The following is a 68,498-nucleotide window of genomic DNA, read 5'->3' as shown; positions in this document are numbered from 1 at the left end:
TATCGCTGAGTTTGGGGCAAAGGATATTCTGTTCATTGCCCTACCATCATGGAAATCCTGCTCCAAGTGTAAATTTTGTCAAAATTACTGAACAAAACATCGATTTGTAAAAATTGAAGCAAAATATAAATTGAACAAGAGCACTACCCAAGTTGATGCCATTCCACGGAGCCAGGGGCTATCTGAAGTAGATTTAAAGTAGGCTATTTTACTTTACCTTCTAGGGAAATATACTCTAGGGTCAAAAATAATAATTTTCAGTAACTATCAGTTACTGAAATAATAGTAGTTTTCAGTAATCACTTTGGTGGTGGTCGTGTTTACGTTTTTTTAAGTCTGACATGTGGGCATTTGTGGGATGTAGTGAGTATGTTATGACATGTTACTAGGTAAATTCATTGGGAACTAGGAATTTCTGTGTGGGAGAAAAGTAGATGTGAGATGGTTGAGTAAAACTAGGGGGTTGATGATGATATTTACCCTAAAAACATCATAGTATTTTCTTTTTTCTTTGAGAAGATCTAGAAAAACAAACTAACCTAGGTCTTGGAATGGGATTTTGAAATCATATTTTCCTATTTTAAAATGAGTGGAGAAAATAATAAGTTAAAAAGATTCATGAGATATATCAGCTAATATCAAGGCATGGTCTTAATTTTATTCTAGCTCAATAAATAAATTGTTAAAAAAATATAACTCATGAGACAGTGGGGAAATTTTGTGGTAATTAGCTATTTAATGATAATGAGAGAATTTTAATTTTTAAGTACTATAAGGCAATTTTTGTTATACTTAAAAGAATAATCTTTACATTTTAGAAACATGTGTTGAACAATTCATGAATGAAACATGATATATAAAATGTCCTTCAATTATGAGTTGATAATATTTTCAAACTTATATAAGAAAAGTCAGTTCTTTATACTACTTTCTCTCTCTTTGCATATATGAAATCATTCATTAAGGGGCTGAGACTGTGGCTCAGTGATAGAGCACTTGCCTAGCATGTGTGAGGCACTGGGTTTGATTCTCAGCACCACATATAAGTAAACAAATAAAATAACGGTCTATACATCTAAAAAATATATTTAAAAAAAGACTGTATGAAATTATGCATTAAAAATCAATAGTCCCTCTTTACCATGTGGCTTCACATTGGCATTTTAGTTGGTAATCACAAACTGACCAAGGGTTGATAATTCAGAAAATAATAGATATTTTGTATGTATGAAGATGAATTATGAAATTTATTTTTATTTAAAAACTTTTTATCATGTGTAATTAAGGTATACAACACATTGCTTTAACATATATATGTCTGGCTGTGGAAATGTACAGGACAGCATTCCTCTGGTGAGCAAACTCCTGGGGGTAACAGGTACCCTATTTCCCATGGTTGTAATATTCTGTAGTTTCTCCCAGGAACTAATAAGATGGACTAATGCATGTGCAATGCCTAGCTGCTGTGGCAATGCCCTTCATGAGGAGGCTCTGGGCTAGAGTCTTATTTGCCTGGACCTTGATCTCAGGCACACAGTTCCTGGGAATAAAGAAACTCTCTTGTTAGACAACCACATGTTTCACCAAGCTCTACTGTGCCTGGACCTGTCCACATAACAGTAACTTAAACAAAGGACTTTCTTGAAAGCTACACAAGGTTCCTAACAGCACATTGCAACTATAGTAAGTGACTGATCAATAAGCTGCGTAATGTCGCTAACTCTGTAACTTGCCTAAATGACACAATGAGCAATAATGTCTTACTGATGCCAGTGACCTAATGTAACCTATGGATATTAACATAACCAGCAGCTTGGGCAAGAGGCCGTTCTGCTATTCTGCCTCTGCACCTTGCTTCTGTCTCCATTGTTCTCTTACATATAGAGATATAAAAAGTGAAATTATTACATAGCAAATTACTAAATCAATCATCCCACAATGAATTATTATTGATTGACTGATTTTTGGAAAGAGTATCTAAAATATGCTCTTTTAGCAAATATTCTAAATCTAACAATATTAATAATATTGAGTATAGTCAATATTATATTATAGTATTATAATATTATAATGTGACTATATTGATTATACATAAGATCTTGGCACTTATTCATTCTTCATATTTGATACAGAATGAATAAAACCTACATCTCCCCATTTTCTTTCCCTTCTCTCCTTCCCTGGTCACTGCTCTTTAATTCTCTTTATGTATTCTATATGGTGGCAAATGACATGATCTCCTTTTTCTTCTTCTTTTTCTTTTCTTTAAAGTTGAAGAATATTCAAACACATGCTTCTTTCGCCGTTTTTCTGTTGATGGACACTTTGGTTGTTTCTGTGTTTGTTTTGTTATTTCTGTATCTTGGCTACTGTCAATAATTGTGCAATGAATATGAGACTGCAGATAACTTTATAAGATACTGATTTCATCTCCTTTAGGTATATAGTTGGAAACTGGTCCTCTGGCAATTCCCTTTTAAATTTATCTAGGAATCTCTATGCTATATTCCATAGTGGCTGCACCAAGAGACGTTCCTGCCAACCATGCACAGGGCTTCTCATTTTTGCACACCTTCAGTAATGCTTGCTTTCCCTTGTCTTTCCGATGATATTCCCCTCGGACAGGTATGAGGTGATATCTCCTTGTAGTTTCAATTTTCACTTCCTTGATGACTAATGATTTTGAGCATCTTGTCATATATCTACTGGCCATTTCTATGCTCTTTGAAAAAGAAAATGTCATTCAAGTCTTTTTTTTTATTTATATATGACAGTGGAATGCATTGCCATTCTTATTACACATATAGAGCACAATTTTTCATATCTTTGGTTGTATATAAAGTATATTCACACCAATTCATGTCTTCATACCTGTACTCTGGATAATACTGATCATCACATTACACCATCATTAATAACCCCATGCTCCCTCCCTTCTCTTCCAACCCCTCTGCCCTATCTAGAGTTTGTCTATCTTTGTCCATTTTTAAAACAGGATATTGGCTTTTCTGTAGTTGAGTTGTGTGAGTTCTTTATATATGTTGGGTGTTAAAAACTTATTAGATATACACTTTGCAAGTATTTTGTGGTTATATAGGTTATATAAGTATTTTGTTGATTGTTTTCTCTCTTGTGGAGAATTTTTTTAGTTTGATAGTCTTATTTATTTATCTTTTGTGTTGGAGATTGAGTTTTTGTGGTGATTCAAAAACTCACTGCCAATGCCAATGTCAAGGATTCTTCCCTTTTCTTTTCCTGTAGGAATTTTATGGTTTCAGGAATTATTCCTTCAATCTATTTTGAATGGTGAAATGTGCCACAGTCTGGCTGGGCACAAATGCCGCAGTCTGGCTGGGCACACAATCACGAGCCACCACACAGCTTGTAGATTCAAACAGCAACTCTTTATTCCCGAACTCACACCAGCCGTCTACAATCACGTTCTGGGGAAATCCACGTTCTCTGCCCAAAATCACCTCCACTGGGCTTCTATCTCTCAAAAAATACTGTCTGAATCCCGTAAGAACTCAAGGGGAACTCAGGCAGCAGGATACGCCCTATTCCCAGCAGGAATAATCTTAAACCTGGAACGCCCTAAACTGGAACGCCCTAAACCCAGTTATCCTAAACCGGGAACACCCTAATCCGCCCTGGTCCTTGAGCAAGGTCACCTACATGCAATGTCACTGCAACATGGGGTACGCTGGCAAGGAAATTGTCATACTTACTTGGCTAATGGCTCCCAGCAGAAATGTGAGTCCAGGTAGCTATTTTGTGTATGGAAATGCAGTTTTCCCAGGACCATTTATTAAAGAGACTATCCTTTCCTAATCATGTACTCTTGGCACCCTTGTGGAAAATTAGTTTAACGAACATGTTTGTGTTATGTTGCTCCTCATTCTGTACCCATGGTATGTGCCTATTTTATGGTAGTAGCTTACTGTTTTGATTAATATATAGCTTTGCCACAATAGTGTATTTATTCATTTAAGTTATATTTATTTTTTCACTGATACATTAAAAGCAGAAAAGTTGTACGTATTAATGGAGTATGATGTGATGTTTCAATGCATACAAACATGGTATAATCAGGTAAAACATATCCATCTCCTCGAACATTTAAAATCAGGTGGAGTGATGACTCTGACTTTATTTTTCTTTCCTGGACTTGATTCTGACTTTTCTAGATCATTTGTTTGATAGGTATTGATTAGAATCTATAGATCACTTTGAGTAATATGAAAGTTTTTAACAATATTCTTTTAATCCATGAGCAAGGGATATCTTGCCATTTGCTTGAGTCCTCTTTACTTAATGTTCATGGTGTTCAGCCTACGCATCTTTCACATCCTGTTTCTTTTTTTGTAAAGTTTTATTTTTAATGCTATGATACATGAGATTTTATTTTTCATTTTTTGTGTGGGTAGGTTTTTGTTTGTGTATAAAATGCTCCTTTTTCTATGCTTTGTATTCTGCAGTTTCACTGAATTCATTTATTTGTTCTAAATGTTTGGGATCCACTGTCGACAGGATCCTATGCTAAAGCAGTGATGTTTTGAAATTTTTCCTTCAGATTTAGGTGCTTTTATTTATTTTTGTTGCCTTATTGCTTTTGCTAGGATTTCTAGTGCTTTGTTACTAGAAGTGGTGAGTGAGGGCATCCTTGTCTTCTACTAGATCTCTGGAAGCTAAATGTTCAACTTTCCCCAATGAAAATGTGAGATTTCCATAGATGTCTTTTATTATGTTGAGGAAATTCCCTTCTATATCTTACTGTGGAGAGAGTTGTTTTCAAGAAAAAAACTTGGAACTTTGTTAAATGCTCTTCTGCATAGAGATGATCATCTCCTTTGCTTTGGGGCAGGATTTTAGGATATTTATTGACATATAGTTTATTGGTGACTCAGAAAACAGGGATCCATTTTCACTTATTAATTTGTATTCTCACAGAACTTTTTTTTAGTTGTATATGGACTCAATGCCTTTATTTGTTTTTATGTGGTTCTACTACAGAACCCAGTGCCTCACACTTGCAAGGCAGGTGCTCTATCACTGAGCTACAACTCCAGCTCCTCACAGAAATTTTTATTATTGCAAACGTTTGTTATGGCCCTGTGTCCAGGGCATCCTGGATTAGGATAGCTTCAAATTTGAATTTTCAAATATTTTTCCAACTCAGGTTCTTTTGAAGAGAGGAGTCCTCATTGATTAGAGTATCCTGGCAAATGTGTTGGTTCCCTGAGCCAAGTTTGAAGCCTAGCTGGTTTGTTCATGGTGGTAGCAACAGTGGTATGAGTGTGTCTTAGATGGGCAAGCGCTGGCCCTGTCCCTGGTACCTCTTGCTTCTCAGAGCGTCTGTGCTTGTGTGTGCACAGACCTTGCAGGCACTCATTCCAATCCCTCTCAGGGTCAAGGACAACACCTTACCCCTTCATTCTTAAAACCTATTCACACAAGTGAACCTGAAGTACACAGAGTAAGCTGAACACTGGGTGCCTGAAAATATTACATGAAACGTAAAAACTTTTTTAAATTGCTGTGATCTTGACTGTGGGTTTATTTGTCACTCTTCTTCCTTGACTTTGTTCTGATGATCTCATTGCCGGCTCACTGCAGGGTCAACAATGGCACAACTGATTATCAACCACTGGGTCTGGGACAGCTCATGACAACCCTCTGATCTTTTCTCAGGCTTGTGAAAATAAAGGACACTAACCCAGAACTTTCCAATGAAGAACTGGCAAATCACTGTGGGAAATTCATCATTATTCCTTATAGTGATAATAACTAATAGTTAGAAATAAACTAATCTTATTGTAAAACTTTGGGGTTTATGACTGTCCCTCAGAATTCCGAAATTTTGTTTACCACTTGCAAAGGAGCTTCATTGGAAATGTTGGACATGTTATGTGAACCCAATTGGTTGATCATTGGGGACAATGCCACTAACAACCTCTTCTCTTTTCAATAAATTATGTTTCTCTCTAAAACAGCTATGGTCAAATTTGCATTACCCTCAGATAGGACACAGTAACTAAAACAGCAGTGAATCCTTAGATAAGCAGTCATAAATGATCCTTTGATCACATGCATAAAAGTCACTCAATTTTTTTTTTCACAGACAAATGGACTGAAAGTAGAATGAGACCAGCTTAAAATAGAACATACTCCATATGTCGGAATAGAGATCCCAGAAATACAAACAATACATCTTCAGTAAATTGAGTCTCAACAAAGTCAGCGAAATCACACAATTGAGAAAGGATAGTCTCTTTTATAATCAGTTCTGGGGAAAATGGAGGTCTGTCCATACATAGAAGAAGGAAACCTCACCCAAATCTCATGCCCTAATTAAAAAAAAAAAATCAAAGTGCATCAAAAGCCTAAATATAATACCTGAAGCTATGAAACTGCTAGAAGACAATATAGGGGGGACACTTGGGGACATTAGTATAGGCAAGAATTTTGGGATGGGAATCTGAAAGCCTTGTCACCAAAAACCAAACTTGACACAGAGGATTCTGTCATACTAGGAGGTTGCTACACAGCAAAGGAATAACAGAGTGAAAAGACATCCTACAGAACAGGAGAAAACATTTGCCCACTATCATCTGAAAAAGACTAATATCTAAAATATGTATGAAATTCCCCAAATTCAAGAACACAATTCAAGCTGAGGAAATGATCTGAACAGACATTTCTCATCAGAACACACACAGGGAATGCAGGGTTCAGCGTACAAGAGGACAAAGGATTCCAATTGCACTCAGCCTCTTGGTACCTGTGTTCTCACTCATTATTTTCTCTTCCTTCTACTTTCCATTCCTATTGCTGTGCCTCAAAGGCTTAGTGAGCATGGTCTGTCTGCTTTCACGTACTGGTCCAGGACTGAGGATAGGGTAAAATACACTTGTAGAAAAAGAACCAAAGCAGGGGCTGGGGTTGGGGCTCAGTGGTAGAGTGCTCGCTTAGCAAATGTGGGGCCCTGGGTTGGATCCTCAGCACCACGTAAAAATAAATAAAATAAACGTATTGTGTCCAAATACAACTAACAAAAAAAAAAAAAAAAAAAGAACCCAAGAAAGGACTGGAGTGTGTGCAGTTGAAAAACAAACAATAATAAGAAACCCTGAAGGGACACTGTAACAGAGAAAGCCTCCCCAGCCTCACAGTGTTTTATATTTTGCTTTGGGCCAGGTGTGCTCTATGCTGGAACTCCCATCTCTGCTGTTTCTGTTGTAGGTTTTCATGAAAGTTTTACTTGACTGATCTTTTACTTGAATGACATATTTACTTGAGAGATTTTTTCAGTGGTTTCATGTTCATTTCTTTGTATTCTGTTTGGTGAATAAAAAAAGGAAGATACAATAAGAGAGATGTTTGTCTTTGTCTTCATTTTTCAGGTTTCTGGTCTAATTGTTGTATATTAATGTCTATTGATTTTTTTTTCCTCCCAAGACTCTGGTAGACTGGCTGATTTTACAGATACAGTGGGAAATTCAAAGAGGTTGACAAAGTTGGAGTCAAGATATGAAAATAGAACATCAGAAATATGAATGTGAACTAGGGCGACCAGACAAGGAGGATGGCACAGGGAAAGGGAGACACTGCTAATACAGGGAAGGAATAATGACATTCCCAGAGACAGGGACATGGAAAGGAGAGAGGCTGAGTTGGGTGGATAAACCAGAAGGGTCCTTCCCAGCACAGGGGCAACCAAGAAATTCCTTACTGTTACTTCCTCAATTTACAGACTTACAAATAGGGAGATGAAGCGAACTTTCAAAATCACTTAGGGGTTTTTCTGAGCTTAGCTCAAGGAAGCTGTGGACCTGGAGAGAAGCGGAAAGGCAGGGAGGTGACAGTAAGGCTAGAAGTCAGGGTGACAGGAGGAAATGAGAGGTGGAGTAGGAGTCCCAAGGACTGAGGGAGGCACACTTCTTCTCCAATCAATTGGTATAAGGAAGAGATCTGTCAGTTGGAAGAGAGGAAGTCACTACCAAGTGCTGACATACAGGGTTTCAGAAATGAGAGATCAAACACCAGCTGAGAGTCAGAGGTCCTCTCTCAGTGAAATGCTGTTCCTGCTACTTGTGTTGCTAGCAGTTCTCTTCCCAGGTGGTGACAATCAGGAAGGTAAGACTAACACTGGTGACTCCTGATCGTCCAGTGTTGGAGGGCCGGGTAGAAACCAGGCTGCACTTGCCCAGGTGCACCTGGATGCTGAGGTCCTGCCCCCTCCTGACTCCAGCCCTGATCCACCTGCTGGAGGTGGGGCTGCAGCCTGAGGCCCTGGGGCTCTCAAATGTGTCAGGTGATGTGCATCTGCAGACCCTGGGATCTCTGTTCCTGCATCTTTTCAGTACACATGCTTTCTCTTTCCCTCCTGCTTCTCCCTTTCTCTTCATTATCTTTCCTTCCTTTCTTCACAGCCTCCCAGGGGCCGACCTCATTCCACGCCATCCAAATCTCATCCTTTGTCAACAGCACCTGGTCACAGAACCAAGCCTCAGGCTGGTTGGAAGATCTGCAGATTCATGGCTGGGATAGTGAGGCAGGCACTGCCATCTTCCTAAAACCCTGGGCCAAGGGCAACTTCAGTGATGAGGCCATTCTGATGCTGGAGGAGATCTTCCGAGTCTACTTCTCTGTTTTCACCAGTGAAGTGCAGGATCATGTCAGTGAGTTCCAGTTGGAGTGTAAGTTCCGTCCTCACACCTGGGGGATGTTAGGGACTTTAGCTCCAGCTCCAAAGGACTGCTCCCTCTGCTCCTTCCCCATCCTCCTTTCTTCACCCAGCTACATGCACACACCTCTTAGAGTAGGCTCCTTCTGGGACTCCACACCTCCACAAAATATTTCATATCTTGCTGCCTGTGCATCTGTCTCTGCTAGATATGACAGGTCTGGTCTGTGACCAGCCCCAGGTATGTCTCCTGTGAAACTTGCTCCTTCTTTTCCTTTTTGTCCTGAGAGACATAAAGTGTGCCTCCTCTTCCTATCCATCCATTCAGCATTCTCCTCTCCACGTGAAGCTCTGGTTTCCTTTGAAAGCTGTGCTGGGGACTGCTTGACACTCTTCCTTACCCTCTGCCTCTCCCCTCTCCTGTACCCACGGTCTACTTTACACAGATGCTTACCCTGTTCACAATATTCATACTTGTCCTCAGTGCTTTCCTCCTGAAAATCTCCAAATGGTATGATTATTTAGGCTCTTCATTTCACTTTCCAGATTTTTTTTCCTCACCCAGAATCAACTATCCTGGGTCCTCCCCACATCCCTTTCCATGTTTGCTACTCAGTAACTTTTCTGTTTTCCTTCTGCACAGACCCTTTTGAGATCCAGGGCTTAGCAGGCTGTGAGCTGCGCTCAGGGGGAACCATCATGGGCTTCCTGAGGGGGTCTTTAAAAGGAATGGATTTTCTGAGCTTCAAGACAGGTTGGCCCTCCACAGAAGGTGACCTCAGGGCACAGAAATTCTGCACAGTGATCACAAAGTACAAAGGTATCTGCGAAACAGTGGAGAAGCTGCTGTTAGAAACCTGCCCCCAATATCTCCTGAGCGTCCTGGAAGCAGGGAAGGCAGATCTGCAGAGGCAAGGTAGGTCCTGCTGGGTGTCACTGTCCCTGCCTCTTCAGCCCAGGAGTAGGAGTGTACCCAAAGAATAAGGGGGGGCTTCATGGGTAACTGTTTTCATTTCCAAATGAGTAGAGATAGAAGTGGGTGTATGGGTCCCTGTGCTCTGGGTTAGTGTCATAATGTGACACCCTTCCTTCCTTCCCTTTCCTGTCCCAGTGAAGCCTGAGGCCTGGCTGTCCAGTGGCCCCAGTCCTGGGCCTGACCGCATGCTGCTGGTGTGCCATGTCTCTGGCTTCTACCCCAAACACATGTGGGTGATGTGGATGCGAGGTGAGCAGGAGCAGGAGGGAACCCAGAGAAGTGACTTCCTGCCCAATGCAGATGGGACATGGTATCTCCAAGCAACCCTGGATGTGGCATCTGGGGAGGCGGCTGGCCTGGCCTGCAGGGTGAAGCACAGCAGCCTAGGAGGGCAGGACCTCGTCCTCCACTGGGGTGAGAAAGGGGTGCAGATGGGGGAGGTGGTGCTCAAGCACAGAGGGAGGATTGGAAGGTTGAGGGGAAAAGAGAATGGTTGGTGGGGGGGCTGGGGACAGGGAGCAGGAGAGAAGAGTGGACAAAGGGACTTTAGAGAATGGATGCTATGGAGTTACGAAAGGGAAGGTAAGGGGTGAATGTACGGGACTTGAAGGGACATTATCCCCTGTGCTCTCTCCCCATTCACAGGACACCCCCTCTCCATTGGCTTGGTCATTTTGGCAATTATAGTGCCCTGTGCACTCATTTTTCTGGGGCTTGCACTGTGGTTCTGGAGGCGCAGGTGAGTTTATTTCCTTAGTCTTCCTTCTCTGTGGGTACTCCCACTGTTTTCTCCTGTCATCTACCTGTAGCACAAAACCTCCTTCTTTCCACCTGAACTTCCTCTTCACTCCTGCTACCTGCTTAAATTTTAAAAATTGCAGTAAAAATCACACAAGATGTACCATTGTTACCATTTTTAAGCGTGTTAAATGCATTTCCATACTTTGCATCCACCACCTTCATCCTTCTCCCAAACCTTTTTCTTCCGCATAGTGGAAACTCACTTTGCACTCAGAAACGCTTCTCTGTTCCCTGTCCCGCAACTTGTTTGTGGCCCCTTCACTTTCCATCTCTATGAATTTGACGACCCTGTGTAACTCCCATAATTGGAAGCATATAGTAATTGTCATTTGTGACTGATTTATCTCACTTAGCAATAAGTATTCAGTTTTGTTGTAGCCTATCAGAATTCCCTTCTTTCTTTAGGTGGTATAACATTTCATTCCATGAGTACACACCACATTTTTTTAGCCATTTATTCATTACTGGATGTTGGACCATTTCCACTTTTGGCTATGGTGAATAGTTCTCCTATAAGTGAGGACATACACACATGTCTTAGACACAACTTGTTCTGGCTTTCTTGACAGGTCGTATCAGGACATCCAGTGAGCTCTCATCATGTCTTCTCTCCCATTCGGAATAAGTGCCAAGAAATCTAGAAACTTAGGATGTCATCCCAGGAGTCAACCTTATTACATTTTATCAAGTAATCATTGATGTTGATCAAAGCATTTTCCCCATCGTTTGTAAGATAGTCACAATTTATATACAAGCAGAAAAACAATTAAGAACTGTGAATTTATTTGGAGATGCTATCAAACGTAGTACTCCTCCCGAACTTCATCATTCGTTAAGAACATACTATGAATTTAATAGGAATTTTAAGAATTTTTATTCCGTTAATATATGCCTCACACTTAACGAACTTGAAATGGCAAAACAAAATTATGCCTCTGTAACACACTTGTTTTGCATGTAATATATACACATGGATTCACTTTTACAGTGCTTTGTTGTGGATTTTACATCTGTTTATGTTCATCTAATTTTTTCATTGTTCTTATTACGTATTGGTATTAAGGATTTTTTGACTAAATAAAATGAAATGAAAATGGTTGTGGTTTCCCCCCCCCCCAGTGTGTGGGACAATTTGTATGTGCCTACTTTTGTTTGCATTATTTGTGTAGATTTAGTGGAATTCACCAGTGCAGTCATGTGTTGGGAGTTTTTTTGTTTTGTTTTGTTTTGCTTTTAATAGAAAAGCATTAAATTTAGTGGCCAGTTTTTCTTTTTCTTTTTTTCCCCCACCAGGGAATGAACTCAGGGATGCTTTAAGCACTGAGTCACATCCCCTGCACCCTTACCCCCATTTTTTGAGACAGGGTCTTCCTCAATTACCTAAGTGCCTGGTTAAGTTGATGACTCTGCCTTTGAACTTGTGATCCTCCTGCCTCAACCTCCCAAGCTGGGATTTGTGGCCAGTTTTTGAGAATGTTTCTAGCTCTTCTTTATTGTATATTTGGAATTTTCTTTTTCTTCATATTTGATAAGTTTCAAATATTTTGTACAACTCATCCAAATCATGCAATTTTTTTCCCTTGTACTTCTTTGAGGATTAATTTGCATTCATTGTTCTAATTTCTTGGTGAAAATTGTTAAGTAATTTATTCTCCCATATTTACTGTATTTAAAGTCTAAGAATTCTATTGAAACAGGGCTTTAGTGCATGTCAGGAGGCTTGAAGTACTGTGTCATCTTGGTCAGTTCAATATATTTTCTAATTTTTCATTATGAACATGTTATTTAGAAATTATATTTCTGAAATTTCAGGTAGTGTGGGGATTTGCCAGGAATATCATTGCTATTGTATCAGCAATAATATTTTGTGAGTTTTCACTCTGAAATTTGCTCATATTGTTTCATAAATAAACATCATTTTCAATAGAAGTGTTCATGTTTATTGGAAGAGAATTCTGGTTCTGGTGTTAAAAAGTTGAATTCTAAATACATCAGTTAGGTCACGTCTATTAATTGTGTTGTGCACATCTAATACATATTCAGCAATTTGCTTTTTCTATCATTCACACAGGTATGTGAATAAAATTCTCCACCAAAATTATACATTTTTAATCTCTATTTTAATATAATATCGTTGGCTTCGTATTTTAGAGAATATCCTATCAATGCCTAAATATTTACAAATGCTGCATCTTCCTTATGATGTGTTTCTTCTTTTAATGTTTCCGTGCCAGTGAGGTGGTGTTTTCAGGACTTGGTAGGGCCTGATTGGGTACCTCAGGGTTAGTGTTTTCATTTATGAGCTTTTCCATCTTCTTAACTCTAAGCCTTCTCTTTAGTTTCATTTCTTATACTTCTCTTGTGAATACAATACAGATAATACTAAGTCATTTCCTACTCACTTTCATAGTATTTGTCATTTAAATATTCAGGATATTTATTTTAATATAATTTACTACTAGATTTGTATTTATAGTTCAATCTGCTATTTTCATATTGCTTCATTCTTCCTGCTTCTTTCTCTTTCCTGTTTTCTACCTCTTTTAGAGCAAATCTTTTTACTTACACCACCTTCCCGATTATTAACTTGGTTTGATGATCTTCTACTCTTCCTTTGTTGGCTATTCTATAAACCTTCCCATAATCCTAAACATTACAACTTAACCTTAGTTAATAATTTACCACTTTGCTAATTGAGTTACTTTGGAATATTTTACTATCCTTTTACCACTTCCTGTGTTCTGTGGTTGTTATATATTTGAATTTACAGCACACATAAATTTAACTTTCAGAATAAATTTTGCACACAATAATTGACTTTGGTTCATCTATCCTTTTTATTACTCTAATTGACTTTGATTCATTTATCCTTTTTATTACTCTACTTCACAGAGTTCAGGACTAGCAATGCTTGTTGATCTGAATCAGATCAGTAATACAATATTCAAATCTGGATTTTTAACCACGGATGCTCCATTTTCTTTTTCCTATTTATGATTTACTTTATCCTGGGGTAGAGAGATTGAGATGTAGGCTTTAGAATTGCAAACCTAAGCCTGTGGTGTTTACCAGGACTTCTCTTCCTCTGCACCCACAGAATCCTAACTTTTGTTCCCTGGCCCCACAAGCCTGTGAAATGTTCTGCTCAGCCCCTTGTGTCTTTAGAGTTTGTAGGTGTCTGTAGGTAAAGGAAATGTGGTTCCAGACCCTGGGCTTGCAAGCCTTGCAAGACTTCTTTCCTTTCCTGGCTTGTATCCCTCTAATTCCTCACTGTGTTAATAGCTCTCAGATGTCATCATATTGATAGAATTTTTCAGTCTATGACTAGTTGTACTCTGGAGATTAGCTTAGCATAAATAACACAATCTACCATTCCCATAAGTAAAAGTCCAGTGGTATTTAAAAGTCAGTAAAATTGGTTAGGATTCATCTTTTCTCACTTCTTATATTGTTCTTGTTTCAATTCTTACTTTTCAGTAACATTTTGGAAAAAAGAGAAACTTAGGACTTTTTCAGTCAGTATTAGAACAGGGACGTATGTACCACAGGAACTAGGCATATGCTCTATGATTTTAAACTAAAAAATATGAAGAATTTTAAAATCCTGAAGTGAAGTAGTAGAAAGAGAATAATAAATTTTAAATAAATACTCATCATGTTGAATTGACTAGGAATGAAAATTTAGAGGATGAAATTCAGTATTCTGTTACTCAAATATTTCACATGGTATAGCTTCTTGAACCTGTTGAGTTGTCACCTGTCTTGCCTACGATTACCAGAATAGTAGAACTTCTGCTCGTGAGCAAATAGGTTCATGGGCCACTCCATCCTACTGTTTACTTCACTAATAGTGCAAGGATTGAAGTAACAATAATCTTTAGTTATTGAATATAAAAATCATAATATGGGTATTGTAGATGGAGAAGAATAGTGTGTTGTAGTGATAAATCCCAGAGAGCCCTTAAAAGAATCACTGCAGTCATCATGCACTTGTGTTAGGTTCCTCATTGAGCCCAACCATGTCAGTCTTGAGAATTCAAATATGGGGGCATGTATGGCTGTTTTGTGGGCTGGACTCATGTGCATTATCGAAAATAGAACACTATGGATACTTGAAAGTTAACGTTTTTTATTTGATTATTGTATAATTCAGTCTACCTTTAAAGTGAAATGCCCAAGACATTTATAAAGGGTAAAGAGGTTATTTAGCTCATAGTTCTGGGCACTCCAGGTCACAATTGGGCAATTTCAGTGCTTTAGGCTTCTGTGAGACTGTGAGGGTGTCACAAGCCAATGTTATGTCATAGCAAACATTTCGCATCATGGGCCAGGAAGTAGAGAGGGTGGGGGAGAGAAAAAACAGAGGCCAAGGATGTGCCTGGGTCCCTTGTTCAACCTTGGGACAGTTAATAAAGAATCTCCTATAAAGCCCTACCTCCTGAAGAGCAATAGCACCTTCTAAGTGAGCTAATTGACCCAACCTGGGGACCAAGCCTGTAACATGTGGTCTTTTCAGGGAAAACATCCATATTCAAGCCATAGATTTTGTCCCTGATCCCCAAGGTTTATACATCTCACAAAGCAAAATCCACTCATTCCATCACCAAAGTCCCAAAGTCAAATGTTCCCACGTTGCTCAACAAAATCCAAACTCTCCTCTGAGAGTCAAGGCACATTTAACGTGAGTCCCTGTTTTTTATAAATGTTACATACTTCCAGGATACAATGTGAGGCAGGCACAGATCAAAAATTTCTATTTGAAAAGGGTAGGATAAGAAAATAGTAATAGGGATAATCTCAGAGAAAGACTGAAACCAAGTGGGGCAACCATGAAATTCGAAATTTCCCTGTCTGACACACAGAGTACTAGGGTAGAATGTGGGCTGCCAAGGTCTTGGGAAGCCCTGTCCCCAGCGCCTTGCTTATTACAGCACATAGGCAGCTTCCTGGCTGGCTCTGCCTGCTGCCTGTACCTCTCCTTAGCAGGCATTTCACATTGTGGGTACCATGACCTTTCTTGGGTTTCAACTGCAGTTTTACATCCATGTTTTCATGTTTCCATTACACACATTGCCCAGCTAGGTGCTCCTAGCTGGGACTCTGACCCTAGGACACACTGTCAGGACTCCAGATATTCCACTGAAATACTAATGAAACTCCACATGACTCCATAAGCCTTGCATTCTGCATGTCTTCCAAATGAGCCTCACACAGTAATGCCAAGGTCTGCCACAGACATAAGCCACACCCTGGCACCACTTGAACAATGGTTGCACTGGTCATGGAGTCTTTTCCTAGTTGGGTAGGGGGGGATAAATCCCAAAATGTTTGGAGGCACATTGGTTACTGTGGGGTGCTTTCCTGAGATGATTCAGCCTTGAAATATTTGAAACAAATTTATATTTCTGCATCTCTGATGCAACTATCGTGGGAAGGGAGTCTTGCAGGTTTTTGAGATGCCCCTCAAGGCATCTTTTCTTTTATCCTGATGCAAAGCACTTAGATTTTTTTTTAAATTGACAGTAATCTCTAACACCAGAAGCCTCCTTTTTGTACCTTTACAAATAAATGGACTCTTCCTGTCCATTCTCTGGATTTTTCAAATATTTCCAATCTACTCCTTTTCCTTCTGATTTTTGGTATAGATTTGGCTGAAAGGATCCCATGACATTCACACTGCAGCCTGAATGCTGTGGTTTTTGTAATCTATGAAAAAAAATAAATAAATTTAAAAAAAAAAAGAAAAGGCAATTTCAAACAAATTAGGCTATCATCTTGAAAAGGGAGAATGGCAAGAAGATGAACAATAAGCACAAAAACTTAGATATGAGAATAAAGTTCTAGTGTTTTATAGCAAAGTAGGATGACTTTTGTTCACCATAGCCATTCTATATTTTATAAAGAACTAAAAGAAAGGCACTTGAAGTTTCACAACATGATGAAATGGAAAGGAGAGATAAATGCTAGTTTTCTTGATTTTTGTCAGTGTACATTGCATATATTTTTTGAAATATCACACTATATCCAATAAATATATAAGTTTATGTCATAATAATAAAAAGGAAAAATAAAATAAAGTCTATTTAATATAACTGTCTACATTAAAAGGTTAAAATGAAAAAAATAAAGCACTTGATATCTTCATCTGTTATAAATAGCAAATTAATAAAAATGTCCTAATTGATATATTTACAATCCAACTTTTTAACAAGAGAAAAATGTATATTCTTTTGAACTAAACATAGAACATTTATACTGAAAATGAAGTTTGTCTGTAAAACAGTATGTACAAATTTCAAAAGGCTGAAAACATACAAAATATTTTTCTGACACAGTGGAATAAAGCTGAATTAGTGATTAAAAAAGTAAACAGAAATGGCTCCTTTATCTGGAAATTCAGAATTACATATTCTAAATAATTAATGTATTACAAAATGCTGGATGTGGTGACACAGTCCTATAATCCCAGCCATTCAGGAGTCTGAAACTGGAGGATCACAAGTTCAAAGCCAGCCTCAGCAAGTTAATGAGTCCCTCAGTAAATTAGGAAGACCTTGTCTCAAAATTTTTTAAAAAGCAGGTGGAGCTGGGGATGTGGATCAGAGTTAAAGTTCTCCTGGGTTCAATCCCTGGTACTAAAAAAAAAAAAAAAGAAAGAAAGAAAAGAAAAGAAATAAAGAATAAGAAACAGAAAAGAGAAAGAAAGGAAAAGAAAAGAAAGAAATGGACAATTAGAAAATCGAAACAACAAAGGCCACGTGGACCACGTGTAGCACTTCACACATTCTGACTTCGACTAAAGCCCCGCTTACAGAAAACATTTAGCTTTTAAAGCAAATGTGAAAAAAATAACTGTGAAAATAAGATACGTATGAATCTACATCAAAAAATAAAAACTAGAAAACTAGAAAAGCACATTAAAAGAGGTAGAAAGAAGAAAAAAATAAAGAAAATGATATGATCATATAAAGAACCAACAAAGTCAAAAGTTGGATCTTTGAAACTTACACAAATGGATAACTCTTTGTCAAGATGAGATAACAGACGTTCCTTATCAGATAAAAGGTACATAACTGCAAACCCTATAGACTTTAATATAGCAAAAGGGAGATATGAGCCAAGTGTCATAATGAATTGAGCAATTTGGATGACTTATACAAAATATTTGAAGCTTAACAAATACACGAAAAGAAAAATTTGAATACTTGTTCTGAATAGAGTTAGGTTTATTTTTTTAAAACATGACACAAAATTTAAAACTTTTCTCTCAAAAATTTTCCCTGAAGTTTCCCTGGTGAATTCTGTCAAATATTTATAAAAAAAATATAAAGGAAAAAATGAGCACATATAAACTGCCCCATACTGTGGAGAGTACCAAAAAGAAATAGAAACATTTTATAACTTCTTTTATATAGTCAAAAAACCCATAATACCAATGTTGGACAAGAAAATTGTAAGAATTACATGAACTAAGATGTAAAACCATAAACAAAATTTAAAATGTATTTTCAATACACATGCAGACTTTATACAGAAACAAGTAAGTTACAGAGACATAATGTTGTTTTATCATTTGAAAATCCTTACATGTCAGAACATTAACTTAATAAAAGTTATAAAACACTGTCAGCAAGGCAGAATAAGTACCTAATAAATGATGAAATCTGGGTGGTTTTATTGCTGATATTATCTCAAAATAAGTTCAATGTTCCTTATTTTCTGCTGGTATACAGACAGTGACTGTTTTCCTGTAAACTATTAGAATCCTGATTTGATAAAAAAAAAAAAAAAAAACAATGATTTCTCATGAAATATGAGATTTCAGTTGGTCTGACATCTGAAGTTTCTGGGTTGTACATATTTATCACAGATGTGAGGTGACATAATAAGTCCTCCCTAGATGTCCTGATATGACCTGTCAAGAAAAAAAGCAAAAAAAAAAAAAATTCTCAATGTAAGAGATGTGTGTACATCCCCATTCATAGTGACATAATTCACAATAGTCAATGGTAGAGGAACCCAGGAGTCCAGTAGTGGATACATGGGGAAAGACATGTTGTGCACATACAGTGGAATATTACTCAAGGTTTTGAGATGAAAGGAAATTCTGATGCATGCTACAACATACATAAACTGCTAGATACAATAAACCTGTCACAAAGTGACAAAGACTGTACAATTTCAATTATAAGACTTGAAGAGGGTCGTCAAATTGATAGAGATGGAAAGTGGAAGGGCCACCAACCAGTGGGGAGGAAGGGAACAGAGAAGTGTTTTTAGGTGGAAAGTGAGCTTCCATTTTGCAAGATGAAAAAGATTGGGGATGTGGATGATGGTGGCGGATGCACCGAATGTGAATGCATTTAACACAGTTAAAATGGTACAGATATTAAATCGTAGTATGTGTCATTTACCACATTTTTATATTAGCTCCATGCAGGAGATGGAGTTAAGAAGAAAGACTGGTGGAAAATGGAGGTTGACATAGTCTAAATAGACACAGGGTAGGAAGAGTGGGAGAGTGGACAGCAAAGGAAGAGTAAGGAAATAGAAACTCACCTGCGTCTCCAGAACCATAACGCAAGGCCCAGCAGGAAGATCAGAGCGGGCACTATAATTGCCAGAATGACCAGGCCAATGGGCATGGAGCGTCCTGCCGTGGGGAGGGAGGACACAGACCATCACTGCGAATCTCATGCATTCACTCCCTGGCCTCCCTGTGTCCAGCTCTGCAGCCTTCATTTTCAAGAGGTCCGTTCTCCTCACCTCCCTCCCCTCTCTGACCACCACCTCTCCCCTGCTTACTTCCTCCTCTTCCCCATCCTTCCCAGGCCCATCCTCTGTGCTGGGGCACCCCCTCCCTCCACCTCCAGCTGGGCCCCAGCCCTTTCTCACCCCAGTAGAGGACGAGGTCCTGTCCCCCTAGGCTGCTGTGCTTCACCCTGCAGGCCAGGCCAGCCGCCTCCCCAGCTGCCACATCCAGGGTTGCTCGGAGATACCATGTGCCATCAGCATTGGGCAGGATGTCACCTCTCTGAGTGCCCTGCTGCTCCTGCTCACCTCGCATCCACATCACCCCCACACGGGCTTTGGGTAGAAGCCAGACACGTGGCACACCAGCAGCACATGGCCAGGTTCAGGACTGGGGCCACTGGACAGCCAGGCCTTGGGCTTCACTAAGACAACAGGGGCAGGGAGAGTGTCACCTGCTGGTGCTGACCCAGAGCACATGGACGCAGACTGATGTGCACATTAAGCCCCTTCTCTCCTTTGGGAATGGAATAGATCCTTGATGAAGCCCTCCTCCTCCCTGGGTGCTTGCCTACTCTTGGATTTAAGGAGAACTGAAAGTGAAATGGCAGACTCACCTTGTCTCTGGAGATCCACCTTCCCTGCTTCCAAGACACTCAAGAGAAACCGGGGACAGGTTTCATAGAGCAGGTGCTCTACTGTGTCAAAGATGCCTTTGTACTTTGCAAAGATTTCACAGACCTTCTCTGCCCTGCTGCTGCTGGGTCCTGGGGCAGGCTAACAGATAGTATTGATGCTCAGGAAATCCAGGCCTCCTACAGCCCCCTTCCATGAACTTACGATGGCTCCCCCAGACTGTAGCTCACAGCCTCCTATGCTCTGGATCTCTAAGGGGTCTGTGCAGATGGAAAACAGATATAAAAGTTAATAATCATCAAACAAGAAGAAAGGATGTGGGGAGGACCCAGGATACAGATTCTGGGTGAGGAAAAATTCTGGAATGTGAAACAATAAGTTAATACAGCATTTAGTGACTTTTGGAGGTAGAGTGTTGGGGAGACTTGTGCCTCTCATGAAGGGGACAGTGATGTGGTAAAGGGGATGGTGGTTACAGGGCAGAGGAGAGGCAGAGGGAAAAGGCCAGGGACATGCTGTCACCAGCACGAATATCCCAAAGGAAGCAGAAGTCCCCAGGGAAGGAAGAACTCACGGCAATATTTGAAGGGGTGGATAAGATGATGGGCCACACTATATGGAACTCAGGCACAAGTAGGAAAATAAGGAGAAAGTTTCACAGGGGACTCACGAGGAGCTGGTCATACAGCAGACACCTTTATCTGTCAGAGAGGAGTGAGGAGCCACCCAGGTCACAGATTGTGGAGGAGAGAAGTCAGAGAGGGAGCTTGCTCTAGAGAAGTGTGTGCATGCATCTGGGTAAAGAAGGGAGGAGGGGGAAGGACCACAGGGAGTGAGAACCAAGGGTCACAGAAAGAACCCAATTTTGAGGAAAGAACTCACATTTGAACTGAAGGTCAGATATGTGTTCCTGCACTTCCCGGGTAAATCCAAAGTAGTAGAATCGAAAGATATCGTCCATCTCTGTGACTTCCACATCACTGAGGTTGCCCTTAGACCAGGGCTTCAGGAATATAGCAGTGCCTGTGTCACTATGCCAGCCATGAATCTGCAGATCACCCAACCAGCCTGAGCCACAATGTTTTGTCCAGGTGCTGTTGGCAAAGGTTGAGATTTGGATGATATGGAATGAGGTCAGCCCTGGGGAGGCTGTGAAGAAAACCAGAAAAGACTTAAGTGAAGGGGAGAAGCTATAGAGAAAGAAAAACTATCGACACTGGAAAGATACCAAGATCCCAGGGACTGCAGAAATATAACACCTGACACATTTGAGAGCCCCAGGGCCTCAGGTTGCCTCCTCCAACATGGTGGAAGAGGGCTGAAGTCAGGAGCGGGCAGGACCTCAAAGTCCAGGTGCACCTGGGCAAACGCAACCTACTTTCAACCAGACCCTCTGCACCAGTTCATGAGCTGCCAGAGCTATGCTTACCTTCTTGATTGTCACCACCTGGGAGGAGAACTGCTAGCAATACAAGTAGCAGGAGCAGCATTTCGTTGACACAGGGCTTCTGACTCTCAGCTGGTGTTTGATCTCTCATGTCAGCAACCCTGTTTCTCAGCACTCTGTAGTGTCTTCCTTCTTTCAGCTGGCAAATTGCTTTCTCATACAACGTGCATGTCGAGAAGAAATGTGCTTCCCAGAATGCTGGAACTCCCACTCCACCTCTCATTTCCCCTGCATCCCTGAGCTCTCAGACTTAGTCTCACTTCCAAAGTTTCCAGCCTCTCTCCAGGTCCTCAGCTTTCTTCAGATGAGCTCACAAAAGTCCCTACATGATTTTGAAAGGTCAATTCATGTACTTAATCCCTTATTACATATCTGTCAATTATTGGGGAAATACTGAACAATTGATCCAATCTTCTTTAATCTGGAATGGTTCTTTTGGTTTATCTGCCCAATACAGCCTCCCTCTCTCCCACTGCTTTCTCTGCATTATCATTAGCCCTTGCCAAGGTCCTCGGTGTCTCTTCCCTGTATCACGCACCTTCTCTGGCCTCCCTAATTCTCATTCTTATTGGTTTTCCAACCATGTTTCTGCTTCCCATAAGTCCTTTTCTGTTGCTTGGAGTGCTAGATGTCCAGGTATCAGATCTACCTCTGACCCAGTCCTGGGGACACTACTTGTGGAGGCAATATTTAGCCTCATTGCTTGAACTAGACCTGGTAGACTTGATTATTTAGCCCAAGATAGGTGGTCACATTCTGCAGAAACTTGATATGTTACTTAGTGTCGTTGCATTGTGATGCAAGTATCTGCTGTACCTAATGCCTCAAGAGGACACTTCTAGTCCATGCATCCCCTATCCCATAAGATATTTAAAGGGAAGGCTTGACCCTTTATATCACACTCGTTAAAAAGGACAAAGAAAAGGACATAATGAAGTTTGCCTGATATAAGTTTACCATAAAGGAAAAAATATAATTTTGCCTATTAAATGAATAATGTTTTCCTAGCTCTGCTTAAGTTCTCACATATGAATCTCTTTTGTGCTCTCTGCAGTGAGTCCAGATTCCTGGCTGTCCTTTCACCCAGTCCTCAGGTGACTGACTATTGCTCATTTGCAATGTCTCTGGTTTCTATCCAAAGCTTGTTTAGATGATGTGCATGTGGGGTGAGCAGCAGCCATGGGGCATTAAACAAAATTATCTTCTCCCTGATGCTGATGTGACATGGTTTCTGTTACAGACATGAGATGATGCTGAATCTCCTCTCTTAATGTAGGAATAGGCTAAAGTAAAATAACCGGATCACGAGAACTGTAACCTAATGGATCCATGTTGGTTTGAATGCATGGGGCTGGGTGGTAAATGCAGGCAGGTGGGGCAGCCTGGGGGAGGTGGGTTTGGAGGCATGTCCTGGAAGGGTGCATTTCCCTGTGGCCCCTTTTCCCTTCCCTGTCTTTGCTTCCAGACTCCAGCACAAGCTGAATGGCTTTCATCCACTGGGCCTTTCCACCATGATGTGCTGCTGCCTCACTTGACCAAGAACAGTGGACTCAGTCAGGCATGGACTAAACCTCTGGAACTGTGAGCCCCAAATAAACTTTCCCTGCTCTAAGGTTTCTTCTCTGGTCTCTTGGTCATGGGAAAGCAAAGCTGACTAAAACTGTCTTTGGCCATCCTGGGTGTGTTAGCTGATGGGGCAGCTGGCCTGTCTAGTGGAGTGAAGCTAGCAGCCCAGCAGGCCAGGACATGACCCTCTGCTGGGGTCAGGGAAATGGGAGTTGGAAATGTGAGCAGGTGGTCTTGATCCTAAGAGGAAAGTTTGGTGATGCCTGATGCAGAAAGAATTGTGAGAAAGTAATGAACATGGGTGATTTGAGGAACAGAACATTGGGACACAAGGGGCACATAGAACCATGAGATTTGGAGTTAGACAAGGAACATTTCTTGGAAAAGTAGGAACAGAGTGATTGAAACAGGATGCCTGATGTGGCTCATGCCCAGAATGTACATGTTCAGTAAGGAAATTGGAGGATGGAGTAGAATCAGCGGTGGGGTTAAGGTAAAGTCCAAGTGTGTGTCCAGTATCCACAGTGAACCCCTTTCCATGAGTTTCATCCCCTTGTCAGCAATGGTGCCCCTAATACTTTTGAAAGTCTTTGTAATTTGTTTTAAGACGGACTCATGGGTTCTACAAATTTCCTCATCTTTTCCCAATTTCTTGTTCTATATTCCATTGTCACCTGTCTTGGCTTTTGTGTTTTAATCACTCCACTTTATCCTCAGCAACCTTCCCCAACATATTTAGAGTTTCTTCCATTTCTTTTCCTTCCCAGGCCGTAACACTATACGGCATGAGATGCCTCTCCATGCCTCGCGCTTCCCTCAATATGATGGGAGCCCCACAGCCAAGGAACTTAGGACAGCATAGGAATGTCCTTCCTCTCTTCTACTCTCCATTTAATTTTGTTTTCCTTTTCTACCTAATAATCATTTGCTCATGTAAGGCAATCTATTTTCTGTAACTTGGGAATAGTCGTCTTAGATTCACCATTTTTTATGTAGTACTCAGCGCTCAAAGCCTTGATGCCAGTTCCTCCAAAGATTTTTCTTGAACCTTGAAGGGAAGCAGGTTTTTCCTCATTTATGCCCAGAGAGCACTTCAACTGGACTTTATTGCTTGCATACCTCACTTCCCGCCTGTACTGATATTACTGGGGTCTTTTTTGTCTTTTATTTTTAAATCTCTTGGGTGTGGGGACCATGACAATAGAACATTTTTTGCATGTCATATGTGCTCAGTGGAAAACCAAACAAAACACAAAAGCACATATGACACAAAGATAATGTTGGATTATCTATTGTATTGGTAAATTTTTCTCATTATATACCTTCCAATGATGTTTGTGAGGCAACTCGTTTCAGTTGATAGGGGGAGAGAGAAAGAGAGAGAGAGAGAGAGAGAGAGAGAGAGAGAGGTAAGGGGAGAGAGGAGAGAAACAAGTCACATGTGAATTGTATGTGGGCAGAGATATCCCAAAATATTTTTTTAAAAGAGCAATATAATGTGTCCTCTGGGTTGAGATGAGATCAAGGCAACCAGCAGTGTATGGAAGACAAATTTCCAACAAGAATGTCCTGAGAGCACCATGGCTAGACTGTAGTCCCTTTAGATTTCATTCATTAATTCAACAGCTTTTGCTAAGCACTAAATAGGAGAGAGTCACCCATGGATGCTGAAGTAGTGGGGGTGAAACAGCTGAGACTGTGTCCTGCTGATGTTGAATGTTTGCTTTTTTCATCTGACCATGTCCTACTTACTGTTTCTATGGTTTTGTTACCACAGTTTTTATTAAATCAACTTTATTAATGTACAATTTTCAGTAAAATGCATGTATCTTAAATATCCAGTTCCATTTATTTCAACAAATATGATTGCCCTGATAAACAACACCACAATCCTGATTCAGAATCCCATAATGCCTAATTGGATTTCTTCAAAACCACCCCAACATGGTCTTTTGCAACTAATCTCCTGCTTTATGCCTCTTAAGGATAGAACTATATTTCCTGAGCTACCTAAGATGGGAATACATTGTAGACATATTTTATATTGGGCTTTTTGTTTTCCTTTATATTATGGAAAGGAATCTTTGTTGCTAATTATATCAGGAAAACTGTTCCTTTTTATTGTTGAATGAAATTTTATTGAGTATTTATTATTCATCAACTCATTTAAGAAAACTTTGGTTTGTTTCTAGTACAGGACTCTTTAAATAAAGTCATTGTTTTTGTTTGGATTCTTTTGCTTTTTTTTTTTTTCTATTTTGTATTTTCCTGCTCCAAGTGTAAGATATATAATGAGAAAAATTTTTGTTTGGTTATCTGCCTGGATTAACTTTGTAAATTCTTATAGCCATGCAGTTTGTAGTCACTGATGTCTCTGCTCAGTATTTTTTATTGTTGCTTTTACTGTGGGAAGCCATTCTTGCAGTGACTGAGATACCTCCCTGACTGGGTGTAAGGCACTCAGACCAGCTGAGTCAGAGCTTTCCCCATCCTTTCCAGGTGCCAGGGCTTGTCCATGTGGGGGTGTGACTGACCACTGACCTGGAAACCAATCACTGACCCTGACCTTGGAATGCTATCCCCCTCGACCTTCATTGGATGGAATTTTCCCCTGAATATTTTGTTCCCCAATAAAAGCCCACTCTCTGGCGTGCTCTTTCTCTCTCCTGCTGGTCTCTTGTGTAAACCTCGCTACCACCAGGTGGCTCGAGGCAGGAGCCAGGAGAAGCCGTCTCTTAGCTGGGCAAGAAAAAGGTAAATTGAGTTTTGTGTGTCTTTATTTTGATCTCACTAGTTAACTTTTATATTTGGAACCTCTAGTATGAAGCTAGCGTGCTGGTCGCGCAGCAGATTAAAGCTTCTGCCTTTTGCTGGTGGTTGGGCTGCACACCTAACACCTGAGCAGTTGGCAAATCTGTCCTGGCTTGCGCTTTCTCATTGTGCAAGTCCTCATGTGTAACCAGGAGAGGCTGATAACTGTCCCTCCCTTGCCATGGCCATTGCAGGCCTGGGAAGCTGGGTTCCCCTTATGTGGAGTGGGCTGGCTGAGAAATATGGCGAAAAATCCCACCACACAGAAAATAGTTTTAAAGAGGCAGGAGCAGGACAGCGCGTGGACCTTAAGGACCGAGCTTCCAGGCTGGAAAGAGAGAGCAAGAGCTGTGTTTGCTTTATTTATCTGGAGGAAATTCAAAGGCTTTCTACAGAATGTTCTTAGCCAATTAAGATAGGAGGTGGACTTTCCAGTAAGCAATGGGTCACGCCCAACTCTGGAGCAAGGAGATCAGTAGTCTTCCTGGCCCAGGGAAGACAGAGGTCACATGCATTGTGCAGTTAGTGGGAGGAGCCACAAAATCTCTGGCAATGCCAGCCCAGAATCTCCTTGGCCCCAAGGCCAGTGAAGAGGCTCAAATAGCTCAGGGGTAGCGCCCCACATCCCTCTTTGGACCTTCCTCAGCCTGTGTGCAGCCTTCCAGACCCCTGCAAACAAATGGGCACTGATCCGAGTCCACTATGCCTGTCTCCTCTCCCAGGTGTCTTTGCTCAGCCCTGCCCGGTCCTTCTCTCCCTCCAGTTCTGCAGCCTCTGGCAGCTGGGAGGCTGACTTTTGGCTTTAACCACCTGTGGCCATTGTTTCAACAAGCCTCTGGGCATGGGGCCTGTCTCTGGAGTTCCAGATGGGGTCTACCCTTCCTTGACTGCTGATCCTCAGCGCAGTAGACTGTCTGGCCAGGGGAAGGGCAGGCACTTCCCCATGTTAAGTTGTGCAGCCCCCACTGTTCTCAGGGAGCCTCAGGTCCTTGTTTTTGAGCAAGCTCTTCTCAATTTGTTGTCGCCCTCACTCATTTCCGGATGCCGAGGCATTTTATTTTGAGAATTTTATCCTGTTTTATCGCTGAGTTTGGGGAAAGGATATTCTGTTCATTGCCCTACCATCATGGAAATCCTGCTCCAAGTGTAAATTTTGTAAAAATCACTGAACAAAACATCGATTTGTGAAAATTGAAGCAAAATATAAATTGAACAAGAGCACTACCCAAGTTGATGCCATTCCACGGAGCCAGGGGCTATCTGAAGTAGATTTAAAGTAGGCTATTTTACTTTACCTTCCAGGGAAATATACTCTAGGGTAAAAAAAAATTAGTTTTCAGTAATGACATTGGTGGTAGTGTTTACGTCTTTTAAGTCTGACGTGGGCACTTGGGGGATGTGGTGAGTATGTAGTGATATGTTATTAGGTAAATTCAGTGGGAACTAGGATTTTCTTTGTGGGAAAAAAGTAGATGTGAGATGGATGAGTAGAACCCTGTTGTTCTGATCATGAGTTGAAAGCATAATTATGACTTGAGGATGATATTTACCCTTCAAAAACCATAGTATTTTCCTTTTTCTTTGAGAAGGTCTAGAAAATCAAACTAATCTAGTTCTTGGAATTGGTTTTTGAAACCATATTATCCTATTTTAAAATGAGAGGAGAAAGTGATAGGTTAAAAAGATTCAAGGTATGGCCTTACTATTATTCTAATTCATTAAATTATAAAAATATAATTCATGAGACAGTGGGGAAATTTTGAGTGTAATTAGCTATTTAATGATAGTGAAACAACTTTTAATTTTTAGGTACCATAAGGTTATTTTTGTTACACATTAAAAAAAATAATGTTTATCATTTAGATATACCTGTTGAAAATTTCATGAAATATATATGACATATGAAATTTCCTTCAATAAGGAATTGACGATGTTTTTAAACCTATGCAGGAAAAAGTTAGTTCTTTATATTACTTTCTGTCTCTTTGCATATATGAAATTATTCATTGAAAATCAATAATCACTCCTTACCACGTGGTTTCAAATTGGCATTGCACTCAGTAATCACAGACTCTGACCAAGGTTTCATAGGTCAGAAAATAACAAGGATTTTGTAATGAATGAAAATGGATTATTAAATTTATTTTGTATTAAAAACTTTTCATCATCTATAGTTTAGGTATACAACACATTGCTTTGATGTGTATATATACATATGAAAAGTGATATGGTACATAGCAAAGTGACAAATCAATTATCTCACAATGAGTTACTGTTGATTGGTTTGGGGCAAGAGTATCTAAAATCTTCTCTTTTAGCAAATATTCTGAATCCAACAATATTAACAATATTGAGTATAGTCAATATTAGAGTGTTGTTATATTACAATGTAACTATACTGATTATATATAAGATCTCGGCACTTATTCTTTCTGCATATTTGATATAGAATGAATCAAACCATATCTCCCCTTTTCCTTCCCTCCCCCACTTCTCTAGCCATTGCTCTTTAATTCTCTTCTTGTATCTATGTGGTTGCAAATCGCAAGATATCCTCCTCCTCCTCCTCCTCCTCCTTCTTTTTCTTTTTTTAAAACTGAAGAATATTCAAACTCACTTTTCTTTAGCCATTTGTCTGTTGATGGACACTTTGGTTGTTTCTGTGTTTGTTTTGTTATTTCTGTATCTTGGCTACTGTCAATAATTGTGCAATGAATATGAGACTGCAGATAACTTTATAAGATACTGATTTCATCTCCTTTAGGTATATAGTTGGAAGCTGGTCCTATGCCAATTCTCTTTTAAATTTATCTAGGAACCTCCATACTGTATTCCATAATGGCTGCTCCAAGAGATATTCCTGCCAACCAGGCATAGGGCTTCTCATTTTTGCACACCTTCAATAATGTTGCTATCCCTTGTCTTTCTGATAATATCCCCTCTAAAAGGTATGAGGTGCTGTCTCCTTGTAGTTTCAATTTTCACTTCCCTGATGACTAGTGATTTGGGGGCATCTTTTCATACATCTACTGGCCATTTCTATCATTCAAGTCTTTGTCCATTTTTAAATCTGGATATTGGTGTTTCTGTAGTTATGTGAGTTTGTATAGTTTTGTTCATTTATCTTTGTTCTTGGAAATTGAGTTTTGGGGGTGATATTCACAAATTCCCTTATCTTTTCTTCTAGGAATTTCATGGTTGTAGACATTATATCTTTAATCAATTTAAAATTGACTTTAGTGTATGGCAAAATATGTGTCCAGTTAACCATTGTGCCTGTGAAAATGCAGTTTTTCCAGTACCATTTATTAAAGAGACTATCATTTCCCCATTACATAGTCTTGACACTCATGCTGAAAATTAGTTTAACAAATATGTTTGAGTTCATTTCTGGGCTCCTCATTCTGTCCCTCTGGTGTGTGCCTTTTTTATGCTAATTGCACTTTCAATTACTATGGAGCTTTGCCATATTATTTTATTTATTCATTTAAATTATATTCATTTTTTCACTGACACATTAAAAATAGAAAAGTTGTACATATTAATGGAGTACCACGTGATGTTTCAATGCATACAAGCATGGTATAATCAGGTAAAACATATCCATCTCCTCAAACATTTAAAATCAGGTGGGGTGATGGCTCTGACTATTTTTCTTCTGCACAATTATTTGTTTTTGCCTATTCTAGGTCATTTGCTTGATAGGTATTGATTAGAATCTGTAGATCACTTTGAGTAATATTGAAGTTTTAACAATATTTTTAACATGAGCAAGGGAATCTTTCTATTTGCTTGAGTCCTCTTTATTTAGTCAACATTCATGGTATTTAGCATACATATCATTTACATCCTGTTTAAATTTTTTCCTAAATATTTTATTTTTAATACTATGATACATGAGATTTTTTTTTTTTTTATTTTTTGTGTGGGTAGGCTGTTGTTTGTATATAGAAATGCTCATTGTTTCTATGCTTTGTATTCTGCAGTTTCACTGAATTCATTTATTTGTTATTAATGTTTGAGATCCTCTATCTACAGGATCACATGTTAAAACAGTGATGATTTTAGCCTTTCCCTTCAAATAGGTGTTTTTATTTCTTTTCTTTTCTTCTTTTTTTTTTTTTTTTTTTTTTTTTGTCTGATTGGTTTTGCTAGGATTTCTAGTGATGTGCTCAATAGAAGTGGTAGGTGGGGGCATCCTTGTCTTGTAGTAGATTTCTTGGAGTTACTTGTTCAATTTTTCCACATTCATTATGTGAGATTTTAATAGTTGTCTTTTATTATGTTGAGGAAATTCCTTTCTATATCTTACTGTTGAGAGAGTTGCTTTCAAGATAAACTTTGTGACTTTGTTAAATGCTCTTTCTACATAAATGGAGATGATCATCTCCTTTGCTTTAGGGGCAGTATTTTGGGATATTTATCAACATATTATTTATTGGGGACTCTGAAAACTGGGTTCCTTAATTACTTATTAATTTCTATTTTCACAGGACATTTTATTAGTGCAAAACTTTGTGGTGGCCCTGTGTCCTGGGCACCCTTGATTAGGATAGTTAAGAATGTGAATTTTGAAATATTTTTCCTACTCAGGTTATGTTTGGCAAAATGGTCATTCATGGAGAGAGGAGTCCTCATGGAACAGAAGGTGGTAATCTGTGAAAAGAAAGTGCCGAGTGTTTCTTTAGCTGATATCTTGTTCGCATCTTTGCAGATGTGTTGGTTCCCTGAGCCAAGTTTGAAGCCAAGCGGGTATGTTCACCCAGTGGTAGCAACAGTGGTATGAGTGTGTCTTGGACAGGCAAGCGCTGGGCCTGTCCCTGGTGCCTCTTGCTTGTCAGTGCATCTCTGTTCGAGTGTGCACAGACCTTGCAGGCACTCATACCAATCCCTCTCACATCCAAGTGCAACCCCTTACCTCTGGGTTTTTGAAATCTGTTCACACAAGTGAACCTGAAGTACACAGAGTAAGCTGAACACTGGGTGCCTGAAAATATTACATGAAACATAAAAACTTTTTAAACTGCTGTGATCTTGACTGTAGGTTTATTTGTCACTCTTCTTCCTTGACTTTGTTCTGATGATCTCATAGCTGGCTCACAGCAGAATCAACAAAGGCACAAATGATCATCAAACCCTGGGTCTGGAACAACTCATGACAGTCTGAACTGTGATCAGGCTTGTGAAAGTAAAGCACATAGACCCAAGTGTTGCAAAATAGAGGACTTGCAAACCACTGTGGGGAATTTATTACTATTCTTTATAATGATAATAAGTAGAAATTAACTAATGTTGTTAATTAACCTTTTGTTCATGACCTGGTGAAAGAGCTTCCTTGGAAATAATAGGACATGTTATGAGAAGTGGATCTGTTGATCATTGGAGAAAATGCCACTAACAACCTTTTCTCTTTCCCATAAGTTGTATTTCTCTCTAAACCAAGTCTGGGCAATTTAGCATTATCCTCAGATATGAAATTCTATCTAAAACAATAAATCCTAATGTAACCTCTTATATAAATGATCTTTGATCATATGCATAAAAGTCCCTCAATATTTTTTTCAGACAAATGGACTGAAAGTAGAATGAGAACTGATCTAAGAGAGGTCATCTTAATAAGGACACACTCCATAAGTTGGTGTGGGAAGCCACTCTGGAGCTAATTAGTGTCTTCAACCAGCCTTGAGCCAAGGAGATTTTGGTCTGGCATTGCAAGCTATTTTGTGACCCCTCCCACTGAATGGATTATGCAACACAGGTGACTTCAGTCTTCTCTGGGTAGGAAGATTGATCTCCTAGCTCCGGAGTTGGGCCTGACCCATTGGGAACTGGATAGCTCACCTCCTACTTTAATTTTCTAAGAACATTCTGTAGAAAACCTTTGAAGTTCCCCCATAAAAATAAAGCAAACACAGCTCTTGCTCTCTCTTTCCAGCCTGGAAGCTCAACCCTTAAGGTCAAAGAGCCATCCTGCCCCAGCTATTTAAAACAATTTTCTGAGTGGTGTGATTTTTCACCGTATTTCTCAGCCAGCCCACTCCATGCAGGGAAACCCAGATTCATCACCTGCGTGGGCCACGAGCAAGATGCATTGGATAGAGATCCCAGAAGTACAAAGATGTATCTACAGTCAACTGAGTCTCATGAAAGGCAGCAAACCACACATTTGAGAAAAGACAGCCTCTTTGATAATCAGTACTGGAGAAAATGGAGATCCATATATAGACAATGAAAACTTCACTCAAATCTCACACCTTAATAAAAAGAAACACACAAAATGCATCAAAAGCCTAAATATAATACCTGAAAGTATGAAACAGCTAGAATAAAATATAGGGGGGGGACCATGAAGACATTAGTAAAGGCAACAATTTTTTGCATGGGAAGCCAAAAGCACAGTCAACAAAAACCAAAATTGACACACAGGATTCTATCATAATAAGAAGTTTCTACCCAGCAAAGAAAATAACTTGAAGAGACATCCTGCAGGAGAAAACATTTGCCAACTGTTCATCTGAAAGGGACTTAATATCTAAAATATGTATGAAATTCCAACGTGAAAATTCAAGAACATCAATAATCCAATTAAAGCCGGGAAAATGGTGTGAACAAACATTTCTCATAAGAAGACACACAGGATGTGGCATAGAAGAGAACAAAGGCTTCCAAATGCACTTAGCCTCTTGGTACATGAGTTCTCTCTCCCTCAGTATGTTCTCTTCATTCTCCTCTCCCTTGCTACTGCTGTGACTCCGACACTTAGTGTGTTTGCCTGTCTGCCTTCACGTACAGGTCCAGGACTGAGGATAGGGTAAAATACACTTGTAGAGAAAGAACAAAAGCAACCACTGAAGTTCCTAGTGTTCAAAAAGGAAACAATAATACCAACAAACCATTAAGGGACAGAGTAACAGAGAAAGCCTCCCTCGCCTCACAGTGTTTTATGTTTTGCTTTGGTCCAGGGTTTCTATATACTGTATCACCTGTCATCTTTCCACTTCCATCATAGGCGTTAATGACATTTTTACTTGACTCAACTGAAAGAAATCTTTCAAGATCAGTGGTTTTGTGTTCATTTCTTTGTATTCTATTTTGGTAAATAAAATAGGGAAAGTAAAATAAGAGCGAGATTTTTCTTCATTTTCTCTGTGGTCTTGTCTAGTCATCTATATTACATCTATTGATTTTTCTCCCAGGACTCTGGTAGATTGTCTGATTTTACAGTTACAGTGGGAAATTCAAAGAGTTTGACAAAGTTGAAATCAAGATTGAAGTAAGAATGTGAACTAGGGGAACCAGACGAGGGATTTGACACAAGAAAAAGGAGACACTAATAATCCTGGGAAGGAATAACAACAATACCAGAGAATACAGGCACATGGAATGGAAGGATGCTGGATCAACCAGAAAGACCCTTCCTAACACAGGGGCAGCTGACAAATGGCCTATTGTTACCCCCTTAATTTATAGATAAAGGCTTAGGGAGATGAAGAGACCATTCAGAATCACAAAGGGATTTTTCTGATTTCATCTCAAGGATCCTGAGGACCTAAGGGGAAGCTAGAAACTTTGGAGGTGAGACTAAATCTAGAGTCAGGGGTACAGGGGAAATGAGAGGTGGAGTAGGAGTCCCCAGGGCTGTGGGAGGCACTGTACTTCTCCATTATACACTTGGTATGAGGAAGAGATTTGTCAGTTGGAAGAGAGGAAGTCACTACCGAGTGCTGACATACAGGGTTTCTGAAATGAGAGTTCAAATATCAGCTGAAAGTCAAGAGTCCTCTCTCAGTGCAAAGCTGGTCCTGCTACTTGTATTGCTAGCAATTTTCTTCCCAGGTGGTGACAATCAGGAAGGTAAGAAGAGCTCGGGCAGCTCATAAACTGGCGCAGAGTTTCTGATAGAAGGCAGGGTGCCTTGCCCAGGTGCACCTGGACTCTGAGGTCCTGCCCCCTCCTGACTCCAGCCCTGTTCCACCTGCTGGAGGTGGGGCTGCAGCCTGAGGTCCTGGGATCTCAGGTGTGTCAGGTATTATGCATGTCAATACGCATGATTTCTCTTTCCTTCCTGCATCTCCCTTTCTCTTCACTCTCTTTCCTTCCTTCTTCACAGCCTCCCAGGGGCCGACCTCATTCCATGTCATCCAAATCTCATCCTTTGTCAACAGCACCTGGACACAGAACCACTGCTCAGGCTGGTTGGATGATGTGCAGGTTTTTGGCTGGGATAGTGACACAGGCACTGCCATCTTCCTAAAACCCTGGGCCAAGGGCAACTTCAGTGATGAGGCCATTCAGATGGTGGAGGAGATCTTCCGCAATTACTTCTCTGTATTCACCAGTGAAGTGCAGGATCATGTCCGTGAGTTCAAGTTGAAATGTAAGTGCAGCCCTCAGACCTGAAAGGTCGCTATTGACTTATTATCTCCTGCTCCAGGGCACTGCTCCCTGAGGTCCTTCCCCCTCCTCCCTTATTTACTAAGCTGCAATCACACTCTTCTCTAGAGTAGGCTCTAGCTCTGACTCCACACCTCCAGATGTTGTTGCATGTGCACCTGATCTGATGGGTATGCTCTGCTCCGTGACCAGCCCTGTGTCTCCTGTGAAACTTGCTCCTTCTTTTCCTCTTTGTTCCTGAGAGACATAAAAATGTGCCTCCTATTCTCATCATCCATTCAGCCTTTTCCTCTCCATGTGAAGCTCTGGTTTCCTTTGAAAGCTGTGCTGGTGACTGCAGGACACTCTTCCTTACCCTCTGCCTCTCCTCTCTCCTATACCCAGTCTATACACGGATTCATACCCTGTTCATAATATCCATACCTCCCCTCAGTGCTTTCTTCCTGAAAGTCTCTCAATGCTGTAATTATTCAGGCTGCACATGGCAACTTCCAGATTTTTATCCTCCCAGGGAATCAACATCCTGGGTCCTCCCCACATCCCTTTCTTTCATGTTTGCTACTTAGTAACTTTTCTGTTTTCCTTCTGCACAGACCCTTTTGAGATCCAGGGCTTAGCAGGCTGTGAGCTGCGCGCTGGGGGAACCATCATGGGCTTCCTGAGGGGGTCCTTAAAAGGAATGGATTTTATAAGCTTCAAGTCAGCTTGGCCCTCCCAGAAAGGTGACCTCAGGGCACAGAAATTCTGCACATTCATCACGAAGTACAAAGGTATCTGCGAAACAGTGGAGAAGCTGCTGTTAGAAACCTGCCCCCAATATCTCCTGAGCGTCCTGGAAGCAGGGAAGGCAGATCTGCAGAGGCAAGGTAGGTCCTGCTGGGTGTCACTGTCCACTGCCTCTTCAGCCCCAGAGAAGGAGTGTACCCAAAGAATAAGGGGGGGCTTCATGGGTAACTGTTTTCATTTCCAAATGAGTAGAGATAGAAGTGGGTGTATGGGTCCCTGTGCTCTGGGTTAGTGTCATAATGTGACACCCTTCCTTCCTTCCCTTTCCTGTCCCAGTGAAGCCTGAGGCCTGGCTGTCCAGTGGTCCCAGTCCTGGGCCTGACCGCATGCTGCTGGTGTGCCATGTCTCTGGCTTCTACCCCAAACACGTGTGGGTGATGTGGATGCGAGGTGAGCAGAAGCAGGAGGGCACCCAGAGAGGTGACATCCTGCCCAATGCAGATGGCACGTGGTATCTCAGAGCAGTCCTAGATGTGGCAGCTGAGGACACAGCTGGCCTGGCCTGCAGGGTGAAGCACAGCAGCCTAGGAGGGCAGGACTTCGTCCTCTATTGGGGTGAGAAAGGGGTGCAGATGGGGGAGGTGGTGCTCAAGCACAGAGGGAGGATTGGAAGGTTGAGGGGAAAAGAGAATGGTTGGTGGTGGGGCTGGGGACAGGGAGCAGGAGAGAAGAGTGGACAAAGGGACTTTAGAGAATGAAGGCTGTGGAGTTACACAAGGGAAGGGAAGGGGTGAATGTACGGGACTTGAAGGGACATTATCCCCTGTGCTCACTCCCCATTAACAGGACACTCCCTCTCTGTTGGCTTGATCATTTTGGCAATTATAGTGCCCTGTGTGCTCATTTTTCTGGGGCTTGCATTGTGGTTTTGGAGGCGCAGGTGAGTATATTTCCTTAGTCTTCCTTCTCTGTGGGTGCTCCCACTGTTTTCTCCTGCCATCTACGTGTAGCACAAAACCTCCTCTTTCCACCAGAACTTCCTCTTCACTCCTGCTACCTGCTTAGAATTAATTTTAAAAATTGTGGAAAAGATCACACAAAATGTACCATCTTTACCATTTTTGAGTGTGTTAAACGCATTTCCATTCTTTGCATCCACCACCATCATCCTTCTCCCAAACCTTTTTCATCTTGCAAAGTGGAAACTCACTTTTCACATAAAAACACTTCTCTGGGGCTGGGGTTATGGCTCAGTGGTAGAGGGTTCGCCAACACATGTGAGGTGCTGTGTTCGATCCTCAGCACTACATAAAAATAAAGAAATAAAATAAAGGTGTAAAAAGAAAAACCACTTCTCTGTTCCCTTCCTCCCCGCTGGTTGGTGGCCCTTCCACTTTCCATCTCTTGGAATTTGACTATCCTGTGTAACTCTTCCAATCTGAAACATGCAGTAATTGTCATTTTGTTACTGGTTTATCTCACTTAGCAATAAGTGTTCAATTCTGTTGTAGCCTATCAGAATTTCCTTCTTTCTTTAGGAGGCATAATATTTCATATCATTCCATTCCATGTGTAGACAACACATTTTTTCATCCATTTATTCATTACTGGATGTTGGACCATTTCCACTTTTGGCTATTGTGAATGGTTCTCCTATAAGTGAGGACATACACACATGTCTTAGACACAACTGGCTTTTTCTTCTGGCTTTCTTGACAGGTCGTATCAGGACACCCAGTGAACTCTCATCATGTCATCTCTCCCATCTGAAATAAGTGCCAAGAAGTTCAGAAACAGGATGTCATCCCAGGAGTCAACCTTGATACATTTCATCAAGTTAGCATTGATGTTGATCAAAGCATTTCCCCATATATATAATTTATATACAAGCAGAAAAACAATTAAGAACTGTGAATTTATTTTGAGATGCTATCAAAGGTAGTACCCACCCATATTTCATCATTCATCAGAAACATATTCTGAATTTCTTGAGAGTTTTATATATTTTTAATGTGACATACTCTTAATGATCTTCAAATGGCAGAACAAAATTATGTGTCCGTAACTTACCTGTTTTGCATGTAATATATACACATGGCTTCAGTTTTTAAATGTTTTGTTTTGGGTTTTACATTTATGTTCACTTAATTCTTAGAGTGTTCTGTTCAGATTTTGGTATGAAGGATTTTTTTTACTACACAAAATGAGATTAAAAATGGTTCTTTGTTGTTTTTTTTCCAGAGTGTGTGACATTTTGTTTGTGCTTATTTTCATTTACATTTTTTTGTGTAAGATTTAGCAGAATTCACCAGTGCAGTCATGTGGTGAAGGCGTTCCTGCACCCGCTGTCTGACAGGGTCACAGGGTGGCGGATGCTGAGGTAGGGCCTCACCATCTGGGAACCGGAACCGTGGGGAATGTTAAGTGTTTTGTTTATGATACTCAAGATATGGAGAGTAGGGCATACATCAGTGAATAATAAAAGTACATGTTGCCTGGGGTTGCAGGAAAATTCCCAGAATGAGACTAAGGATACAATTAAGACATGCCCCAAGGTGCGTTTCAATATCTCTCAGGATACAAACAATAGCGTTATTATTTCTCAAGAAATTCATGGGGAAAAGATTGCAAATCAAGGTTCCTGAGAAAAGCTTAACAATTTACACTAAGCTTCCCATTCTAAAGCCACAACCTGTGCAACATACACTCCCCCCACCAACAGACCCTCCTTTGCCTTACACAGAAATTCATGATGGAAATGGACAACACATAGTTAATATCAATGGCAAATGGGTTGAGGTGCAGAGCCTGCCCTTTAGTTAAAGATTACAAAGACATAAGAATTGGTGTGCTTTGACCGAGGATCAAGGAAACTCTGTAAGAAAGCAGTTAAATGGGTCATATGAAAAAAGGAAATTACCTTGGAAATTAATGTAGAATTAATATGGATATATTTTAGAGGCACTTCAGAGTACCAGCCTTTTAAGTAATAAACTTTCACTATTTTAAGTGTGTTTTATTGGGACTTTAATTTAGAAGTAAGAAAGCTTTCCAATAACCATAGGGATGTTTAAAGTTAAAGGTCAATGAAATAATTATAGGTATGCTTTAAAGTTAAAACATTAATAGTAAGTCAGGAGACGTAGTCTAGTTGCATAGTCTAGTAACCAGTGATTGAGGTGAAAATGTAAAAGATTAATCATGATTGGCAAAGGTTATAGGAAAATATCTTAAACAATGTACTCAATATCTTAGTTAATCAATATATGTCAGAAGAGATTGTAACTCTTGAAAATCATGTAAATCAAAGAAGTTTTGGGCTTTGAGGCTATCCATTAACTACCTGAAAAAAACACCTTTAGTTTTAGGTATAAAACTAAAGGCCCCTCCAGGGAAGCAGATCTCTGGAGGCTGCTCATAACCTGCAACCTGCCGTTCCATCTCTTCTTTTGCAGATGCCACTCATCCTTCAGGACCCCTGGATCCCTGCTGGGGCTGGACCCCAGCAGTCATGTGTTGGAAGGTTGTTTTTTTCTTTAATAGAAAAGTATCAAATTTTGTGACTATTTTTTTTTTTCACCAGAGTTTGAACCCAAGAGGCACATCCCCAGCACCATCCCCCTGCTTTTTGGGTCTGGGTCTCCCTAAATTACTTAGGGCCTCATTAAGTTGCTGAGGCTGGCTTTGAACTTGTGATCCTCCTGCCTCAGCTTCCCGAACTGGGGTTTGTGGCCAGTTATATTTTTTATTAATTTAATTTAATTTTTTACCCAAATGGAGCAAAACTTCTCATTTCTCTTGTTGAACATGATGTAGAGTTCCACCATTTGTGCAATTGTATCCATACATAGGGATAATAATCTCCACCTCATTCCACAATCCTCCCCAACACATCCCCTCCCTCTGCTTAATCTAAAGTTTTTCCACTCTTTCCTTGCCCCCCCCCCCCATTATGGATCAACATCCACTTATCAGAGAACACATTTGGCCTTTGTTTTGGGGGGATTGGCTTATTCACTTAGCATAATATTCTCCAACTCCGTCCATTTACCTGTAAATGCCATAATTTAATTCTTCTTTAAGGCTGAGTAATATTTCACTCTGTGTGTGTGTGTGTGTGTGTGTGTGTGTGTTTGTCGAAGGGCATCTAGACTGTTTTGTGGCGAGTTTTTAAGAATCTTTCTAGGTCTTCTTATTGTGTATTCAGGATTTACTTTTTGTTAGGCTTGATAAGTTTCAAATATTTTGTACAAGTTACCCAAATTGTGCAATTTATTTTCATTTTTTTCTTCTACATATTTCAGGTTTAATTTGCTTTCCTTGTTCTTATGTCTTGGTGGAAATTCATAGGTACCTCATTCTCCCACATTTGATTTATTTAAAGGCTAATAATTCCATTAAACAGGGCTTTAGTGTTTGTCAGTAAGCTTGATATACTGCGTTCTTTGTCAGTTCAATATATTTTCTAATTGTTCATTATGACATGTACAATTGTATTTCTAAATTTCCAGGTAGAGTGGGGGATTTGCCAGGAATAGCATTGTCTTGACTGAATTCCATTGTGTTGGCAAAAATATTTTGTGTGTTTTCACTCTTTTGAAATTTGTTCACACTGTTTTATGGATAAACATCATTTCCATGTTTATTGGAAGAAAATTCTGGTTCTGGAGTTAAAAATTGAATTCTAAATACATCAGTTAGGTCACTTTATTAATTGTGTTGTGCACATCTAATACATATTCAGCAATTTGCTTTTTCTATCATTCACACAGGAATGTTAATAAAATTCTCCACCAAAATTATACATTTTTAATATCTTTTTATATAATATCATTGGATTCATAATTTAGAGAATGTCCTATCACCTGCCTAAATATTTACAAATGCTACATCTTCCCTGTGTTTCTTCTTTTAATGTTTCCTAGCCAGTGAGGTCATGTTTTCAGGACATAGTAGGGCCTGATCAGGTTCCTCGGGGTTAGTGTTTTTATTTGTCTTTTTCCATCATCTTAACGTTATTATTTTCATCGATGTAATGTTATTTACTTCCTAAAATTAGTTAATATTTTACCACTTTGCTAGTTTAGTTACTTTGGAATATTTTATTATCATTTATTCACTTCCTGTGTCCTATGATTGTTGTGTATTTGAATTTACAGCACACATAAATTTAACTTTCAAAATAAATTTTGCATACAATGTGGTAATCTTGACTTTGATTCTTTTATCCTTTTTATTACTCCATTTCACAGTTAGAGTTCAAGACTAGCAATGCTTGTTGATCTGAATCAGATCAGTAATGCAATATTCAAATCTGGATTTTAACCACAGATGCTCCAGTTTCTTTTTCCTATTTATGATTTACTTTATCCTAGGGTAGAGAGATTGAAAATGTAGGCTTTAGAATTTCAAACCAAAGCCTGTGGTGTTTACCAGGACTTCTCTTCCTCTGCACCCACAGAATCCTAACTTTTGTTCCCTGGCCCCACAAGCCTGTGAAATGTTCTGCTCAGCCCCTTGTGTCTTTAGAGTTTGTAGGTGTCTGTAGGTAAAGGAAATGTGGTTCCAGACCCTGGGCTTGCAAGCCTTGCAAGTCTTCTTTCCTTTCCTGGCTTGTAGCCCTCCAATTCCTCACTGTGTTAATAGCTCTCAGATGTCATCATATTGATAGAATTTTTCAGCCTATGACTAGTTGTACTCTGGAGAATAGCTTAGCCTAAATAACATAATCCACCATTCCCATAAGTAAAAGTCCAGTGATATTTTAAAAGTCAATAAAATTGGTTAGGATTCATCTTTTCTTACTTCTTATTTTATTCTTGTTTCAATTCTTATTTTTGGGTAACATTTTGGGAAAATAGAAACTTAGGGCTTTTTTACCCACTGTTAGAAAAGGGATGTAGGTACCACATGAAAGAGGGCACACACTCTATGATTTAAACTAAAAACTATGCTTATTTTAAAATCCTGGAGTGAAATAGTAGAATGAAAATTTTAGATTTTAAATCAATATTCATTATGTTGGATTAACTTGGATGGAAAATTGAAAGTATGAAATTTAGTATTATCTCTGTTATTCAAATATTTCACATTGGGTAGCTTTTTGAACCTGTTGTGTCACCTGTCAGAACAGTGACACTCCTGGTAGTGAGAAACCAGGTTCATGCAATGGCTACTCCATCCTACCGTGTACTTCACTAATAGTGCAAAGAATGAGGTAACAATAATCTTTAGCCATTGACTATAATAAATCACAGTGTAGATAGTGTAGATGGACAAGAGTCGTATGTTGTAGTGATCCATCCCTTAACAGAAACACCGCAGTCATCATGCAGTTGTGTTGGGTTCCTGATGGAGCTAAATGGTGTCTGTCTTGATGATTTAGATGTTAGGGGGGTGTCTGGCTTGTTTGTGGGCTGGACACGTAACCATTATTGAAAATCAGAACAACATGGATAATAACTGCTTAACATTTTTAATTTGCTCATTGTATCATTCAGTTTTCTACCACTAAAGTGAAATGCCTAAGACATTATAAATATGGTAAAGAGGTTATTTAGTTCATACTTCTGGGGCTCCAGCTCACAATTGGGCAGCTCCTTTGCTTCTGGGCTTCTGTGAGATTGTGAGGGTATCTTAAGGCAATGTTCATGTCATAGCAAACATTTTACATCATGGGTCAGGAAGCAGAAAGAGAGGGGGGCGGGGAGGGAGAAAAAGAACAGAGACTGAGGATGGGCATGGATCCCTTGATCAACTTTGGGGTACACCCCAATTAATAAAGAACCCCCTATAAAGCCCTACCGCCTGAAGACTCAGAGCACCTTCTAATTGAGCTAATTGAGCCAACCTGGGGACCAAGCCTTTAACACATGGTCTTTTGGGGGACAACATTCATATTAAAGCCATCATATTTTTGCCCCTGATCCCCAAGATTTATACATCTCACAGAGCAAAATCCATTCTTTCCATCACCAGGAGTCCCAAAGTCAACTATTCTCACATTGCTCAATAGTCCAAGTCCAAACTCTCCTCTGAGACTCAAGGCAAATTTAATGTAAGCCCCTGTTTTTTCAAAAAGTTACACACTTCCAGGATACAATGTGAGGCAGGCACCCATCAAATGTTTCTATTTTAAAAGGGGAAGATAAGACAATAGAAATAGGGATCATCTCAGAGCAAGACTGAAACCAAGCAGGGCAACCAAGACATTCTAAATATCCCTGTCTGACATACAGTGGGCACCAAAACTTAGGTAGGAGAATAAAGTTCTAGTGTTCTATAGAAAACAGAGTGACTTTAGTTCACAATAGGCATTACATATTTTATGAAGAACTAAAAGAGAGGAACTTGAAGTCTCACAACATAATGAAATGGAAATGAGTTTAAAATATTATCTTGATTTTGATCATTATACATTGCATACATTTATTCAAATATCACACTATACCCCAAAAATATGTAGGATTATTACATAATAATTATAAGGATGGGCATGGATGGGCATTTTACTTTTTAAGATAAAGTCAATTAATGTAACTGTTTATATTATGAGGTTAAAAGGAAAAAAAATTAACCATTGGGTTTTTCATTATTAGTTAATAATGCCCTCAGTATAATTAAGTATTAACTGATGGGGGGGACACTTTATCAACCTGGAATAAAAGGGAGCTAATCATATCATTTGGTGTCACTACAGCCAAAGTATAGAAAACAAAATTCAAGTTGGAAATAAATTAATTACAAAAATTTGGAATATTTAACATCAAATTTAAGAATAAGACAGGTGCTGCTGGATCTTCAATGAGTAAATAATATGAATGGTGTAAGAAAGATGGTATGGGCATGAATTTTGTCTTTTAGAACATATTAAGGAAAAGAAATTAAAAATAAAAAATAAAGTGGTTTATGTAGATAAATCATGCTAAACAAACACACCAACATTATACTATAGAATGTTCCTTTGAACCTTATCTATTCAAAGTGATATCAAGCAAAAAAAAAAGCCCAGAAAATCAGCTTTATTTGCATAAATGCAAGATGAGTTGTTTATAATATATGAATATATAAAATGAATTGAAGTATTATGTCGTTCATTTTATTTCTTATCTTTATTTTGCATATTAGTAATATATAATAATATATCACTACTTATTTAGATATTTAATTTCTCTTGGCATTATTGTATAGTTTTCAATGTACCTACTTTGCATTTCCTTGGTTAAATTTGTTCTTAGATATTTTATTCTTTTTGATCATTTAGTGAATAAAATCACTTTCCCATTTCATTTTTGCAAGACTTATTATATGTGTGTGTGTGTGTGTGTGTGTGTATATATATATATATAATTTTTGTATATTTATCTTGTACCTAACAGAAATTTATTGTACTTTTAGACTCCAGAATTTCCATATACCTTTAAAAATTTATTTCTCTCTCTTTAATTGTATTCTCCATTATTCTTCTCATTGTTGTTGTACTCTATTTTAATTCTTCAATATGGGCTTTGGTCAGTGATAATATTTCATAGGAGATTTGGGATCTTTCTGCTAAGCTCAACATTTAAGCAACATCAAATGCTGTTTCTGTTGACTTCTTCCCTACCCCCATGTACAGTATTATGTGCCTCTTCATTTTCATGCATCTTTTATTGCTGAAAAAACATGCATCTGCAGATCATGTATTTATTCTGATTCTTCAATAGTATCATCTCCTGTTCAGAATGGTACCAGGTGCTATTATTTCTTCTTCTGAGTTGTAGAAATTGTTTTATTTTTTTTTCTTCTTAAGTCCAATTCCTTACAGGTCACTTCTATGTCATCACAGCATAGTGGTGGCTCTGTGTTTGGCTCAAGATTCTGTTCAAGCATTTTGAGCTGCCCTTTGCCATTGGATTTTTCCCTCAGGCTGAGAAATCTATTGCAAGCTCTGGAAGTTTGCAAGTCAGTGCTGACTTTTTCTTTTTGCTCCACTTTATTTCTGTTTCCTCCTAGCATGTACACAAGCCTCACACTCCTGCAGGGACCTGCAGAAAGCAAATGATGGTCATTTATGATCTCTTTGAGCATGCTTGCAGCTGTGTACCTGTGGGCTTTCTTCCAGACTGCCAGGAAGATGTGGGGCTACTCAGGTCCCAAATGATAATCTTATTCACAGTATGTCTCTCAAAATTTTCTGGCTGGTCTGCAGGTACTCTTCTCACCTCATTCACAGTATGTCTGCTCACCTCGTTCAATGCTACACCCTCAAGCCTGCTGGGAAGCAAATTTTTCCCATTTGTTTGCCATGGAGTTTGTTATTGTTTGTGGTAATAATGTTGGGTTTCTTGTTTTTCCTCCTACTGCACTCTAAATCAAGTTAGCCGCATCCAGCAAAGATGCTTTGTGTTGTTTTTTTTTTTTTTCTTTGTTTCTTTCCTTGCCCTGGTACAAAGCAGTGAAGGTACTGTATATGGGAAAGAGATGGGCTTACAACTGTGCTTACCTAGGTTCAATTGTTTTCTAGAATCAGCACTTCTCAACTAGTTGCATACCTTTGATTCCTTTCCAGATCCTCAAGTGATTGCTTTTTAATAATATGATCACAGTTTTATAGTTTTATCACTGTTTTAGGTGGAGATGGTCAGCCAAGCTCCTTATTCCATCATTCTGGAAATTTCCTACAGTAAAATTATAGCAATGACTCTTCCAACTGCAGGGTCTTAGCATGCACTGTGAATGTTCCCACTCCTCTGAATATGCACTGTCGTGCAGAATCAAAGAACTTTAGAAGAGGCTCGTTGGATGTTCAAAGGGACCTCAGGGGCCTAACAGGTGGTGGTGTAGCAGAAGTGAGGTGTTCTACTTGAGCTCACTTCCGCCTAACATGTAGCAGGCAGAAGGAAGACTCAGACCACCCAGGGTTTACAGGAGAAGCTGTCTCTCTGAAAATGATGGTTGACAAGCACAAAGGAAACTTACAACTCGATGAACTGATAGAATAATGAGATCTAAAACGCCTACTACTGATTTTGAAAATTCCAGATGTGGCAGGCCACTGTGGGCAGACTGGGTCAAGATCAGATGACCAGTCTTCTGAACTTGTCACTTGAATGTGAACATGATATAACTGTTGCTAGGCTATACTCTGAGATCCAGTGGGTGATCATGTCTGAATTTATTTTTTTTCCATTTTCTCAAGAAAAGACATGATTAAAACAGAGAAGTACATTTTAATGGTTGAGAAGTTTTGTTGTGAAATACAAGTGAATTGCAGCTTTTTCAGTTCCTCAGATGGAAGATATTCCCCACAATTACATAGTTTTTTCATGTAATGGGTTCTCTTTCCAAGTTAACTTTTAATATTCCCTTGGACCCAGGTCTGTCACCGTGTTCTGGAAATTGTTCTTTGATCTTGTCTATTTCTCTTATCATTTGTTGCAAAAGCACTGCATACTTCCAGATTTGGTGCTTACACAATTATGGTCCTATATTCCTCTCTATGGTTTCTTCTCTCCATGCTGAACTCTGCCAGTACAAGGACTATATAATCTCCCTACTGTTAATTTGAACTACCATTATACTTTCAGTTCTCAGTAAAATGGCATATAGTAAGCACTCAATGAACATTTATAATGATTCAAAGTATGTATAAACGAACACATTTCAAGATACTTGAATATTTCCCAAAGCATAGATGATGACATTCTTAAAGTAAGTTTAAAATATAATTTGAAAGAGATGGGGAAAGTCTTCTTTCTGTGTCAACTCATGCTCGGGAGGTTCTAGATCATAATACCCCTTGCAACAACCCACATAACATGAACCATCTAAATTCTTCCAAGTACAGCCTGAATTCCAACACGACTCACAATAACACAATGCACATTGAACTGTGCATCTGAATTTTGTCCGTATAACACCTGTATTCTCTAGCTGTGTGGCCCCATATCATTTCCTCCCAGTCACAATTCTTAAGTCTGTATTATCTTTGCTATTTTCACTCCTCTCAGTTCTCATTTCTGCTGCTTTTATTCTGGTCACTATGGTCCTCTGCCATCTTTGTGTTATTACTCTGATGCATCCTCCAGTAAATCCAACTGGGATTTAGGCAGTTTTTCTGAATGCCATTTTACCACATCACTCTATGTTTAGCATCTTTCACTTTCTTGAAAAAAAAAAAAAAGAACAATTCTCCAGTGTTGCATGAATAATCTTTCATAGTCAAGGTTTACTCATTTCTCTTGTACTGACTCACTCTTTGTTCCCTAAATTCTAGCATTGACTTCCCTCTACATTTACATCTGTTGTAACATCAGCTTTCTAATAGATTTTATCATGTTGTATGGCATATATCACTTTTGATATTGTTAGTAAAAATACGTAGGATGGTTCAAATTTTTCTGATGATATTTAAAATAAATATGTCACAGAAACCTGAATTTTCTGTAGAAATAAGAAACTGTCATTCACAACAAGCCTCACTCTTTTGGGAACACGATGCACTTGCTCTTTCAACTTTCAGCAAGAATAAAGGAGTTTCTTTGGCTGGGGTTGTAGCTCAGTGGTAGAGCACTTGCCCAGCATGTGTGAGGCCCTGGGTTCAATCCCCACCACCACATTAAAAAAAAAAAAATCTAAATAAACAAAATAAATCATTGTGTCCATCTACAACTAAAAATTTAAAAAAAAAAAAAAAATAAAGGAATTTCTCTTGGAGGTTCATCTATCTTAGTGCCCACTTTTCAGGGTAGGATACCACTCCAGCAAATATGTCATTCTAAGAAAGAAGTCCATGGATTATAATCACACAGAGTAAAATAAACATACAGAAGCAACATATAAAGGCAAAAATAATACTCAGGTAGAGAAAGACAGAGAGAACCAATAAAATGGAGAAAAGGTGAGGAGGAGGAGAAGACCCCAGATAGACAAGCAAAGGGGAGATTGCAGGAAGGTTACTGTGCACCACCTGAGTGACTTCCACCACTTCCTTTTGCAGATGACAACACTGGTGAACTAGATTTCTCTAAGGCCGAATGCCATTGACTTTTGTAGCCATATGACAGACTATAGACTTTGTCCAAATCCAAGACTCCAGGATTTGTGCAGTTGGAGCAATAGAGGAGGTCAGGAGAATGCAGGTAAGAGAGGAGAAACTTGGAAGCCAACAGTGGGAGAGAGAGAGGGAAATGAGAGACCTTATGGGAGGCTGTGGCTGAGCAAGGCAAGTGTGGATTTTCTGATAGGGAAGTGGGTAGAGGCAGAGGTTAGTCTGTGCCACAGAGAGACAGATGAGAGTAGGAGAAGGTGTGGGGAGGGCAGCATATATCTGACTTCTGAAGAGAGCTTCCTGGCCAAGACATCAAAGCTCCAAATGCTGCTCTTGCTCCTTCTCCTCTTCGAGGGACTTCTCTGCCATGGGCAAAGCACAACTGGTAAGAAGAGCTCAGGTGAAAAGATATTTGTGGTCAGGCACAGGACAGAAAGCCCTTGGAGAATCTGCCCGAAGGAGGCAATTCTCTTACAATATACTTCACTCCAGACTGCATCCTGGGAGAGAATTCTTGCTTCTCGTCTCAGTTTCTGTCTCTGATTTTAGCAATAGGGGCCTGGATTAGGGAATAGAGGGTATTGGGATATTTGAAAACTGTAACTATCTGCATTCTTTCTTTCCATCCTGAATTCTTCTTCCTGCATTGTCTCTTCTCTCCACCGGCCACTCTCCTCTCTTTCAGCTCCCCAGGCTCTAAGACCTCATCATGCCCCAGCAGAAGAGCCCCTCTCCTTCCGCCTAGTCCACATCTCCTCCTTTGCCAACCACAGCTGGGCCAGCACCCAGGCCTCCGGCTGGCTGGGTGACCTGGAGATTCTTGGCTGGGACAAGGTCTTAGGCTCCCTCAAGGACCTGAAGCCCTGGTCCCTTGGAAACTTCAGCAAGGAGGAGGTGAAGAACCTCCAGTCACTGTTCCAGATGTACTTCCACGGTTTCATCAGGGTGGTGCAGGCCTTTTCTAGTCAGTTCCAGTTTGAATGTGAGTTTGGTGTTCCAAGCTCCTCTTCTGTCTGGGCTCTCTGGCCATCGTCAAAGCGGGGGGCGGGGGGAGTAGTGGACCAGATTCTACCATCTTGACCTTTCCTGACCTTGCTCCCTGCCTCCCTTTGGCTCACACTCACTTCTCTGCTTCACCCTTCACCACCCCCATCCTGCCATATGCACAGCAGGGCCTGCCTGAGCTTCTCTCTTCCCACCCCTGGACACACCCTCCCGTTCTGCCCCTCTGTCATTGGACTGAGTGTTCGCATGGCCTGACCTTGACCTCACCACTCCTCCGTGAGTTTTCCCAGACCAGTCTCCTGTCTTCTATGCCTTCCCTATCAATTATTCCAATATGATTATTCCAATATACATTTATTAGCTTCCAATTTTCTTCCCACACATCTACTTCCCATTTTGCCTCTCAATTCTAGTTTCCTATAGGATTCCCCAGCAATTTGCTCCTTTGAATTCCATCGCTCTCTGTATTTTTTTTATGTTCCCTTCTTGTCATTCTTTTCATATTGATTCTCTTTTCTGTCCATTCTCAGACCCCCTTGAGCTCCAGACATCATCAGGTTGTAGACTGCATGCTGGGCAGGCCTCAGAGAGCTTCTTTAATGGAGCATACCAAGGATCAGACTTCCTGAGCTTCCAAGGAGGTTCCTGGCAGCCATCTCCAAGAGGAGGGAGTCGGGCCCAGAACGTCTGTCGGGTGCTCAATCTCTACGAAGATATCAAGGAAATAGTGCAGAGCCTCCTCGATGACACTTGCCCTCGATTTCTGGCAGGCGTCCTTGCAGCAGGGAAGTCAGAGCTAGGGCGGCAAGGTGAGTCCCACACTCTCTCCCCTCCTATTCCTATTGCTCTTTCTCCTTTGTTTGGATTCGCCCTTTCTCATCATCTTGTTGAAACACGCAATAAGAGGTCCCAGGGAGAGATGCCTGGCTTCAGGATTGTTTTCCCAAGAAAATATAAAAGAAGTGATAACTCAAACTTCTAAGGCACCCAGTACCTGAACTCGAGCTCAAAGTGCTCACAAAACTTCCATTTCTCCCCACTTTTCCCCTGTGTAGTGAAGCCCGAGGCCTGGCTGTCCAGTGGCCCCAGTCCTGGGCCTGGCCGTCTGCTGCTGGTGTGCCATGTGTCTGGCTTCTACCCAAAGCCCGTGTGGGTGATGTGGATGCGGGGTGACCAGGAGCAACGGGGCACTCAGAGAGGTGACCTCCTGCCTAATGCTGATGGAACGTGGTATCTTCGGGTGACTCTGAATGTGGCCGCTCGGGAGGCAGCTGGCCTGGCCTGCAGGGTGAAGCACAGCAGTCTGGGAAGCCATGATATAATCATTCACTGGGGTGAGAGAACTGAGACCCAGCTGGGAATGACAGAAAATAGCCCTAGGGATTTTCAGTGAGGAACTGGGGAAATAGGTAGAAATCCTAAGTGTGGGAAGGATAAAAGTGGGAAAATCCAAATAAAGAAGGGGGAGGGAGTGATAGCAAGTAAATTTAAAGAAATTGGAAATCAGAAATTAGAGGAACTAAAGAAAAAAGAAACTATTGATTTGGTGGAAGAGGGTTAGGGTGGGTACATGATGGACATAGATGGGGGGATTGAAATACAGGCTCTAGAACACAGTGAGAACCCCAGGAAACCCCCCGCCCTCATGACCGAAGCCTAACCTGTGGTGGATCAGGAGCATTTCATGGGTCCCTCTGCTTTTTTATCCCAACCAGGTGGATACGCCATCCTTCTGCTTCTGATGTGTTTGGCTGTCATTGTCACCTTGGTCCTGCTGTTTGGACTGCACTTGTGGTGTAAAAAGCAGAGGTGTGATTTTTTTTTTTTATTCTTTGTTTGTTCATCCTGTGTATCTTTTTTCCCTTTCCCCCTTTCTCTGTGATTCCCCTTCTTTAAGATTAAGATCCTCTTCTTTTCTCACAGCTCCAATTGGAAAATCCCGTCTCCCTGTATATCCAAGTCCGCCTTTCCCCTGGGAGCCAAAACCCAGGACCCCAGGAATCCAGCACATCAGCTTCACATGACATCAGAGTCCTGGATCAAAAAGAGAATTTTGAAGTGGAAAACAAGTCTAAACCAACTCTGGTGACATTGGTTTGCCTTGCACGTAAACTCCTTGTCTACTTCTTACATATGCTTCTTGTCCTCTAAGGAAAATATAATATTATTCAAACAACTTATTGTGGCAGAGATATTGATCCCTTTGGACACCCATTGCTTTTCATCTTCTGGAAATATCTTTTTTTGCTTTGTTCATCACCATTGATCCTTCGAGATAGAACTGAGATGCCTTCTTCTCATGGTTGTTTCCCAGGATTGCCCATTTGAAAGCTCTTCTATACTCCCCAGATTGGACTGGTCTTCCCCAACACACTCACCTCTTCCTGCTCTGATCAATCATCCTTTAGGGTTTTTTGCTCTTCCCTTTCCTCTCAGATGCTTGAAAGTAGGATTTAGGTGTACGTACTTGTAAGCACATGGTTTCCTGCTCTGAAAGGACCCGTCTTGGTTTAATGCTTCAAAGTACCCCAAGAAATATTGCATTTTCATTTGGCACTAGCCTCATACATGATGTTTCTGTTTCTGCCTGGATGTAATATATTTTAACCAATGCTGACCAAAATATATTGACTTTCAAATAAACCAATATTGTCCTAGTCCATTTCTTCTCTGAAATCTCTGCATCATTTGTGTGCTCACTAAAGCAGTTCTTCTTTCCCCTTATATCTCACTAGAGGTAAAGGAGACAGGTAAATGCTCAGACTCCACTGTAATTCGAGTGTTAGTGCATCTTCAGGATATTTAAATAAAATGATATCATGTGGGATATCACCTGTCAAGCCAGGACAGGTTCAAATTATCATTCCTACTTCCAAGAAAATGTGTATGTCTTTGTTGATGTGCATATTCTGGGGGAAAAAAATCACACTTTGAGCAATTAGGAAGACAAATGGGATTTGAGGACAATTTTAATGGGTCAAATCAGAGGAAAGACAACAATGGGAAAGCTAGGTTTGATGCCAGTTTAGCTGTGTGCTTACTTTATTTTGGTTCATCATCATCCCAACATCATCCTCATCACCATTATCATATAGTTTGTTTCCCTTATTTTATTATAAATTATTAAATTATCTAGTTGAGATACATTGGAATGAGCTTGTTGAAATACAGGGAACTATTAGAGCACAGAGTTCATGCAGATGTCCATTCAACTCCTTTCTTTGCATGAGATAATAGAAGAGAGTGTGGAGGCTTCTTAGTGTAAGCTTATAACTTCATGTGAAGCATTTTCAAGTTCAGCAGTCACTTATCCAGGGCAGAGTCTTTACCTAAGAAGGAGGCACTGAGGCTGCCTTCCACTGGTGAGAGTCCATCACCCTCTGTATGACACATTCAGTTAGCTTATCTAGAGGTTTTGCTGAGTCCAGAGAGGAAGGCAGGATTCTGAGGGGTTGTTTGGAGCAGCAAATGTTGGAAGCCAAGCGTTCTCTCCATGGTTTAAATCTGTGAGGGTGACTTCTTTGAAAATAAAGAGGTTCAAGTACAGACCTTTCATTTCTGAGACAAGGTATCTAATGAAACATCTTTCCTATGTTTCTCATTTAAGTAATTTTTGCCATTATTCCAGTCACAATAATTTTTGAAGCCGCCATCTGACACAGGCTAACTTTCATGGTTCCATGCCTGATCTTTCCTCTACCATATCTTGTATTTCTGTGACACTCAATTTCTTTCTGTCCCTCAATTACATCAAGCTTCTTCTCAGTTCAAGTGTCACTTGTATAGAAAGAAATTTGCCGATTAATCTAAGTAATACATCCACCTCAATCATACCCCATTCCAATATTCTGTTTATTTTTTTTCTTAGTTTATTTCAAATATCTTTATATATATATATATATATATATATATATATATATATATATATATATATGACAGAAGAAGGCATTACAATTCTTACTACACATATAGAGCACAATTTTTCATATCTCTGGTGGTATACACAGTATATTCACACCAATTTGTGTATTCATACCTGTACTTTGGATAATAATGATCATCACATTCCACCATCATTAATTACCCCATGCCCCCTCCCTTCCCCTCCCACCTCTCTGCCCTATATAGAGTTTGTCTATTCCTCCCATGCTCCCTCTCCCTATCCCACTATAAATCAGCCTCCTTATATCAAAGAAAGAATTTGGCATTTGGTTTTTGGGTATTGGCTTATTTCACTTAGCATTATATTCTCTAACTCCTTCCATGTACCTACAAATGTCATGATTTTATTATCGTTTATTGCTGAATAATATTCCATTGTGTATATATGCCACATTTTTTTATCCATTCATCTATTGAAGGGCATCTAGGTTGGTTCCACATTTTAGCTATTGTGAATTGTGCTGCTATAAACATTGATGTGGTTGTGTCCCTGTAGTATGCTGTTTTTAAGTCCTTTGGCTATAGACAGAGGAGAGGGACAGCTGGGTCAACTGGTGGTTCCATTCCCAGATTTCCAAGAAATCTCCATACTGCATTATATTCTGTTTATTTTGAATATTTAATTTAGTTGTAATTACCTCATTGTCTTATGCATTTATTGACTTTTTCATTTAAAACATAGGAATATGTCATCCTAAATTTCATCTGTCTTGATCACATTGTAGCCTCTTGCTTAAAATATAGCTTGACATTTTGGGCCAATGAATATGTATATTAAAATAAATATATATTTCAATAGAAAAATGATACTAACTGTTGACTCTCAAGAAGAGCTTTTAGTGACACCAATCTTTATCTGATGGGTGATAGATTTCCAGGTACCGATGAGTTTCCAAAGTGCTGGTGTCACTAAAAGCTATAGGTAGATCATTCATATTGTTCAAAGATGAAAAAATGCTCACTCTAAGTTCTCTCTTTCCTTCAGTTATTATTTTTCTGTATATGACAGCATCTTATGTACAGATGTTGACTTAGGAAGGAGGAAGGCAATCCCAAAGCATCTTATCTGACTCCTCTATCTTAAGAGTGACAAGCCTAGTTGCCCATAACATGTTACTGTGGGTTTTTTTCTGCTGTGCTTTGGTAAATCCCAGGGAGTCTCCTAGGGAAGGATGACTATTGTGTGTTGCGATTTTGAGGAAACTCTAGGTCTCTGAACGCACTAACTTAATGCAGTCTAGTTCTTTTTGTGAGAAGGTGCTCTAGTTGAGACCTGGGCATAGATTTGAGTGAAGCACAAGACATGCTTCCTGGGGAGGTATGAGGGCTACTTACTCATGTGTATTCCCAATCCTCATAAAACTGGCACAGATGGGTTTTAAAAAAAGTCAGAGGACATATAATCATTTCATAAGAAACACCAGATCAACATGATTTGGGGAATTTTTCAATATTGGTCCAGGATATTGTCAGAAACATTTTATACTATCCTTGCCATGTAAGCCTTTAAACTGAGTAATTTCACCATACAAAAAAACTCAAAAAGCTTAATGCCAAAAGACCAAACAACCCAATCAATAAATGGACAAAGGAACTAAACAGATACTTCTTAAATATAAACGGTCAACAAATATTTGAAAAAATGTTCAATATCTGTAGCAATTAGAGAAATGCAAACTAAAACTACACTAAAATTTCATCTCACTCCAATCAGAATGGCAACTATCAAGAATATAAGTAACAATAAATGTTGGTGAGGATGTGGGGGAAAAGGTATATTCATAAATTGCGGGTGGGACTAAAAATTGGTGCAATTTACAGTCTAGAAAGCAGTATGAAGTTCCTTAAAAAATTAGGAATGAAATCACTATTTGACCCAATTATTCCACTTTCCTGTACATATACAAGAGAGTTAAAATCAGCCCATTTCAGTGACACAGCCTCATCGATGTTTATAGCAGCTCAATATCTGCTATGAAACCAATAGTTAAACTATGGAACCAACCTGGGTGTCCTTCAACAGAGGAATGTGGTATATATGAACAATGGAATATTACTCATAAGACAGAATTCCTTTTGCCATTTGTGAGTAAATGGATGGATCTGGGGACTATCATGCTAAGTGAAGTAAGCCAATCCCCAAAACCCAGAGGTCTAATGTTCTCTCTGATATGTGGATGCTAACACACAGTAAGGGATGGAGAACAGATGTTCAGTGGATTAGATAAAGAGGAATGAAGGGAAGGGAGGAGGGACAGGAATAGTAAAGACAGTGGAATAAATCCGACATAACTTTCTGATACACATAGATGAATACATCACAGTGAATCTCCATATTATGTACATGCCCAAGACTGGGATCCAATTATAATGAGATATATGCCATGTTGTATAAATATGTCAAAATTGACTCTACTGTCACGTATAATTAAAACAAACAAAAAAGACTAAAATGAATGTAACTGGGATTATATATGTACACATAAGATTTCTGATCTACTTCCTTAAATATCACAGGTATAAAATAAGTATCCTTGAAAAGTTCATTCAGCGTTTACTACATCATGAGGATGCAATCAGCATGACTGTGGAAAGTTTAAATAACACAGAACCTGGTTTTTCAACAAACAAATTGTAATGAAAACTAAAGATGGAGAAGAAACTTTCAGATTTAAAAAAAAATGTATCTGTTTAAACAAAAACACTGGATCAGGATTCAAAATCTTGTACTGAAGAATAAATATGAGACTAAATCACTTCAGGAGACAGGAGTTGTCTAGTATTGTAAACTATATCATTCTGGCTCAAACATAGAAACTATTATTAAAAAAAAAAAGAGTGAAGGATAGTACTTTCCAGGTCCATCAAAAATAAAACCACTTCCTGTGTTCTACTGTGAACATAAATATTCTAGAAATAACAGATGTTGAGTTTGGAACAAGAGATTGAGGGAGTATCCTTGCTCTTGAAATAGCATCCTTGCTGGAGAAGGTTGCAAAAAAACATGAAGAATCAAAATATGTGGGGGTCAAAGCTGAGAAGGGAATGGTAGCCATATCCACTCAGGAGACCAGGGCCCTGGGGGATGCCTGTGTGATGTTCTCTGCCTAATGAATGAGCTAAGCTGAGGATGTGGAAGACCTGATTAAGTGGAGCAGCATAAACTGAAACTTGGATCTGGGCCTCCCAGTGCACCACCTGCAGATTTGCAAAGATACCCGTGCACACCTGCCCTGGAGCCTGTGTTCAAAGGGAGCAGCATGGTTGAAGCACAGGGCTGTTTCTTCAAATTACTTACAGAAAGTACCTGGAGATTTTTGGAACTTTGACTTTACCCTTAATTTCTGAGAACCATTTCATCATCTTTCCTCATTCACCATTTTACCCACTCTCACTTTCTTCGGCAAATGATCCCATCAGTTTACTAGTTTATCAAGATCAAATCTTCCTTTGGATTGTGTCGTCATTCTTCCAATATAGCCAGGCACCAATGCCTCCTTATAAGTTGTCTGACCTTTCACTCCCTTTATGATGCTGATCCAAGTGTGAACACCACTATCAAAAATGGAACTCAAATTACTGACTCCTTTATCAATGATATAGTAATGATCCCATATTGAGCATAAACTCAATCATTAAAGCAAATGAGAGGTATCTCTTCTTTGGTTACAGCTGATTGAATAATAAAATTATTTGAATGGAGCCTCTGGTAGGTCAGATACTCTTTGCATACCTATTCATATCAATGCATGTTGTCCTTCTGATGATCCTGAGCAGGCACTATTATTCCCATATGAGAGATGGGGAGACAAAGGTCACTTTACTACCAAGTATTAAAGGCAATATTGCTCCAAAATTTCTTCTTTCACTATTATACTATACATCCAACAAATATGTATGGGAAACCTGTTACATGATCAGTATTATTACAGGTAATGAAATACAGCAGAGACTCAAGAATAATATACCCTATTTTTACAGAGCTTAAATTAATAGTGGAGGAGTATGGGAGACAGATAGTAAGTAAACAAAAATATTACATATGAGGTGGTGAGATGTGCTTCGATTGAGAACTGAATCAAGAGAGAGGAACAGAGAGAAACAAGGGCCATCATTTTAAAGATCATAGACACAAATGGGCACAGAGAGAATGTGGTATTTGACAAGAGACCTCAAGGAAGAACAAGAAGCAATCTGTGCATATCTGGGGGAAACAGAATTCCAAATAAAGGAACAAGAAACGAAGTGTCATTATGTTGGGACTTTTCGAAATGTCATGAGGATTACAGTAGCTGCACTATAATTGGACTGGCATAAGTGATGAAAAACTTGGTAGCAGATGAGGCTGGTGAGTTGGAGTCAGATCATTTAGGGACCTTAAAGGCCACTGCACAGGTATTGAAAATTCTTGCAGGGCAAAGGAGATGAGTTCTTAGAAGCAGAGAGCAGAATCGTGGTTTCCAGGGGTCACAGCAGGGAAGAAATACTGGGGGAGGGATGGTTAAAGGGTGCAAAGTTTCAGTTATGTATAAATAACATATTCTGGACATGTATTAGACCTCATAGGGTGTGCAACTAACAAAACTGTAAATTGGCTGAGAGGGTAGATCTTATGTGTTATTACCACACACACACACACACACACACACACACACACACACAATACTACTATAAATAATAAAGAAGGAAGAAAGAAATCTTAAGAGGTAATAAATATATGTGTGGCTTTGGTGGTGATTATTTCATAGGTATATCTTCTCAAACTCATTGAGTTTTATACAAGATGTATAGAGTTTTTTTCATGTCAAGTAGTTAAAAAAAAAACACTAATTCTTAAACACAAGTATCACCTAGATTACAAAATGGGGCATGATTATATCTACACCAAAATCACTATGATCCCAATCAGCTTATCTGCACCAGAAGAAATTCAGAACCTCTAAATATTTCCACAACACAGCCTTCCAGCAAGTTACAAGTAGCACCTGCTCTGTGTTCTCTCGCCAGTACATACTTCCGTTTGCCAACTCTGTGCTGCCTGCAGTGCTCCTAACAGAGCTGTTGTTATCCATGATGAGAAAGTGATATCTATACCAGGGGTTGCTACCAACTACTTCTTTCAAAGTATCTGAGAAATTATTAGGTGACTTTATGGAGGGATGCTTCATAGGAAGACATGAAATATGGATTACTCCCCAGTTCCTAGCCTCAGTTTGAAAACCAGTTCTAGGAGCTGCCTTGCTTGTGTTTAGTTTTCTGAAGTCTCCTAAGTGCAAGAGCATCAGCTTCTGACTCTCACCTATGTCTTGGGATGAAACAAAGAATGTCTTCATCATTTTCCTTTAAGCCGTTGGCTGGCCAAATTAGCTAAATTGTGGTAAGAAATCGAACAGATTTGAAAGGATTTGCATAGACTCGTTTGCACATGAACTGGATATGTTAAAAGAACTAAAAAGTATTTTCAATTTGTTATTTCCAAAACACTAGGAGTGGCATCTTTGTTTGCCACTAAATGAATATGTATTACCTAAGCAGGCAGATTTTACATTTAAAGGAAAAGGAGAAATTCCTTTTGGGGAGAGAGTTGGTTCCATTATTTTTGGGGGGTCAAGAAAGCATTTAGGCTACCAATAGTTTTCAAATGAAGAACAATAATAATTCTCAAAATATGAAAGCAAAATAAACACTTTTTTAAATACAAAAATTCTAAAGTGTGTTTAATGCTCATCCTTTTTTTTATCTTTCTCTTTTCTGTGTGTGCCTCTGTGTGTGTGTGTGTGTGTGTGTGTGTGAGTGTGTGTTTTGTATTAAGAACTGAACCCAGGCCTTTTGCATGCTAGGCTTATGCGTACCACTGAGCTATATCCACAGCCCTTTATAACTTTTTACCTTCAGACTTAGTTTTGCTAGATCGCTCAAGTTGACCTTGAAGTGCCAATCCTCCTGCCTCAGACTCCCAAGTAGCTGTGATTTCAGGTGTACATCACCATGCCCAATGATATTTATTGATTTTAATAGGACTTTTGCATAAAATATTCTAGTAATTATAAATTCATTTATATGTATGTTTGTATAAGCAGGCAAGACTAAAGAGAGGGAGAAATATAGTTAGTAGTCATAACAAAGTATGCATTGAATCAAATGCAGGAGGTTTTTATCCCATTTATTTATCTATGTATTTAATAATTGTTATTAGAGCACTTTAGTTATACACAGAAGTTTGGTGCACTTCAACAAAATCATATGTTCATGGAATTTAGTTTACTCCATTATAGACCTTATTTACCCTCTTCCCTTCCTTCCTCCCTGCCCATATTCTCCTTTCTCTACTAATCTTCCTTTTAATCATTTATTTATTTTTAATTGATGCTTTCTACATATACGTTAAAGTAAATTCCTTATGGCATATGTATGTATGTGAATAATGTGATTTTTGTTAATTTGATTCCACATTTTCTCCCCTTTGCCATCTCTCCTCCCTCCTCCCTCAATCTCCTTCTGCTGCTCCACTCTTCTTTCCTATATATTTATGATATTATGTACCCTCCTGTCTTCTTTCCCTTATTTTATTCTAGCTTCCACATGTGAAAGAAAATACCTGGCCCTTAATTTTCTGTGTATGACTTATTTCACTTGGAATAATGCTCTCTATTTCTATTTGTTTACCAGCAAATACCATAATTTTATTCTTCTCAATGGCTCAGCAAAACTCTATTGTGTATATAAACCACATTTTCTTATTAATTTTCTGATGGGCATCTGTGCTGACTCCAAAATTTTCTTATTTTGAATTGTGCTGCTATAAACTTTGAAGTGACTATATTTCTGTAGTGTGCTGATTTTAGCTCTTTTGGATAAATAATGAGGACTGGGATAGCTGGGTCATATGTTGGTTTTATTCCTAGTTTTCTGAGGAATCTCCATCCTTCTTTCCAGAGTGGTTGTACTAATTTGCAGTCCCACCATCAGTGCATAAGTGTACCTTTCCCCTCACATCCTCACCAGTATTTTCTATTTATTATATTCTCGGTAATTGCAATCTAACTGGAGATGAAATCAAAATGCATTTTGATTGGCATTTCCTGGATTGCTAGAGATATTGAAAATTTTTCTTATATTTGTGGTTTTTCTTTTGAGAAATGTAGGTTTAGTTCTTTTGACTATTTATGGATTGGATTATTCTTTTTTTATTAGTGCTGTTTCTTGAGTTCTTTTAAGATATTTTGGATATTAATCCACTGTCAGAGGAGTAGCTGGCAAAGATTTTATCCCATTCTGTAGGCTGTCTCTTCACATTCTTAAATACTTGCTTTGCTATGCAGAATCTTTTTAATATGATGTCATTCCACTTACTGATTCTTGGTTTTATTTCTTGATTTTTTACTTGTGGAGGAAGTTGATACCTGAACCAATATTATGGAGTGTTAACCCTCTGTTTCTTTCTAGCAGTTGTGATGTTTCTGGTCTAACCCCTAAGTCTTTGATCCATTTCGACTTGAATTTGGGACAGCGTGATAGATAAGGATCTAGTTTCATTCCTCTACATATGGATGTTCAATTTTCCCATTTGTTAAAAAGGCTATCTTTTTATCAACAAGTATTTTTAGTACCTTTGCCAAGTACCAGATGTCTGTAGTGGGTCTGTCTCTGTGTTGTCCATTCTATTCCATTGGTCTTCATGTGCATTTTGATGTCCATACTATGCTGTTTTTGTTACTGTAGCTTTGTAGCGTAATTTGAGATCAGGTATTGTGATGCCTTCTATATTCTTCTTGCTCAGTATTGCTTTTGACTATTTTTGATCTCTTATTCTTTCAAATAAATTTTAGAACTTTTTTTTAGTTCTGTCAATAATGCCATTGGCATTTTGATGGGGATTACATTGAATCTGTATATTGCTTTTGGTAGAATGGCCATTTTGCAATTGATTCTGTCTATCCAAGAACATAGGAGGTATATTATTTTACCAGTAATAATTATTTATTTTACAATCAAATAAAAAATAAAATAATAAAAATGGACTTATATTATTTATCATATATATGGTCCCTATAGATCAAAGCACCACATACCAATTTCAATAGCCAGGAAAGGGATCTAACTACAAGGAGGATATCAAACATCATCACCATGACAACCACAGGGCATAGCAATCCAAACATTTTTGCCCATTGCATCTTGTTTTCAGTTGCCAAGGAAACACAACACAGTTAAGCACTGGCTGGAATATTTTTTTCTTACATATAAAATAGAGAGTAAAATTAGCTTCAATTAGGTGCAGAAAACCCCTATGGCCAGTGGGTCCATCTCTACAATCAGTGCAGAGCAATTGACCTGGACACACTTCTCTTATACTATCCCAGTGGACCCTGTCCTCTCTCTCTTAGAGATTGAAATACCAAAAGCTGAATATGTGCTTGAAGACTATTGATGCACATGCTTAAACACAGTGAAGGATCATTTCTTGCTAAGAAAATGTTCTAGGATTAAAGACATTATTCATTGGTCAAGTGGGGTAGTCAAAAGACCATGAGTATGAGATTATCTTTGCCAAAATCTGGCTACTGAAGCAGGACATGAAGCATATCAATCCCAATATAGGACTTTGCCCACCTGGATTTGGAGGTGAAATTGCATATGGTGTTATTTTCAAATAACTCCTATGAATATGGCTTGCTCGAAGAGCCACTACTATTTTGAGTCACACTCTACTGGAGTGACAAAGAGAATAAAACCTAGTGGGATGGGCAGTCCTTCCTAAAGAATAGTTCTAATCCAGGCACCCCAAGTGCCTGTAATTAGGCAACTGAAGAGATGAAAAATGAGTCTAGGGTGACTATGGGCATAAAGCTAACATCCATCACACCTGAACATGGATTTCAGCTAGATTATCTACTTTCCCTGAATTTTGATACATACACAACAAAAAGTCTTGCCAGCAGGTAATTGAGGACTATTTGATTATGCATCACCATCATGGTTACTGAATTTAATGAATCTTGTTGATCTTGAAGAGCTCAGGCAGTGATATTAGCTCTCTCTTCCACAGTCAATAACACACAAATAGAATGCAAATAGTTTATCTTTCTGGCAGAGTGTCTTAGGTAACACTGCAATGTGTTAAAAGTTATGCCTTTTCAATTTGGAGTATAATTTTGAACAGAAACTCAAGTATCCTAAATTCCTATATAGCATACCTCATTTGAGGGTGGCAGGAACTCCAGAACCCAGTATAACCACAGAGGAGCACATAACCCATGAACACCTCTGTAGTCTAATTGTACAAAGCTTACATCTGGTTTTACTCTGAATTAGGCGGCCAGATAGAATTGTACCATGTAAGAACATATCATCTGCAAAGTTTATATCGGCCTGTTATTTTATATCTAAGTTAGAGGTAAATTTGATATATGGAGTGGTAAGTACTCTATGAATCTTAACCTGCGCTAACTGTGTCTCTCTCTTATTAAAACCATTGAGAGTTGTTGGAATGCCTGTCATACTGGTGACAGGCCATGTATGAACTATTGTCATCTGGAAGGAAATGCCCTGACTACATGTGTGGCAGACCCAGCAAAACTTCAAACCTCCACGGATTGCTACTGCCGTGCCGATCTTTACCAGTGTGTTGTCAATCCAGGCACCACCAGGTATTCTTAAGATACAAAAGTGGGAGGGATTAGTTTCCCTAATGCCTGCCTTCTTACCAAACTTCCAGTGATTAGAGGCAACTGTTTATATTACTTGAGGTGCTATGTCCAATTATCAAAATTTATGCTATCTACCCCAGTTCTGAGACTACTAATTCTGTGGCCACCCATTGTCCTTGTTGTGGCTTGACCCAGACCTTTTGGATTTGGTTTTCTAGTTCGGGAAGGTAGTTCATATATTATGGAAATAACATGTTGGTTTATCCATCAGAATGGAAGAATTAGATATCTCAGGGGACACTTGAGAAATTTTAGAATGCTGGTTCTTCTTGCCCCATCCCTCTTCTCTGTGACATCTCAAAGAAGAGAGGTACCCGGGAGAAGAAGAGTTAGAGTTCTCTTTCTGGTACTATTGGTGGCTTGAAGCACAATCCACCTGCAAGACTTGTACTCCAAAGGGGCAAAAAGACTAAATGATTGTGTATTCTCAGATTGGGATATAGAAGGCATAGCCTTTTGAGGTGTCTGCCTGGTCCATTATGCCTACCAAGATAGTATTTCTCAACATGCGTTGCAGTTCTATTTCCATGCTCTTGAGTACAGTTGATGTGTACACTGTGCTGGTCAGATGGGGGCACCACCACTGTACTAGCAGGCTTTCTCGGTGTCTGTTAAGTTGCTGTTTGAGTCCACTGCTTTGTTGCTCCGTGTTTCCATTGACTTCCAGATCACAAAGCACATGCAAAGCCCATCACTTTTGTGAGAATGTATGCATTGTTTTATGGCTTGGACAGTAAAATATGTATATATTGTTAAGTTTAGAACAAAGTCCTATAGGGGTCTCTAAAAATGTGGCATAAGTGCTTTTGTGTTCACTTGTTGAACTGAAATAATAACACCTCAGCCTGAGAAGGTGTCAATGAGACACCACCAGTGCTCATGGCTAGGGGCCAGGGGTCTAATGTAGTCAATCTGTCAGACTCAGGTCCTAGTCCTCATTAATATGTACTCAGCTTCTTTTTGTATGATTTTGGTCCATTGTCAAGAATCACAATTGTCTGCATCCTTAGTCTTAACATTTTTGAAGATCATTCCTTGGGTCTTGGCCCATTTTTATATGAGGTGGATATCCATAACCAGTTCATTGATGTAGCCATTGATTGTTGCTATCTCTTCAGCATAAGCTTGATCAGCAGAAGTGTTTTCATTTTAAAGGTGTTAGTCTTGGAAATTTCCAAGATCATCTCTTGAGTTTTGGCCAAGAGGTTAACATTCACGTTCCATCCATTGATGTATTCAGTGAATGATTTTTGCTACCTTTTGTGACCTATCATGATTCATGCTTGTTGAATGACTTCTAAGACCTGTCCCATTTGGAATGGGTAACTATGAAGGCCACCTTGATAATGAGGACCAAGAGTACACACAGGTGGGGTGTGTTCTGTCTTTAGCACCCAAAGAGGGCCTCTAGATTTTGGTCTTCCTCTTTATTAACTGAGTGGAAGGTCAACAATTTTTGACCTTATTACATTGAGAACCCTTTTTTGGCTTCCTGCCCAAGTGACGCTTGGAATTGTAATTTCTGTGCCAGAATCTGGAATTTATCTGGATTCTTAGCCTTTATCATCCAAAATATCTTAGACTGGGTAATTTGCAAACAACCAAAATTTATTTCTCACAGTTCTGGAGGCTGGGAATTTCAAGATCATGACACAGCAAATTTGGCATTTGGTGAGCAACTGCTCTTTAGTGTGTTCACATGGTGGAAAGGAGAGGCTTCTTTTTATAAGCACATTAATCCCATTCCCCAGGGTTCTACCCTCAAACTGAGTCTTCTCCCAAAGGGCCCACCTCTTAATATCAACATGTTAGAGATTAGATTTTAAAAACACAATTTTGGAGGTACACAAACATTTAGACCATGGCATCTATCTTTGCCCTCCCTCACCCCCATATTCTTGTCCTTCTTACATGCAAAATGCATTCATTTCATCCCAATGGCCTCAAAAGTCTTTGTTCAACCATCACCTTTAAATCCTCATCCCAAAGTCTCTAAAGATCATCTTAATCAGATATGGAGGTAACTTAAGGTATGATTAACCCCAAGCCAAAATTCTTTATAGTTGCAAAACTGTAAAATCAAGCAAGTCTTGTGCTTCCAAAATATAAGGCTGAGATAGGTATAGGATAGACATTCCCATCCCAAAAAGAAGTGGGAAAGAAGAAAAAGAATAGTTTCCAGGTAAATCCAAAACACAATAAGAGAAATAATACTGAGTCCTGAAGCTTGAGAGTAATCTTTTTTTTTTTTTTTTTTTTAGTTTCATGTGAAACCAAGGGAAAACCCAAATAAATCTTTTAGCTTCACTAGCTCTCAGTTACATACTTTTTAAACCAATGTTAGAGGTCATCTAGCTAAGCAATGTCATAAATAACTACTTTGACATGAGGGTCACAACAGTAACTTCCCTAAGTTGTTTTTTCAGGAGCTCAACAGATTTTTTTCCAACTAAAATTACTTGAAATTACTTGAGCCTGTGCAGGTAACTGATAGATGACCTGTTTTAAAAGTGTTTTTTATTAATGCATTGTAATTATACATATTGGGGTTGGTTCATTGTGACATTCATATATGTACATAGTGAAATTTGCTTCCTTTTTGGTATCAGAGACCTAAAAACTATACCCTGAGATCACGCTAAAACTCCAATATTTTTAATTTGTATCCTATAAATAACAACAAATTTGATTATTAATGTACAGAGCACTGATTATTTCCCTTTTCATTACTTACAATCACCTTTCTCCATACCTCATACAGTCGTTTTTTTAAATGCCATAAATACCTCTAAACCCTATCCTCAGGGAGTCCGATGTGAGACTTGGGTGTTCTGTCTTCTCATATTTGGACAACATGAATCAACTCCTTCTCTATTGCAGTTTTGTTGTTTCATGCTTATTACACAGCAAGCAAAATGGCCTGGTTTGGTGACACATGTTCCATCTTCTGTACAGGGAAGGGATATAAGGTCTCCAAGGCTCCAGGAATCCCTGCCCCAATGGCTTTTGGTGGGGGAAGTCCTAGTAGCATTTGTCATGTTTTGGAATCACAGGCCAGGGATGGTGTTCCCAAGCTGAAGGTGATCAGTAGTGACTCTTCCAGTCTTGGGTTGTCTTAGGGGTAACCTTGCCCTCATGATTCCCCTGGGCATTACCCTAGTGAGGACTTTGCAGTGGCCCTGTACTTTTGACTATTCTTTGCCTGGGCCCCAAGGTCCTGAAATCTAGGTGGAAGAATCCATGCCTCCATAGCTCTTGCACTGTGAGCCTGCAGAGTTAGCACCACATGAATGCCATCAAGGTTTACTACTTATACTCTTTTAAGGGGTAGAATGAGCCACACATGGACTCGCTGGCGCTACAGCTAAATTGGTTGAGAAGCACTGCATTGGAGTATGTGGAATAGGGTCTTGAAATCTGTCTCCACCAAATATCTAGTATACTTGGTCTGCAATGGGCCAGGCAGTCCCAAAAGCCTTTAAAGTCATCCTCTCATTGTCTTGATAAATAGCACAAAGGATTCTGCCCATCTATACCAATTTCCTTATCAAAGAGGGGGCAATTTCTTTTGGGCCTCAGAGTCTGAAATAGGGAAAGATAATTCCACCAAACATGGTAAACATGGCAGGGAATGTGTTTGCTCTTTACCAGTAAACAAAGACTTAAATCTCATATGCATAAACTTGCCTTTCCCAACAGGTTACAGAAAATAACTAAGCAAAAATTAAGTTCAATAGTTGCATTCCAAAATGATGAATTAGTCGAATATTCTACAAGGAATAACTATGCAAACTTAAGTCTTTGTATTCCAAGGAGACACACATTTTACTTGATCTTAATAAATATATTAAACTATAAGAATTTTTGTGTAATAACTGTAATGAATACTATTATGTACATTATGAATGTACATAATAGTATTCATTATAACTGTTATGAATACTATTATGTAATAACAATCACAAAGTAGTAAGTAAATATAGTATAATTATAGTAGGATAGCTAAGACACTGCTGGATCCTCACATTTTTAATGAAAAATGACCAAAATAACTGGGACTGCAATTCCAGTTGAAGCACAGGATTGAAAGTTGAGGCCTCAAACTTGCAATCCTATCTCAAAAAATTTGAAGGGCTGGGGATGCAGTTGAGTGGTAGAGTGCTGTGTTAGACAGCTCTAACACATCAGAGTACCTGGATTTGATCCCCAGTGCCGCAGCCCGGCTGGCTGGGCAAAATAACCGGGGGGGTGACGAATAACTTGTGTACGTTGATACAGCAGGAGTAGGAGCAGTTTATTGTAGGACAGGAGCGGTATTTATACATTCCACACAGCTTATCTAATTAGCATAAACTAGATACATCAGTCAACCAATAAGAAATCTCCACACTTAATGGCTTGCTGGCATTACTTCACAAACCACTCCCTCTGGCATTTTGCCAGGCGCCATCCAGACTTGTTTACAGACTCTAACATTTCCCCCTTTTGTTTGATTTAAATAACGACCATAGTGGTTTTTACAGAAACACCATAAATAACCTGCTACAAACAGAAAGGGATGATATAAAATGCCACAATACCAAGCCAATTGATGGCTCCATGCAAGAAGCCCTTAGAAAAATTATACCAGCAATGACACCATTTGCAAAGACACCGAGTTACAATTTGTTGTAGATTACAGTTTGTTATCTCAGTCCGGGTAAAGCAGTGTCTCAATAGATTAACTCACAGTCCAGGTAAATCACAGTCCAGGTAAGTTCTGCAGGCAGCTAGCTTAAATCACAGTCCAGGTAAGTTCTGCAGGCAGCTAGCCTAAGCTGTAGCAGCAGAAACAGCAACAGCTCCGAAGTCTCGTCTGGTTCTCAGCAACACTGGAAATTCTTCCACCTTCCTCTTCACCGGCACTGGGACGAAGGCAGGAACTCTGGATGGCTAAAGAAAATCCTGTAGTATTCCACTAAGAAAACAACCTTCTGAACAATTTAGTAGTTATTGACATTGGAAATGACCAAACCTCAGGGACACCGGGCGCGTCCTCTGCCGCCAGACCGTAGCATCCCGGGCAGCCCCAGAAGGCCCCAGGGAGAGTCCGGGGAGTGTTCTGGACTCAAACTGCCACTGGGCACAGGGAGCAAGAGCCTGCGAGACCATGCCTCCGGGTCAGGTTTGGATTTGGGCTCTCGCAGTGGCGTCCCGCTCCCTGGGCGGCAGGGGCGGGGAAGAGCTGGCTGCCGCTGCTTGAAAAGTCCTTGCTGCGCCATGACTGGCTCCCGCAAGTGGCAGCCGCTGCACCGATTCACGCACCCTCCGGTAATGAAAAGTATTTAGTAATAGCCTTTTGCTGCAACTTTTTTCCTGATAATCCTTCTTCTTCTGAACTTTCTTTTTCTTTCTGACTAGAGTTCCTGGGCTCTTATCAACACATGCCCTAATTGCTCTTGGTTCCACTGGGGTGCCTTCTTCCCTTAGAAATTTACTTCTCACCCCTTCCATATTTTCATCACAAAGACAATACAACATTTCAAGACAAAACAAGACACAAACATACTGTATCAATCTTTTCCATTTTCTCGAAATGGCCATTTTTCCTCTCGCCCTATCTGCCTAGGGACGAGCAGATTTGCTCCCGTCCTATCTATGGACGGGCAGCTTTTTTTTTTTTTTTCGTCACTTACCCCCGAGTGTCCCGGGGCTCCCCTTAATAGGCCACCATCTGCCGCAGCCCAGCTGGCTGGGCAAAATAACCGGGGGGTGACGAATAACTTGTGTACATTGATACAGCAGGAGTAGGAGCCGTTTATTGCAGGACAGGAGCAGTATTTATACATTCCACACAGCTTATCTAATTAGCATAAACTAGATACATCAGTCAACCAATAAGGAATCTCCACACTTAATGGCTCGCTGGCGTTACTTCACAAACCACTCCCTCTGGCATTTTGCCAGGCGCCATCCAGACTTGTTTACAGACTCTAACACCCCAGCACTGTGAAAAAGAAAAAAAAAAAGATGATGATTTTTAGAAAAGGCCTGGTGTTTAAGAATTAAAATGATATGGAAGATATATTTAAATTTTCATGACAAAAATTAGAATTTTATTCTCAAACATGCTCAGCTGAATCTTTATTACTTTAGTTCTTATTCTCAATTTGTATTTTTATTCTTAGTTTCTCATAGGAGAAAGTAAAAAGAAAACTTATTTTGTTAAAGCACATACATGTATATAATGTTGTAACATAAAAATAAGCATAAACATATTAATATAATATAAAAGCTACTTAAATTCCTAGTTTATTTCCCTCTAGAAGTCGCCTTTCTAGTGTTTCATTAATTTTACCTGTTTATTTTCTATATTTTATAATTAATCATGTCTTTTTTGTAAAAAGGTATCAAAAAAACGTGTTTGATGTTTGAAGAAATTCAGTTTGACATATTTATGTGTTACAAAAAATCACATGGAGCAAACTCACCAATATTAGTGAGTTTTCTCATCTACACACACAAAAAAAAACTTTATTGGACAATAAGCGTATGCATCAACAGGTTCAAATTCTGTCCAAGGAAGTAGTCAGGAACACATGTGAAGGAGTTGATTCACATGTTGTCCCCTAAACATTCTGTCCAGGAGGACGGACTGGAATGAGGTTCTAAACATGTGAGCCTTCAGATAATTTACAGTGCTGTAGGTTACTTTGAGACATATGCATTTTTCTTTAAATAGAATGGAGTTATTGGGAGGTTTTGATCTGAGAAGAGATTTATCTGCCTTCATTTTAAAGGATCATTATGACTGCATTGTCAGGAGTAAATCTGGGAACAAGAATAAGGGTGGAAGCAAATTTACTGTAATGATTCAAGAAGATGAAGACAACAGTAAACCATACAGCTAGAGGTGGATTGTGGTAAAAGGCAGTGAGCTGTGTGTGCTTTCAAAACAAGAATCAGCTAGGTTTGGTAGGGTGCACCTGAGGTCTCAGCTACTAGGGAATTTGAGGTAGGAGGATCACTTGTGCCCA

The 68,498-nt window shown here is 39.5% G+C and overlaps 3 protein-coding genes and 1 pseudogene across 5 annotated transcripts; 3 read left to right on the top strand and 1 right to left on the bottom strand.

Annotated features, from left to right (window-relative positions):
• The first annotated feature begins 7,999 nt into the window (after window positions 1-7,999).
• LOC114079122 (T-cell surface glycoprotein CD1b-like) lies at window positions 8,000-12,564 on the top strand. Its single transcript, XM_027920250.2, has 6 exons — window positions 8,000-8,136; window positions 8,433-8,699; window positions 9,330-9,602; window positions 9,798-10,076; window positions 10,308-10,401; window positions 11,033-12,564. The coding sequence occupies exons 1-6, from the start codon at window positions 8,028-8,030 to the stop codon at window positions 11,052-11,054; spliced, it is 1,044 nt and encodes a 347-aa protein (XP_027776051.2). The 5' UTR covers window positions 8,000-8,027; the 3' UTR covers window positions 11,055-12,564.
• Window positions 12,565-18,276: 5,712 nt separating this feature from the next.
• On the bottom strand, window positions 18,277-21,392 carry LOC114079124 (T-cell surface glycoprotein CD1b-like; annotated as a pseudogene).
• Window positions 21,393-33,386: 11,994 nt separating this feature from the next.
• On the top strand, window positions 33,387-37,026 carry LOC114079121 (T-cell surface glycoprotein CD1b-like). 2 transcript variants are annotated; one of them, XM_027920246.3, is made up of 6 exons: window positions 33,387-33,528; window positions 33,785-34,051; window positions 34,662-34,934; window positions 35,131-35,409; window positions 35,641-35,734; window positions 36,514-37,026. In XM_027920246.3, the coding sequence occupies exons 1-6, from the start codon at window positions 33,420-33,422 to the stop codon at window positions 36,533-36,535; spliced, it is 1,044 nt and encodes a 347-aa protein (XP_027776047.2). In that variant the 5' UTR covers window positions 33,387-33,419; the 3' UTR covers window positions 36,536-37,026. The 2 variants fall into 2 exon arrangements, with proteins under 2 accessions (XP_027776047.2, XP_027776048.2); XM_027920247.3 differs by lacking the exon at window positions 35,641-35,734.
• A 9,771-nt stretch (window positions 37,027-46,797) lies between these two features.
• LOC114079134 (T-cell surface glycoprotein CD1e, membrane-associated-like) lies at window positions 46,798-50,492 on the top strand. Of its 2 annotated transcripts, none has more exons than XM_027920258.2 (6): window positions 46,798-46,916; window positions 47,511-47,807; window positions 48,361-48,639; window positions 48,886-49,164; window positions 49,546-49,639; window positions 49,754-50,492. In XM_027920258.2, the coding sequence occupies exons 1-6, from the start codon at window positions 46,835-46,837 to the stop codon at window positions 49,917-49,919; spliced, it is 1,197 nt and encodes a 398-aa protein (XP_027776059.2). In that variant the 5' UTR covers window positions 46,798-46,834; the 3' UTR covers window positions 49,920-50,492. The 2 variants fall into 2 exon arrangements, with proteins under 2 accessions (XP_027776059.2, XP_027776060.2); XM_027920259.2 differs by lacking the exon at window positions 46,798-46,916 and adding an exon at window positions 46,951-47,210.
• Window positions 50,493-68,498: the final 18,006 nt, after the last annotated feature.

Source organism: Marmota flaviventris, chromosome 10 (assembly GCF_047511675.1).
Source record: "Marmota flaviventris isolate mMarFla1 chromosome 10, mMarFla1.hap1, whole genome shotgun sequence".
Taxonomy (NCBI): Eukaryota; Metazoa; Chordata; class Mammalia; order Rodentia; family Sciuridae; genus Marmota; species Marmota flaviventris.
The sequence above is the reverse complement of the archived record's forward strand: the minus strand, read 5'-3'. Positions and strand labels throughout refer to the sequence as shown.

What these genes read in the sequence shown, in the direction of transcription:
- LOC114079134 (XM_027920258.2), top strand. Translation starts at nt 46,835, where the DNA reads ATGACAGACTATAGACTTTGTCCAAATCCAAGACTCCAGGATTTGTGC. An exon ending in TGATATAATCATTCACTGGG is followed by an intron (nt 49,165 to 49,545) that starts GTGAGAGAACTG and finishes TATCCCAACCAG; the next exon opens with GTGGATACGCCATCCTTCTG. An exon ending in TTGTGGTGTAAAAAGCAGAG is followed by an intron (nt 49,640 to 49,753) that starts GTGTGATTTTTT and finishes CTTTTCTCACAG; the next exon opens with CTCCAATTGGAAAATCCCGT.
- LOC114079121 (XM_027920246.3), top strand. Translation starts at nt 33,420, where the DNA reads ATGAGAGTTCAAATATCAGCTGAAAGTCAAGAGTCCTCTCTCAGTGCA. An exon ending in AGGTGGTGACAATCAGGAAG is followed by an intron (nt 33,529 to 33,784) that starts GTAAGAAGAGCT and finishes CCTTCTTCACAG; the next exon opens with CCTCCCAGGGGCCGACCTCA. An exon ending in GGCAGATCTGCAGAGGCAAG is followed by an intron (nt 34,935 to 35,130) that starts GTAGGTCCTGCT and finishes TTCCTGTCCCAG; the next exon opens with TGAAGCCTGAGGCCTGGCTG.
- LOC114079122 (XM_027920250.2), top strand. Translation starts at nt 8,028, where the DNA reads ATGAGAGATCAAACACCAGCTGAGAGTCAGAGGTCCTCTCTCAGTGAA. An exon ending in GGCAGATCTGCAGAGGCAAG is followed by an intron (nt 9,603 to 9,797) that starts GTAGGTCCTGCT and finishes TTCCTGTCCCAG; the next exon opens with TGAAGCCTGAGGCCTGGCTG. An exon ending in CTGTGGTTCTGGAGGCGCAG is followed by an intron (nt 10,402 to 11,032) that starts GTGAGTTTATTT and finishes CTTTCTTGACAG; the next exon opens with GTCGTATCAGGACATCCAGT.